Raw genomic sequence first — 67,045 nt, forward strand, 5'->3', positions numbered from 1 at the left:
ACAGTGACACAGGTAAAAAAAAAAAAAAACGGCAGTGGAATCCCGCTTTAAGTGTGCATTTGCTCCCCCCATTTGGAATATGTACCCTGCCTAGTTCTTTCTGTACTGAGCCTCTCTTCCCTCTCCATCATCCCCCCCTTGAGTGCTCTTATCTACCTTTGTCATTGTGAGCTAGGACTAGTAGTCTATGCATAGAGAGATAATGGTTGGAACAGTTAACCACCAAATTTGTTTTGTTTTTGTTTTTTTTAACCACTTGCCGCCCGCCCTATTACAAATTGACGGCGGCAAAGTGGTTTCATTATCCTAACCGGACGTCATATGACGTGATTAGGATAATAAGCCGCTGCGCGCCCCCGGGGGCGCGCATCGCGGCGATCGTTGTTGCGGGGTGTCAGTCTGACACCCGGCAACTACGATCTCGGTAAAGAGTCTCCGACGGAGACTCTTTACCATGTGATCAGCCGTGTCCAATCACGGCTGATCACAGTGTAAATGGGAAGAGCCGGTGATCGGCTTTCCCTCACTCGCGTCTGTCAGACGCGAGTAGAGGAGAGCCGATCGGCTGCTCCTCTGACAGGGGGGTCTGTGCTGATCGATTATCAGCACAGCCCCCCCGAGGATGCCCACACTGGACCACCAGGGACACCACTAGACCACCAGGGAAAAGGTAATAAAAATACATAATCCTCCCTAGACCACCAGGGTGCCAGTCAGCACAATGGGTGCCAATCAGTGCCCATAATGGATGCCAATCAGTGGCCACAATGGGCATCACTGATTGGCATGCATTATTGTTTGGCACTGATTGGCATCCATTACTATAACACCGATGCCGCCTATGAGTGCCCACCTGTGCCGCCTATGAGTGCCCATCTGTGCCGCCTGAGTGCCCACCTGTGCCGCCTGAGTGCCCACCTGTGCCGCCTATGAGTGCCCACCTGTGCCGCCTATCCATGCCCACCTGTGCCGCCTATCTATGCCCACCTGTGCCGCCTATCTATGCCCACCTGTGCCGCCTATCTATGCCCACCTGTGCCGCCTATCCATGCCCACCTGTGCCGCCTATCCATGCCCATCCGTGCCGCCCATCCGTGCCAGCTATCAGTGCCAATTTGTGCCACCTATCAGTGTCCGTCCGTGTCGCCCATCCGTGTCGCCCATCAGTGCCGCCTATCAGTGCCGCCTATCAGTGCCACTTCATTGGTGCCACATTGGTGCCCATCAGTGCCACCTTATCAGTGCCCATCAGTGTAGCCCCATCAGTGCCCATCAGTGAAGGAGAAAACATACTTATTTACAAAGTTTTGAAACTGAAACAAAAAAAAACATTTTTTTTTTCAAAATTTTCGGTATTTTTTTATTTGTAGCGCAAAAAATAAAAACCGTAGAGGTGATCAAATACCACCAAAAGAAAGCTCTATTTGTGGGAAAAAAATGATAAAAATTTCATTTGGGTACAGTGTAGCACGACCGCGCAATTGTCATTCAAAGTGCGACAGCGCTGAAAGCTCAAAATTGGTCTGGGCAGGAAGGTGTTTAAGTGCTCTGTATTGAAGTGGTTAAGGACGGTGGTTGAATTAACATGCCCAACAATAGCTGCAAAATTTCTCCAAGTCTCCTGAAATATATTTTCACCATGAAAATACAAAAAAAAATAAAAAAATTGAAAACTATAATCTCCCACAAATACAGCACTTAAGCCTCAAATGAAACAATGTTGCAAAACATATAGAACAAAATTGCAAAATGAAGTGCTACAAAATAAACATGTTGTCACTTTTGCTTCACCACAAATGTTCATAGATGTTAAATAACACCAAGAGTCCCGTCTACACTATTTGTTTGATTCAAACACTCAAAGAAAAAAAAAAAAAATGAAATTTCAATAAAATCCAAAAGCAGGTATAGTTGAATCTAATTTGAAGAAACACCCAGTGAATCTTCAGATAATAATAACTTCACTCCCTTCACCCATTGTTTGCAGTCTCACTCACCAGGAATATTTGCCTATTTTACGGAGACCTGGTTTACACTGCACCCAGAATGTGAATCGTTTTTGATGGCTCAAATCGCACAGCATCTGTGTGAAAAAGGTGTGGGCAGCTTTTTTTGTTTGCACTGAAACCCCTACATACATATTATTATTATAATTATTATTATACAGGAGTTTACACAGCGCTTTACAATTTGAGGGTAGACAGCATAAATACAATACACTTTAATACAGTAGGAATCAGAGGGCCCTGCTCCTTAGAGCTTACAATCTAAGATTGAAGGTCGAGAGATACAAGGGGTAATAACTGTGGGGGATGTGCTGATGGAGAAGATACATGTACAGTTGTTAGGTGGGGGCCAGATAGGCTTCTCTGAAGAGATGAGTTTTCCAGGATCATCTGAAAGTGGATAAAGTAGGAGAAAATCAGACAGATTGAGGTAGAGCATTCCAGAGGATGGGAGAGGGTCTGGAGAAGTCCTGAAGGCGAGCACGGGATGAGATGACAAGGGAGTTTGAGAGCAGGTGATCTTGGAAGGAGCGAAGAGAACAATTAGGTTTGTATTTTGAGACTAGGTCTGTCTGATCCATTGGACAACCCTGCCTTGTGCTTTGACTTCTGCTGAACCTTGAACTCTTTACTCCTTCCATGAACTTTCTGATATAAGCCATGTCTCTGCATTTCTTCTTTGACAGATTTTTGTGCTTTCTCAGCCACTATTTCGCTCTTGTCATCCCTGCTGCCATCCATATTTTGCTACTGCTCATTACCGAACCTCAGCTTGTTCCTCGACTAGACTTCTGCCTGATCCCAACATACAACTACTTGTTACCGACCCTTTGGCTTGTTTACTGACCACGCTTCTGTTTGATCCTTACCTGCTTATCCGCTACTGGACCCTGGCTTGCTCACCTTCTGGTGGGGCGATCCTGAGGACCACAGTCTGGTACTAACATGCAGCTAAATCTCCATCTCCACCATCAGGAGCTCTGGAGAACACCAGTTAAAGAGGAAGTAAACCCTGATGGGTTTACTTCCTCTTTGATTCCCTGCAAAGGTAAAGCATAATGGACTACTATGCATCACATACCGTGTTTCCCCGATAGTAAGACACCCCCAATTGTAAGATGTATCGGGAGTTTCAGAGGGGTCGGCTAATATAAGCCGTACCCCGAAAGTAAGACATATGTCTTACTTTCGGGGAAACACGGGGGTATTGCCGCCTCCAGTGGCGTACTAAGAGTGGGGCGGGGGGTGCGGGCCGCACCGGGTGCCACACCCTGGGGGGGTGCCAGGCCAGCGCCCTCCCCCTCCGACTGAAGAGACAGCGCCGTTCTGATCAGTCTCGGGCAGCGGCTGTCACTCACAGCCGAGCAGAGTGAAGCCGCCTCCCCCTCCTCTTGTATGGCTACACAGTGCTGTCCATGAAGGAGAAGGAGGGGGAGGCGGCTTCACTGAAGCCGCCTCCCCTCCTCCTCCTCCTCCATACACAGCACTGTGTAGCCATACAAGAGGAGGGGGAGGTGGCTTCACTCTGCTCGGCTGTGAGTGACAGCCGCTGCCCGAGACTGATCAGAACGGCGCGACGCAACCACAGAGAAGGGGATTATTGCGCCAGGTCCCGGATCACTGCCGACAGGTGTCACTGGCTCTGTGTCCTCCCGGTACAGGTCAGTTCTGGTCATACAGAGAGAGACCAAGGAGGGGGAGGGGGAGGGGGGGTGTGAAGAGATTCTCTGCAGCTCTTATTATGTAACCGCAAGATGCATACAATACTGTTCAGGTTGTTAATAAATGTTAATTTTATGGTTAAAACAAAAAATTCGACATTTTTTTTCCAATATAAGACATACCCTGAAAGTAAGACATAGTGGGGCTTTTGGGGATAAAAAGAAAGTAAGACACTGTCTTACTTTCGGGGAAACACGGTAGTAGTCCATTATGTGTCACTTACCTGACACAGGAGCCAGCGAAGTCACCGCTGTCCTCTATAGTCCGGAGCATCCATCTTCTCGGTGGGTCTCCCTGCTCCGCTGCTGTCATTTGGCGAAGACGCATGTGCACGGGAGCCACCACTCGCGGCATATCACCGTTGACAGTGGCGCGCTCAGTGTGCCTGCTCGCCGCTGTCTACGGCACATGCGCCGTAGACAGCGGTGCCTGTCTTTCGGCAAATATCTCCTAAACTGTGTAGGTTTAGGAGATATTTCTTGGACCTACAGGTAAGCCTTAATCTAGGCTTACCTGTAGCTCAAAGTTGGTTGTAAGGGTTTGATACTTAGACCCCGCACCTCAGGTGACCCTGCGTCATCTGCTAGGGTGACTGCCTGTGTCCCTATCCTGCTGGTCGGTGGTAGTCCTGCAACTGCTATAGCAACTGGTCTTCAAGCCTGACACCTGATCATGACAGGGCCCCTTAGTAACAATTGAGCATTGTTTAAATGCCATGGTCTACCTTTTAATTGTCCATCCCTTGATGAATACAGTGTACCCATCTTCTGATGGCTATTTCCAGCAGCATGTCACAACGCTGAAATCATCTTCAACTACTTTCTTGAACATGACAATTTATTCACTGTACTCCAATGGCCTCCACAGTCACCAGACCTAAATCCAATAGAGCACCTTTGGGATGTGGTGGAATGGGAGATTTGCTTCATGGATGTGCAGCAGACAAATCTGCAGAACCAATGATGCCATTATGTCAATATGGACCAAAATCTCTGAGGAATGTTTCCAACACCTTGTTGAATCTATGGCACAAAATATTAGGGCAGTTCTGAAGGCAAAATTAAGTCCAAACCGGTACTAGCAAGTTGTACCTAATAAAGTGGCCAGTGTATATTACAATACTTTATTATATCATAGTCAGACCGTGCATGGGAGAGGAATGATTGCTATGATAAATTGGTCATTAGCATATACTATGCATTGGTTTTCAGGTAGATTTCACAGCCTTTCTACTTTATTCCACAGCTCTGAACAATCACAGGAAATCTACCTCTATTGAGCCAGCCCTGAATGGGTGCTCACAGCTTGATTAGTATGAGAATTTCAAAACACTAGGCACCTGGCAGTCATGTATATCAACCCTTACTGGCTATACAAACAACAATTTGAAAACTCATCCTCAATTTTGATGTTAAATCAAAAAGGAGACCCAAATCAAAAAAAGAATATAAATTCACTATTTTTAAGTTGTTCCTGTATCTAAGTAAAAAATAAAAAAATACTAGTCCATGGAGACCAGTGATGTCTTCCTTTCAGCCTAAAGATCTTCTTCCTTCCTCTGATCTGGTGTTCCCGGATGTACGGTGTCTTAAAATTGTATTCAAACCCCTTGAAATTTTCAACTCTGACCAGCATCCCTATCCCTGCTGAAGAAAAGCACCCCCACAACATGATGCTGCACCACCATGTTTCATGGTGGGGATGGTGTGTTCAGGATGATGTGCAGTGCTAGTTTTCCACCACAGCGTTTTGCTTTTAGGCTAAAAAGTACCATTTTGGTCTCATCTGACCAGAGTATCTTCTTCCACATTTTTGCTGTGTCCCCCACATGGCTTCTCGCAAACCGCAAACTGAACTTCTTATGGCTTTCTTTCAACAATGGCTTTCTTCTTGACAGTCTTCCATACAGGCCAGATTTGTGGAGTGCACGACTAATAGTTGTCCTGTGGACAGATTCTCCCACCTGAGTTGTAGATCTCTGCAGCTACTCCAGAGTTACCATGGGCCTCTTGGTTACTTCTTTGTTTAATGATCTCCTAGCCTGTCAGTTTAGGTGGATAGCCATGTCTTGGTAGGTTTGCAGTTGTGCCATACTCTTTCCATTTTTATATGATGGCTTGAACAGTGCTCCATGAGATATTCAAAGCTTGGTGTATATTTTTTAATAACCTAACCCTGCATTAGGCTGGGTTCATACTGTTGCGATTTGGATGCATGTCAGGAGATTGTGACCCGCTCTCTATGGAGCCAGTTCACCCATCTCCACAGGGGCTCCTGAGCAAATTGCACAGGAGTCCTGTGCGTCTTTTGGTCCATTTCAGGTCCAAATTCAGCAAAAAATTGGGGTTGAAATTGGACCTGAAATGGTGAATGGGGACGCACACGACTCCACAACTTTATCCCTGACCTGTCTGGTGTGTTCCTTGGCCTTCATGATGTTGTTTGTTCACTAAGGCTCTCTAATGCCGCATACACACGATCAGAAATTCTGCCAGCAAAAGTCAGATGAGAGCTTTTGGTCGGGAAATGCGACTGTGTGTATGCTCCATCGGACTTTTGCTGGCGGAATTCCCGCCAGCAAAAGGTTGAGAGCAGGTTCTCTATTTTTTGGTCGGAAAAAATTCCAATCGGAAATTCCAATCACCTGTAGCAATTCCAACGCGCAAAATTCCTACACATGCTCTGAAACAATGCGATACATGCTCGGAAGCATTACTTTTCATTTTCTTGGTTCGTTGTAGTGTTGTATGTCACCGCGTTCTTGACGGTTGAAAGTTCAGAGAACTTTTGTGTGACCGTGTGTATGTAAGCCAAGCTTGAGCGGAATTCCGTCGGAAAAACCATCCAAGATTTTTCAGACGGAATTTCCACTTGTGTGTACGAGGCATTAGGCCTCTTTCACACGGGGCGGATCAGTAATGATCCGCCCCGTGAAGATCCGCTCGCTCAGCGGGGATCGCTCCGTTGTCCCCGCTGAGCCGGCTGCGGACAGGGCGGTCTCCGCACACTGTGCAGGGACCGCCCTGTCAGATCTCCGCTCTCCTCTATGGGGATCGGACGAGCACGGACCGTGTGTCCGTGTTCGTCTGATCCGCTCTGCAGACGGATAGAAAAATAGGATTTTCCTCCGTCTGCAGAATCGGACTGTTGCGGAGGCGGACGAAATCGGGTGTCTGCGGATGCTCATCCGCAGACAACCGCTATCCCATAGGGATGAATGTATGTCCGTATTTCATCCGCAAACGGATGGATGAAATACGGACATAATGTCCACATGTGTGAAAGGGGCCTTACACACCTCTGAGGGCTCCGCAGAACAGCTGCGATTATATTGAGATTAAATTACACACAGGTGGACTCTGTTTACTAATTAGGTGAATTCTGAAGGCAATTGGTATCACTAGATTTTAGTTAAGGGTATCAGAGTAAAGGGGGCTGAATACAAATGCATGCCACACTTTTCAGATATTTATTTGTAAAAAAAAATTAAAACCATTTATCGTTTTCCTTCCACTTCACAATTATGTGCCACTTTGTGTTGGTCTACCACATAAAATCCCACTAAAATACATTTACATTTTTGGTTGTAACATAGTTACATAGTTAGTAAGGTTGAATAAAGACACCAGTCCATCCAGTTCAACCCGAGTGAGTGTCCACAATTGTCCCTATCCCTGTACATTGCACACTCACATCGGTCCCTACCCTCAAGGAGCCCACAATCCAAAGTCCCCATTCATATACTAGGGCCAATTTTGGACAGAAGCCAATTAAACTACCTGCATGTCTTTGGAGTGTGGGAGGAAACTCAGAGGAAACCCACGCAGGCACAGGGAGAACATGCAAACTCCAGGCAGGTAGTGTCGTGGTTGGGATTCAAACCAGCGACCCTTTTTACTGTTAGGTGAGAGTGACAAAGTGTGGAAAATTTCAAGGCACTGTATATACTACTCATGCGTAGGCAACCAAAGGTCTCTTCCAGGTCTACGAGACTTGGCAAAGCTTTGTGGTGCATCCCCACATTGACATAATGCATAGAACACCCAGGTGCATGTGCTTCTCATGTGGATTAGCCTTGGGGCTCTGCCAAGTCCTAAAGACCCTTGACATGTCTGCCCATTCGCAAGATGTGTGCAGATATAGTGCCTTATACTGTACATCATCCTCACTTGAGCGAGGTTGCAGGAAGTAAAAACTATTAATATTAAAAAGGGTATTTTTTGTTTAAAAAACACGTTTTTCCAATTGTGTTAGAGACAGGGGGACGGAAATAATTTTCATGGCTGAAGTTCTGCTATAAAGAATCATGTTCGAATATGGTGGAAATTGTGTTCTCCAACTATGAGACTGCTTGATGGGGTTCTTGTTTCCACTCAGTTTCTCTTTTGATCATATCAGTGATCCAAAGCTGGTTGAGTAGCTGAAATCACTGAAAATTGGTAATATATTGCTAGCACAATGATGGACACACACATTATGATTTTTCATTTCCTCCACTGTCAACTTCAAAAACCAAAGAGATGAACCCTACCACTAGCAGTTTTGCTGACACTGAGAAATTATCTAAAGCCTTGATCCATTCAGTCATCTGTACAAATAAAAGTTGTTGAAATTGCCTGAATATTGGCATATGTATGGCCAGCATTACATTAGAGCAGACACCCACAATTGTTCTTAGGGAAGGGGGAGGCAGCTGACCTTTCTTGGCTGACTGCTATTGTTTTCACTTGATGAGATGCTGCTGAGGCTGTCTGCGCTGTGCACAGATATGCAAGCTTGGCTGATTACAGTTAATTTCTATGCGCATCTTTAAAAAACTGTTTGGTGGTCAGACTATGTCCTCTTACATCTGTTGCCAGCTTTAGACAAACTGCAGATGTGAAATAACAAGTACAAGCATTCCCCTTTGTACGGCTTCTTTCACTGCAAACTTGTGTGTTACAGCCATGATTCCTAAATGCCTTTTAGGACCCACTCAGGCAATTATTAAGCTGGCCATAGACGGATAGAATTTTTAATTAAAATTCTTAGGAAAATTATTACAACATTCCTAGAACATTCATTTGTAGTTCAAAAGATTTTGTTTGATTAACATTTGATTTTGGAATGAATGGACTTTACCAAACAAAAATCACATATACTGTTAGATATCCATTTGTTTGAGAAAAACTTTAAATCCTGCTCCTTCCAATTTTCTGAGCAATGCAGTCAAAAAAAACATGCATTTGACCCAATAATGATTAGAAAAATGAATGGACTTTCTTAGAACCTTCATTTCCTAAGACGTCTTGTTTGAAATCTATGGCTAGCTGTATGCCTTGACAGATAAGTACCCTTTTAGTAAAAGTCAACAGCAGTATTTGTAGCTGCTGCTTTGTTTTTTTAACCACTTAAAATTATTTAAAACACCCAAACATTTATATATATATATATATATATATATATATATATATATATATATATATATATATATCATCAACCAGCCCACAATACTGAAAGTACCAGGCTAGAGCAAAGGCATTAAGCATTATTGTCTGTAACAAAGCTTTTTGTGTCAGCAAAGTTGAGCTGGAGTGTCAAAGTGATCAAAGTATAGAAATCCATCTTGCTATGAATTTACAAAATGTCACATCACAACCTAACCACGTCCCATATAAATAATTTCCGCTACATCACTTGCCACTAGGAAAAACACTTTCATTGGCATTTATACTGTAGGCATGATAATGGGCCTTGCTTCATTCTTCATAACCAACACACACGTGAATGAGCCCTTAGCCCTTGTACACACGGTCAGAGATTCCGACAACCAAATCCGTGGGATTTTGTCCGAAACTGTTGCATACACACGGTCGGACAAAGTTGTCGGAAAATCCGATGTGATGACGTTATTTCGTTACGATGGGACTACGTTCACGCTAGTAGCCAATAGCTTTGGTGTAGGAATTTGATCTGAGCATGCGTGGCACTTTGTCCTATCGGAATTCTCTACACATGATCGGAGTATGTCCGATCGGAGCATTTTGTCTGAAAATTTTACCAACAAGTTGGAAAAATTGGTCTGTCGGATACTCCGACGGAAACAGTCTGATGTAGACCACACACAGTTGGAATATCCGACAAAACGGTCCGATCTGACACATTCCGTCGGAATCTCCGACCGTGTGTACAAGGGCTAAGAGTGGCATTCTCACTTCCACTCTGAGAACTCATTTAGACACCCAAAGAAATCTGAGGGCCCATTACTGCACTTAATGTGTTAAAATGCATGAACGATGCATTTTTTTTGATGCATCACATTAAAAAAAGCACTTGCTAGATGCCCTCTCTGTGGTTTATTTTTTTTAATTTTTTTTATGGTATGGACTTTTATATTATCATTGTGGCTATTAACACTTTCTAAACACATCTTCAAGCACACTGTAAACGTCATAGGGGCATTTTTGATGCGTTTGCAGTGCATTTGCAGTGCGTTTATACTGACATCAATGGAAGCGTTTGGGAAGCCTGCCAAACGACATGTCTGGTCAATTTTGATGCTACGCAATGCCACGCTAACACAACCTTGTGAGCAACACAGGGCACTGAAATGTGCACAGTTTTGACAAATGTTAGTTGAGCTTAAAAAACTTTCATAAAACGCCTGCTTTTGAAGCTAGTGTAAATTTAGCCTTAGGGTACATTCTTACCACATGCGGTGGGACTGCATTTGGTGGCTATTCTAGTGCATCCCCACTGCATGACAAGGCAAAACGCCTTGTCTCCTTATCTGCCTAGTTCATACCACTGTGGGCGGTGTCACATGCAGTACTGTTTTCAGCACAGTACAGTGTGAAGCAATCCACTGCCTTGTTCCACATGGTGGGCAATTTAAATTTATAAACTGCCTTTATGACATTATAATAAAGTTTGTTTAAAAAAATATATTTTTCACAGGTGAATGGGTAGGGGTACATTGTACCCCATACTCATTCACATAGGGTGGGGGCCGGTATCTGGGGGCCCCTTATTAAAGGGGGCTCCCGGATTCCAATAAGCCCCCAGCCCCCGACAAACAACGGCCAGGGTTGTCGGGAAGAGGCCCTGGTACGGCTCGGGGGGGGGGGGCGCTCGCTCGTCCCCGCCCCCTTTCCTGATCGGCCGGGCTGCGTGCTCAGATAAGGGTCTGATATGGACTTCGGGGGGACCCCCGCGCCGTTTTTTCGGCGTAGGGCTTCCCCTTTAAGTCCATACCAGGTGACGGGCCAGCGAAAACATTGACTTCGCTAGTCCCGGTTACCTGGAGCCGCGTTCAAAATTAACGGATTTTCCTCTGTGTCTAGGCAAGTCCGTTCATTTCAAAATTACGGCGGACTCCCGCCATAGTCCGGTGGAAAAGTCCAGTCGTGTGTGGGCAGGTCCGCTCGTTCGGAAAGTCCGGCGGTTTGTCCGCCAGACTAAGTCCAACGGATAGTCTGATCGTGTGTACGCGGCATTAGAAGTTTAGAAGTAGCTGGAGTGTTTGTATTAGCAGGGATGTTGAAATCACTGAGAAGGATTGTGGGAATTTCTGAAGACAGAAAGTAGGGTAGCCAGGCAGAGAACTCACCAAGGAAAGTTGATAATGGTCCAGGGGGCTGGTAGATCACAGCAAGTCTTAGGGAAGTGTATGACTTTCTTTACTTTGCTGCTATGGGCTCTAGGCTCAGATCTTTTGTAGACCGAGCACTGCCCCTGCCCCTCACATATGCAAATGTGTGTGTTTTTGTGGCAATCTCATGCGGTTTGTACACTGAGATTTTGAAAAAGCGCCAGGGACTTCTGCACTATAGCCCATTGAAATGAACAGGTTGCCCTGTAGCAATGCGTGGAAATGCGCATGTGCTTCGTTGCACCTGTATGGTGTGAACCCAGCCTTAAAGAGGAACTTCAGTCATTTTTTCATCTTTCCATCTATTAACACTTCTGCCCTTGTTGTTTTAACATTGGATAGTAAACCATTTTTTTTCCTGCCAGTAAATACCTTATACAGCCCACGCCCTGTGTATCTGGTCATTAACCTAGGCTAATGACATCATGCACGTCTCTCTCTCTCAGCAGAGTTTGCCAGGAAGGGAGGAGGGGTGAGTCATAAGAGGGCCAATGAGAACTGCAGAGCTGGGGCGTGCCTCTGTGTGTGTGTGTGTAAATCCAGGAAGTGAACAGGCAGCAGCTTCAGCTGCCCACAGTTAAAATGGATGCAGCCAGACTCAGTGGAGGGAGATTTCTGCAGCATATTTGGCAAGTACAGTATATATAAAATAATATGCAAAGTGGTTGGAGGGAAGCTTCAGAATGGCAAAAATGTTTCATAGTTAGTAAGGTTGAATAAAGACACCAGTCCATCCAGTTCAACCTGAGCGGGTGTCTACAATTATCCCTATACCTGTACATTGCACACTCACATCAGTCCCTACCCTCAAGGAGCCCACAATCCAAGGTCCCCATTCTTATACTAGGGTCAATTTTGGCCAGAAGCCAATTAACCTACCTGCATGTCTTTGGAATGTGGGAGGAAACCGGAGTACCCAGGGGAAACCCACACAGGCACAGGGAGAACATGCAAACTCCAGGCAGGTAGTGTCACGGCTGGGATGGCTGTAATGTATTTATTACAAATTATGTGAGCAGACTGCAGTTCCTCTTTAAAGAAAGTGTCAGGCAGCATTTTATGTGTATTAGGTAAAAAGAAATACGTGAGTAAAAAAATAAATAAAATACGCATTGGCCATAGCTAGGCCAACACACTGCAGTGCACGTCAATAGATACGCACTTACCTGCACACTGTGGTGTAAACCCACCCTGAGTGCCCGTTCACACAGGGGCGACACGACTTGCAGCGCGACTCACAGACGCGACCTGCACACGACTTCAGCAGCGACTTGCAAAACGACTACTGTATAGAAGTCAATGGAAGTCGCCCCAAAAATAGTACAGGAACCTTTTTCTAAGTCGGAGCACTTGAGTCGCTCCTATTAGAACGGTTCCATAGTACAGAACGGAGCGCGACTTGTCAGGCGACTTCGGTAGTGTAAACGGTTATAGTGCTTGCTTGCTGCATATTGTGGCATTACAGTAAATATCAAAAATAATTGGCTGCTTAGGGTTACTGTACCTATCACCACTGTAAACCTGAACCTGATTGGTTGCTTAGAGTTACAGCACTTAACAATTGAAATCATGAGAGTAAACTGGACTGTGATTGGTTGCTCTGGGTTACTGCAGCTTACCAATCATTACACTATGCACAAAGCCCGCCAATCTCTTGTTTCAGAGAAGTGAGGAGAGAACTCATTCGCTTGGGTTTAGTTATGTATATGAGCGTATAGATTTCCCGTAGCTCCTCTCCCATCATTGTGTAGTGTGTGTATTGTGCAGAGTGTAAAGACTCCCGCTCCGGAGGTGTCTCCTCACAGCACAGTCAGGCCGTCCTCGGCGCTCAGTCATCAGCTGTGCGCATGCGTTCTGGGCGCTGCTCAGTCTCGGCATAGGGAGGGCTGGAGAGCTTGGCCTGGGCCTGAGCCGGGGCTTCCTCGGCCTCACACAGTGCAGAGGGCGCCAGGAGAGCGACAATCGTCTTCCCAGGCTGTGGTATGGAGCCCTGAGCTCGGAGCTTGTGTGCTGAGGCCTTGTACTGGGGAGGGAGGAGGATCGGGGGAGCATCACTGCTGCCATCATGGCTCAGGAGAAAATGGAGCTGGACGTGGAGATCCCCAGCGATGGCAGCCTGAGGAGATCCAATAGTGCCCCACATATTAACGGGCTCAGGTGAGGCTGGGGGTGCAGGTAGAGGGGGGAGGGGCTGTGTGTTGTACGGAGCATCAGAAATCGGGCGACTGAGGATGATGTGTTCAGGATGGAGACAACCTGTGGATTTCCAGCTGGGAAGGAGCTGCAGAATTCAGCATAGTATCTGCTGGTATTTGTAGTTCCTCAGAGCCTGGCCTGCTGAATAACTTCTAATGTGGGAATGCTGGGCATTGTCTGCCTGACTTCCCAGATCCTGGAGGTTTGTCCCTGGAAAGATCCCAGAGATTGGCTTTGTTTTGGATTGTTTCATATAGTGATCTTCCATTCCTATCCTCATGGGTTAGTGTAAGGTGAATGTCTGGACAGAAGAGAATCTGATGGGCAAGGAGTGATGGTAAGGCCTGTTCCCATCAGCGCGTTGGAAAATGTGCATTTTGTGAAAACACATTGCATTTTTCTGTGGTTTTTAATGCTTTAAAACAAAATGCTGCGCTTAATGTCTTCCATGCAATTGTCACCTGGGGAAAATTTATAGGTGACTCAAAAGGTGCACTTAAATTGCAATGAGTGTGTTTTTGTTTTCGTTTTTTTGGATTGCCCCAATAGACTTCAATGGGAGGTGTGTTTATTTTATTTTTTCAATCTGGGTGCAGAAGGTGTTGCAGAAAGTTTTGAAAGAGTAGCGTACAGAAGTGAATGTTTAGGCTGCATTCACATCTCAACGTTTTGAATCGCTGGCAGATTTGCTGCAATCTCACAGCGCCTAGTTGTGTGTTTTTTTTTTTTTTTGGAGGGGGGGGGTGTAACAAGATTCACGCAATGCGGGTTGCAGCACGATTTATCACAGCAGAACCACCCTACGATTTTTAGGTGCATGAATGGTATCTCAAATGTGCTTTCTGCAGTTTGCCATTCACACCTTGGCGCTTTTGAAATAGTGGCAAATCTGCCCGCGATTCAAACTGCCCAGATATGAATACAGCCTCGGGGTTTACACAGGACTAGTTTTCATGCGCTTTTGGTGCGTTCCAGTGTGGTAAAAGCGCACAGGTGTGAACAGGGCCTTAGGCTGGGTTCATATCTGTGCGGTTAATGTGTTTTTGCAGCACAATTTATTTATTTTCTTTGTGCCTTTTTTTTGTAGGAATAGACGTTGCTAAACACAAATCCCTACCAAAAATGCATGTACGTGTGTTTTTAATGCACTTCAGTTGAAGTCCGTGGAGCCAAAAAACGCACCATCCTGCGTGTAATAAAATAAATAAAACATTATAGTAATGGTAAATGGATTTTTGCTCTTCGCCATACACCCTAAAAGCATAGATGTGAACCTAGCCTTAGAATCTGACTATAAGAGATGTAGACCTTTTACAGTGTACACACCTGTACACAGCAACTCATGGACAAGGGTCCTAAGATATATTGTAAGGAACTGATGTCTGCCTGTGACGAAACGGGAGATATTGGGAATTATACGACTCCTGCTAAAGAAGTGAAATCAACTGATGGGAACTGTGTGTCAAGGATCAGCAGTGTTTATGCTTTAGTGTACCATATGCAGTCAGTGGCTCTTGTGAAACTATAGATCCCAGCGTACCCATATGTGTTAAGATATGATGAAATCTGGAGTTTTACAAAACTAGAGTAACTGTCTTATCCAGAAAAAAATTGTATTAAATCTACCGCTTGTAGGTTATAATTTTAGTTGTGGATGGTCTATAACAAGGTGACCACTTGTGTATTCCTTGTGCAAGGCTTTAAATCGACACTCCAGCTTTTGTGGAACTACAAGTCCCATGAGACATTGTAAGACTGACAGGTATGATTCGATTTGTAGGTTCACCAGAGTTGAAGTGCCATGGTTGCTTAGCCCAGTATTAAAGGATAAACACGTTTTGGAACATGTTACACATTCACCAGTTTTTAGGGTGGAACATGTAATATTTTCCAGCATCTGCACCCCGCACGGCGCTCCCCCAGTGTGATCCTCTCCATGCCCTTTTTGTCACAATTTGAACACAGCATGGCAATTTGGGGCTCAGCCCACACAGTCTAGCCATTTATTCACTGCGTTAGGGGACACCATATAACATGTAAGTCTGCTGTATTGTTCTAATATGCTGTGCATACTAGTACATTATGGCATAACCCACCTGGAAGGGCCTTAAAATTAAAAAAAATTTTTTTAGCGGACCTTACTTCTGCTTTTAAAGTGATACTAAAGTCTTGTTTTTTCTCTCTTAAAAATAACAAATGTGTTCCACTTGCCTGGCCTGTGCATTTGGTTTTGCACAGAGCAGTCCAGATCCTCTTTTTCTTGTGCGCTCCTGGCCCCTCCCTCCTGTTGAGTGCCCCCATATCAAACAGCTTGCTATGGGGGCGCCTGAGCCACAGGTCTGAGTGTCTCTCCTCATTGGCTCACTAACTTTGATCGACAGCAGTGGGAGCAAATGTCGCTTTGCTGCTGGCTCAGCCAGAGGAGGGAGAATCTGGACAACCGAGTCTCATGCAACATCGCTGGATCGAGATGGAACTCGCGTAAGTATTGGGGAGGCTGAGGGGGGCTAATAGACACAGGTTTTTTATCTTAATGCATTAAGATAAAAAAAAAACTTCTGACTTTACAACCACTTTAATTTTTACAAGCTGAAGTTAGAAGCTGATTGGGTACTATGCACAGCTGCACCACATTCTGTGTGTTACAGTTTTAGGCCTCTTTCACACTGACGTCCCGTTCAGGCCCGCCTGTCAGTTTTTCAGGCGGACCTGAACGGGTGCTCCATAGAGGTCTATGGAGCGTCGGATGTCAGCGGTGACATGTCCGCTGACATCCGACCCGCTCCGATCCGAAAAAGTGTAACGGAGGAAAAAGCTATTTTTCCATCCGTCTGCGGATCGGGTGACGACGGGCACTGCGGTCCGTCGCCATCCGATCTCCCATAGGGGAGAGCGGCGCTGTGACAGGTCCGTCCCTGCGCAGTATGCAGAGACGGAGCTGTCATCTCCCTGCTCAGCGGGGATCGGCGGAGTGATCCCCGCTGAGCAAACGGACATCCACGGGGCGGATCAGAACTGATCCGCCCCGTGTGAAAGGACCCATAGTAAATCTCCCCCATTGAGGCAACTAGTATTTTTAAAGCTTGGCAATGCCACCCCCTATATTTTTCTTAGTACATGATTCCTTCAAATGTCTTATGTGCCTGGTTTTAAGTCACCTATGTACTGTTGATAAATATAACATTCTAACTGCTGCTTGTTCATTGTTTGCAGCGATCACTCACAAGTGTTCCAACCCTATGCAGTAAGGGCACGCAGAAACAGCACCACTGTGGTGAACCGCCAAAACCTGGTAAGTGTACATGGGGATCCAGAAGATCATTTAAAGGGAACTAAACCACCAGACCAATCTAAAAGGTTTGTCAGCGCTTTCCTTGGTCTCTGGTGCTTCAAACTTTTCCCGGTCCTCTTCTGGTTTCAGCTTATTGATTAGCAGGTCCCAGATGTTGTAACCTCTGTTCATGTGTGCAGAATTGTGCTGGAGCTGCACATACACAACTCGGTGTACACTTGCGGAACAAAGTAGTGACGGGGAGTAGTAACCCGTGACAGAAAAGCTATATAGTCTTTCTTCTGTCATTTAAAAAAAAAAAAAAAAAAAAGCCTGCCTGTCAGTGCTTTTAGAAAAACATCATTAAATAGTTTTTAGATTAAATTTCCAATTCTGTTGTGCAGGTTTGGAGCAGTACAGTATTCTTTGTGGCTAACACTAGAGCTACATACATGGTTCTAGCTAAAACGAGAATCACAATTTTTTTTACTTAGAATAAAGATCACGATTCTCGTGGCGTAACATAATCTTTCACATTATACAAAAAAAATTGGGCTAACTTTACTGTTTTTTTTTTTTTTTTTTTTAATATTCCTTAAAGTGTATTTTGGCAGGCTGCCTGAATATTTTAATTTTAATTTTGTTGTCGGCTGTCAGAAGTGAGCAGAGAACTCTGCACTTGTAACATAGGATTAGGGAAATGCTGTTTTAAGATCGGTAGGGGGGTAGAATCGCGATTTTTGATTCTTTAACGATTAATCGCGCAGCTTTAGCTAACACCAAGAAAAACATAGCATGGACTGCTTCTGGAAGAGCATGGGATCTACAGTTTTACTTTGGGCTGGATTCACACCATGTCTGTTGCATTTAGTTTGTGTTAACATGCATTTAGTTTGCTTTGACATCAGTGAATTACATTGATGTGCGTTGTTTTTGTTTTTTTTTTAAATGCATTTTGTATGTTTTATAACACATTTTATTAACGTTTTCAAATGCGACATGCAGAGTCAACTCAGTCTGCATGTTGCATTTAACCTTCATCTTTTAGATTTATTTAGAAGGAAAAAGTGTAACTGAGTACGATTAGTTATAGTAGGGGATCTGTATGTAAAGAAAATTTTCCATGAATGTCACTTTTTGGTGCAAAGTATTGAGTTCATATTTTTAAAAGGACCCAGTTACCACTAATGAAACTAAATAAATTCTTTTAGGAAGTATTTTAATGCATACTTGGCCCACTGCTAACATTGCTTGTTTCCAGTGTGTTCAAGAAATACATAACCTCAAGATGCTTATGGAGTTTTGCACCGATACTAAGCATTTGCACGAGTACATGTACTTGTGCAAATGCCTAGATATCTAAAACTGATACCTTTTTGTGGTGCAATTCGAGCCTTTACAAAATGAATGGGCTCAAATCACACTGCAAAAATGTCATGTGATTTGAATAGGAATGCAGTGCGATTTCTGTCGCATGCAGGTTTCTGCACCGCTCCTGTGTGAACCCAGGCTGAAGTCACTGACAAACCCGGCTTCACGCAGGACCGGCCAAGGAAATGGCATGCAAGTCAGACAGGAACTGCACCTCATTCTTGTTCAAATCATGTGGGATTTGAGCCCATTCGTTTTGTAATTGCTAAGGCATTGGCGAGTACTTGTGTACAAATATCTATCTGTGCTTGTTCTCCCCGGTTCAAAAAAAAAAACCCTGTATCTGTACAATCCTTGATGCTTTTGCATCTGGCACCCTTATGGGTGTGTTGGATATCTGGTCTTTGGCTGTGCTTCCATTTGTTGGCCCCTGCATTACTACTGAACCCCGTAGTGTAATAGGAGTTTACTGGAGACCTGCGGACGGGGACCAGGAATCTGACCGATTCTGTAGACAGCGGTGTCCCTTGAATACATCAGAGAAGGTTGAAGAAATTGTATGTTCTCTTTAACATTGCAGCCATCACTTTATTACATGCACTCATTAGGACTTTCATTTTGCATGCAACTAACCTTGTGCATCTTTTCTGTACAGGTGCCATCTTCCTCCCCTGTGCGAATACCAAGCAGCAGACTTCATCAGCTGAAAAGGGTAGGTATTTTTGATCTATACCTTTTACTTTGATTTGCATTGTTGGTGTGCACACAGACGTGAGAGGAGGAATACTAATGTTAACCAACTTTTATTTAATATAAACATTGATATAATGGATTTTGGGTGACTTCATGCAGTTTCCAGTGTGTTTGTGTGTGTGTGTGCGTGCGTACTCTGCATTTTGTAGCCATTCTTAACATGAAAGCAAAAAACAAAAATGATTATATTGCAGCTTAACAATTCTAGATGTGGTGGATGCATTCTTCCAGATATTCTGTCTGCATTGCTCCCTCTCCATCAGACAGAAGACTGTCTCCTTTCTCCAGTGTTGTCGAATAATGGGGGGGGGGGGGGGGGGTGCGGCTTTGTGTGCTTGGACCAAAGTGGAACTTTAGTCAAAAAATGAAGTCCTGCTGGATCTCTTCAGGCTGACCCCTTTTGCAGATATAGTTATGTAAAACATTACAAATAAGCGCTTATGCTGAAGGCCTAAAGATTTACTGCTGTTCAGGGGCTCTTGGCATCAGCAAAATGGCAGCCTTCAGCAAGAAGAAACGGGGAAAAAGCTAAAGATAATTTACAGCACACATTCATTTTGGTAGCTTAACTATTATGAAATGTATGTTCCTTCTTGTAGCTCTCTATTGCTTGGACCATTAAGAGAAGGTGATGGTAGGCCCTGAATGCTTGTCCTAAAAATCTAGCTCTTTACAAAACAAAGAAATTATCACAGACCATACTCAACTGTGTAGTCCTCTAACCTAACTTTTCCTTTTGACGGGAGATTTTGCTTAACGCTTGAAAAGCTTATTTTGCATATTTGTGGTTCTGTACTTTTGAAAAGTTCACCAGATGTTTGTAGTGTAAAAAATATGTGGTCTGGGCAATCTTACACAATGAGTGTTCTTTCCTTGCTAATCCTCTGCATTATTCATATTATAGTGTGACCGATGGCAGTTGGATTTAAAATTTTAGGGATGTTATTTAGCTAGGAACATACATTAGTCATAACTATGCTACCAAAATAGTGTTTGCTGTAAATTGCCTTTAGCATTCCTGTTTCTTCTTACTGGAGGCTGCCATTTGCTGAAGCCCAGGGCTCCTGAACAGCGGGGGGGGGAGCGTGACTAAACCCATCAATTTAACATAAAAAAAAAAAGAAAAAAAAAAGTTACATTCCTGGAATGCTGAAATTGCCAACTGTCCTCGACTAAACTGTCAAACCATCAAATGGCTGCTGTCATAACTGATCCCATGTGCAGCACCATGGCAGTTGCAGATCAAACAGAAGTTTCCTTGGCTGTAAAGGATAAAGAGAGTTTAATTCCGCTCTAAGGCTGTCAGCAGTGTCTAAAAATAGAGGGCAATTGAGCATGTGCAGAACAGGGTGAGACCGTGTATTACTGGATTTTAAACGGTGTAGACCCTTATTTCTAATGTTGTACATAGCTATAAATGCAAAAGGAGCCAGCCAGCACTGGGCGGGAACCTATAATCGGCTCCTCCCCATCCTGTATATGGCCACTGGCTACACAGGAAGTGTGTCCCTCCCAGGAAGTGATGTCACTAGCTTTCAGTAATCACATCCACTGGCTGATTTTTGTCTCAGAATGAAGTAGATTTGAAGTCATGTGATGGCACTGGAGACTGCAAAATAAAGGTAGAAAAGCTGGGATTTTTTCATTTTGAGACATAAGGCTGAACTTGGCTCACATTAATGATTGCAGGGGACAATTTAAGTGTTGGGGCGGACTTCCACTTTAAGCTAGACTTGATTAGCCTTATCCCGCCACAACAATTTATTGGGCTGTTGTATCGGACTTATTGCTGCAAGACAGTTTAGGTCACTTCGTCTGGCTGGCATGCTATAACCACAAGGTTCTGAGGCACAAATCATTAGTATTGTTTTGTCTTTCAAAGGAGGAAGGAGTGGATCTGATGAATCGAGAGACCGCACGTGAACGGTAAGAGTATTCATATTTGGAGCCTCTCCCTTTTACCTTGTAATAAAATAAAATTGATTATAAAGCAAAACAAAAATATAATCTATTGAAGTTTTATGAGTTCTGAGATATTCAAGGCTGCATTCGTTTTCTTTTTGGGGGATTTTCCAATAATTTTCACATTATGAAATCTGCCAGTAACACGTTCTAGGGTGATGGCACTCCTTCAATGTATTGTATCTATGGAGGAGCAGCATTGTCGCTCAAAGCTGCTTGCTCCTTAATTGAACTACAGAACATTTCCCACTCTCCTCTGCCTTATATCAACATATAGATATATGTTCTGTGGTTAAAGCGTTTTGTTTCCTTTTTTTATTTATTTTTTCAGATTCTGTTCCTTTTAAATCATGTTATACAGCACGATGATTATGCTGTGTAATTTGGCACCCTGCAACACCTGGCTGATCCTGCCTAGCTATACCCTCCCCTCTGCAAATACACCAGGATAATCATGCCTGCTGGGCCCCTGACATCATGATCTGTTTGGGTGCCTCCTTTATCCACAGCCTGCTCTCCTGTGTCTCCTCTGTCCTCCTCCTACCCCCCGACCCCCCCTCCCCCCTCTCTGTGTGTCAGCCCCAGCCCCCGCTCTCATATTTCATTAAAAAACATCCAATCTGCGCTGTAATAAACCAGTAAATATGCCTCTGTTGCCTAAAAAATATGCTTATCCGTATGTATAACAGCACGGCTCCCAGTGCTCAGCTGCCTGTTTGGGTCTCTTCTCTTTCCGATTTACAGCTCGATTGGGCGGGACCGAGCACTCCCGCAGACGTCAGCCGGGGAGGGGGGGAGGAGGAGGGGAGAGCCGATAAGCGCATTTATTTTTATTTTTTTACCTAGCACAGGGACAATTGCTGGTTTATTACAGTGCAGATGGGATGTTTTTATGTAAGTGGGTTAACAACCACTTTAAGGTTTAACCACTTACAGACCGGACCATTTTGCTGGTCAAAGACCAGACCACTTTTTGCGATCCGGCACTGCGTCGCTTTAACTGACAATTGCGCGGTCGTGCGATGTGGCTCCCAAACAAAATTGACGTCCCTTTTTTTTTTTTTTTTTCTTTTTTTTTTCCCCCCCACAAATAGAGCTTTCTTTTGGTGGTATTTGATCACCCCTGCAGTTTTTATTTTTTGCGCTATAAACAAAAATAGAGCGACAATTTTGAAAAAAAAAACGCATTATTTTTTACTTTTTCTTATAATAAATATCCCCCAAAAATATATAAAAAAAACATGTTTTTTTCCCTCAGTTTAGGCCGATGCATATTCTTGACTGTGACATTATGGCGGACACATCGGACGTTTTTGACACATTTTTGGGACCATTGTCGTACAGTAATCACTGCTATATAAATGCAGTGATTCCTGTGTAAATAACACTGGCAGTGTAGGGGTTAACCAGTGGGTGGCAGTGTAGGGGTTAACCAGTGGGTGGCAGTGTAGGGGTTAACCAGTGGGTGGCAGTGTAGGGGTTAACCAGTGGGTGGCAGTGTAGGGGTTAACCAGTGGGTGGCAGTGTAGGGGTTAACCAGTGGGTGGCAGTGTAGGGGTTAACCAGTGGGTGGCAGTGTAGGGGTTAAGTGTTCCTAGGGGTGTTACTAACTGCGCGGGGCTGGGCTTTCACATGGAGAAGAGATCAGCGTCACTAGTTGCTAGGCAGAATGGGGAAATGCTGTTTACAACGGCATTTCTCCATTCAGCCGCCACGTGAGATGATCGTGGGTATGCCCGCAGCGTTCGAGTCCGCGGGACCCGCGACCGGACTCACGAGGGGTCTCGACTGGCACGCGAGCGCGTGATGAAAGGCGGCATTAAAGATTGGACGTACCTGTACGCCAGTATGCCTGCCCGTGCCATTCTGCCGACGTACATCGGCGTGCGCTGGTCGGGAACCGGTTAAAGTGAGCAAGACTGATAACACTGCTTGAGATTTCATTGCTTGGGAAGTTACAAGGACACAGATTTTTAGCTTAATCAACATTATTTCTGTATTTGCAGAATTTTTTCATGCGTTAAACTATGGAAAGATGTGCATGTAATAATCAGTTTAATATTAATAACATTTGTGAGCTAGGTTTAGAGCGCGCGCGCGCACATGTGGTTTTCTTAGACGGCAAGGTTTCTGTATTAGCTCTATACAGGTTTGAATTTTATTAGTGATATTTGTTTGGTTATTGTGTGATCTTTTCTAATTATAGAACAGTGATTCAGTTCCACTAATTTATTTTTATTGTGTTCAGGGAAGTGCAAACTGCAATGCAAATGAGCCTTTCCTGGGAGGAAAGCTTCAGCCTGGTAAGTAGTTACTTATTATCTGTTTTAATGTACACAGATTAAAAATACGTTTTTAATATAAAACCTTATAAACCAGTGAACGTGACAGTTACTCCTGATGAATCAGTTACTGTAATTTTAAAACACATGCACCAGGGAATACACAAATACACCTGCAGTAAATGTTTGATTATAACATTTTATAGACTTATGAATATTACACCCCCCCCCCCCCAATAATTTTTGTTCTAAGTATTTAAAGTGAACCTATTACTTCTATAGCTGTAAAGCTGACCTAAAGCCTTTAGGGCTCATTCACACTAGTGCAGTGATTGGTGTTTTCCTGCTTCATTTCACCACAAGTACACAGAAAACGCTGCAACAGAGCCCCTGGGTACTGAGCAGTGTGGTGAGGAAGTCAGGCAGCTGAATACCTTTTTGGAGCCTCCCTTACCTGTAATAAATGCCCCTCTTCCCTTTTCTATCAAAAAAAAAAAAAGGTCTGGAACATTGTGTTGAGGGATGGGGAGGTGTCCAAGACTTACGAGTGTGTGAATTTACAGAATGTGACTGCTTACTTCTGGAAGGATGGCGTTGAACTGAACTTGCTATTTGCTACCAATCAGCGAGGCCAGGCCCCACATTTAGAAGGCAATGGGGAAGGGTGGAGCATCCCTTAATTTACTTATCTCAAAGTTGAGATTTCCATAATCAAAAACCCTTACTTTGGGACTCCCACAATGTTCTAGAAGAAAACTAGAACTGCACGCAGGCCCTCTCCCAGTGGCATTTTAATTTGGCGTGCTAAAAAAAACGACAAAAAAAAAAGAAAAAGGCATGTTCTTCTCATTTTACCTAGAACCTCTAGTTGCCTGTCTGACTGATCATAGCTTTAGCGTCTTTGTAGTCGCTGGCCTGCAACAAGTATGTAGTTCAGGGGTTGTGATGTTTTAGGGTCAGTGACTCAGAGGGTAGTATGGGGGCAATGTACAGGCAGCCACCATTTCCAGGTGAAGGTTTCAAATATATGGACTTTTTTTCGTTTCAGCTTTTTTGTCGAGGCTGCGGTTGATATTGTTTTGTTTGGTATTTGCTCAAGTACATTCTTTTCTTCTGCTTCTTGTGAGCCTAAAACACTTTCTTTTTACAGAGTGATAATGATATTGACAAGCTTGATAAACCTTCATCCCCAAAACGTGTTGACTTTGCTCCAGTGTCACCAGCCCCTTCGCCTACAAGAGGAATAGGAAAGGTAGTTTTTTTTTTTTAAGTTTTTTTTATTTTTTTTTATTTCTGCTTGTGGGTCTAGCTTAGGCTAGTGCAAAAAGTAGGGAAAGATTTGATGATTAAGGCCCCTTTTTCACTGGGGCGGTGCGGCCGTTGGCGGTAAAGTGCTGCTATTTTTAGCGGCACTTTACTGTCGTTTTAGCGGCGGTCTGCGGGCACTAGCGGGGTGGTTTTAACCCCCGATAGCGGCCGAAAAAGGGTTAAAATCGCTGCTGCAGCGGCGCTTTGCTGGCGGTATTGCCGCGCTGTCCCATTGATTTCAATGGGTAGGAGCGGTGAATACACCGCTCCTTCACCGCTCCAAAGTTGCGGCTAGCAGGACTTTTTTCACTGTCCTGCCAGCGCACCGCTCCAGTGTGAAAGGGGCCGTTTTTTTCAGGTGCTATTTTTAGCGCTGTAACGCCTGAAAACCGCCCCAGTGTGAAAGGGGCCTTATTGTAGTCAAATGAGGCATGAGATTAAATCTGATTTCCCTGTGTTACTACGTGTTCTCTAAAGTCGTTGTGCTCTTCCCTGCTTTATATTAGTCTATGGTTTTTAGTCTGGTATTCAGATTACATTTTGCTACTTTTTTTTATTATTTGAGCATATGAAGACAAGTTTGTTTCACATTGAACCTGGAAGTCCTCAGTAGCACGTATAGTGTAAAAGAGGAAAAACAGTTTCAAATAATAGCTGTAACCACACAAACATTCTTTAGAAATTGTGTGAAAAAACATAACAAATGGCTGGAAGTGTGTGTAAATAACACTATGCAGTAAGAATTCTATTCTGATGGCTTGAGGGTTCTTAAATGGAAGAATGCAGTATCTATCATTTAGTAAGATGATTAAAAGGTTATTTTCAAGGTACATCTATATCCCCTGGACATATTTCTGCAGGTTTAGCATTTGAGCTCTCCTGGGCCACCCCATGGACAAATTGCTCCCAACATTGCTGGAAAGGCATTAGAATTTGCTTTTGCTGATTAAGTTACCATTTTAGGTATGCATGTTTAATTGACGTAGTGTTAGGGCTGCAACTAACGATTTTTTTCATAATCAATTAGTTGGCCGATTTTTATTTCCGATTAATTGATTGATCAGATAATAACCTTAAAGTGTGGTGTATAATTTGTTTAAAGCGACGTGCTGCCCAAAAGTGGAACTTTGTAACTTCCGCTTTATTTTTTTCTGTACTAAAAATGCATACACAGTATTTTCCATGTATTCCAATGAGTCTAGTTCACACCATGCAGTCAGTTTCTGGTCATTTTCTTTGGTGCAGAAACTGACCGGAACTGACTGTATTATTGTAGAAAAAAACAAAACTGCATGGAACTGCGTCTGGTGTGAACTGGCCCTTATACTGTGAAACAATGAAAGTAATAAAATATTTATATTTTTTCTTTTATCATGTATATAATAATTACACCCAGAAGTACAATATATGGGCGTTATAACTAGGAGTCAGACAAGCAATAAGAGAGGGAGATATAAATCTTCTATATTAAAGTAGTAAAAGCTCAGACTTTTTATTTTTTTCATGTGTGTGTGTGTATATATAATAGTTTTTTTAAAATAATGCACAATACTGGAAAACTTTCACTTTAAATGTTATTGTAATGCCTTTTTATATTATCTCCAGTCTGTCAGACTCCACCTTCTCTGGGTTCAGATGCTGATCTAACTGTACAGTCTTTTTAAAGTAACTTTTATTAAAAAAAAAATTTAAACAGACATACCTACTCTGTGCAGTGGTTTTGCACAGAGCAGCCCCGATTCTGCTCTTCTGGCTCCTCCTGCCTTTAGAGTGCCCCCATAACAAGCTGCAAAGTGTAATATAGAGTGCTCCTATAGCAAGGTAAAAAACCTCTGACTTTAGAACCACTCAATTCCTGCCCAGGACCACATGTCCATGAGGCACTGCTCCTCAAACATTCACAAGTTCTCAGGCACTTACTTACATGTATGGATGGTGTACTGAGCTGTATGTGTGCTGTACTGTGTTTCCTGATATGTAAACAATGCATTCTGTATGCAGGCCAACGAATCGGCTGGCCGATTAATCGATTATAAAAATAGTTGTCAACTATTTTCATAATCAATTGTCGAATTAATCGATTCGTTGTTTCAGCTCTACATCATGTGCTCTTTTCCTATAGGGCACATGTACTTTTACAAATGCAATATAGACCAAAGGAGTTATCAGGGCTGACAGCCTTTAAGAACAGGCTGAGTGGTAGTATAATACTCCTACATGACTAAAAGTGTGAATATCATTAGTACAGGTTCGGATGCTGCGTGTAACCCCCCCCATTTAATGCCAACCAAATTTCTGAAATGGTGTAAGCTGTAACAATGTTTCCCACCCCTCCTGATGGGGAGGAATCTAGGTGTTATAATATAAGGACATCCTTTTGTTTTGTCACCCACAGCAATGTTTCTCACCTTCTTTACAAATGTGTCTGAGCAGTAATGGCTTGCCTCCCAGCCCTATACCTAGTCCCACAAGACGATTTACCACGTAAGTATTATATTTTAAGACTCTACATTGTTTCTTTTATTTGTATTTTGCCGTGATGGTGATGGAAAGGAAACCTAAATATGTTGTCCAACAGACTAAAAACAATCTGGTTTTCTATGGGCAGTAGGTCTACTTCTATCGATTTGGCTTCTTAAAGGGTAAGGCTGGCCATAGACAGTTTGATTCTCTCCAGTTTATCAGGCTGAGATCGATCAACTTGGGTACAACCAGCCTGCTGAATTTTACATGCGATGGCATCTAGTAGATATTCTCCTGTCAACACTGTGTTGATGGGGGAATCAAGCTAATTTCTCTTTCGTTTATTGACGGACAGAGCTCCTTTAAAACTTGACCTTAGGGTTATATCGCCACCTTCAGGAGAGGACTAGGCAGGACATGTAAAAACAGCTAGACTGCACAGCACCGCCCAGGGGGGTGGTCCCACTGGCTATAACCCCTCACTCTGCTTCCTGCAGCTCAGTTTTTTTTTTTCTGCCTAGTGTACAAGGACCTGGCTCCTTGAGGGGGCTATTGGCCCTGGGAATTTTTTTTTTTTTCTGCAGTTTTGATCCTGTGATCTACAATCAACAGCCAGGCTGAGTGACAGGCTGGATAACGTAAATCCTTGTAGTCTCCCCAGACTGGTCATCGGGCGTGAGCAGACCCTAGCTACACGCTGGGTCGGCAACGACATGCCCCTTCTGGTCCAGGGGCAGCCAGTGAGCTTTATGATATGGGGTACACATATGACCAGGCTACTGCTGTCCGTGTCACAGTGTGCCATGGCCAACAGCCACCCCGTACTGCTCGGGTGATGGGTCTGTGGTGGAATGCGTCCAGCAGTCCCGACAGGAGGGATAAGTAGGGCTGTCTTTGCCTCGGCAGGATTGAGCAGCTGGGCATTCCCTGGGAGGTCGACTAGGGGGGGTTTCTCACTCTTCCTTTCCACTTTCCCTATCCGTCTTCCCATCCTCCCCCTGCTGGGGCCACTGTATGACATGCGCATGTGGCGCGGTGCATGTACCTGGCAGGCGGATTATCTAAGTCGTCAGATGCTGGACCAAGGGGAATGGTCGTTGCATCTGGATGTATTCCGGCTCATTTGCCTAAAGTGGGGCACACCAGATGTGGATCTCTTGGGCTTTCGGCTCAATCGGAAGGCGCAGAGGTTTGTGTCCAGGACAAGAGACCCCTGGGCGGACGTGTCAGACGCGTTGGTGGCTCCATGGGGGCCACTCCCCCACTAAAGCTCTTGCCACGAGTGGAGGCCGAAGGGATTCCAGGAATTGATTGCCCCATATTGGCCTTGGTATGCTGACTTAGTACGACTGGTGGCGGATGTTCCTTGGCAGCTGCCGATACAAGAGGACCTTCTATCGCAAGGTATGATACTTTATCCTGCTTTACCATCACTGGTTTTAACTGCATGGCTGTTAAAGGCCAGGTACTAAGGGACCGAGGTCTGTCAGACTCTGTAATTTCCACTATGCTGAGGGCACGGAAGTCATCTTCTCTGAAGATTTACCATGCTACGTGGAAGGCTTACATCCCCATGTGGGAGGAGATGGGGTGGCGTTCGTGCACAGACTCAGTTTCCAGGATCCTGCTGTTTTTACAGCGAGGAGTGGATCAGAAACTTGCCTTAAGCGCCATCAAGGGGCAGATATCAGCCTTTGCTGTCTTTTTCCAATGTCCCTTGGCGACTCACTCATTGCTGTGTACATTTGTGCAAGGGGTTCGACACGTAGCCCCTCCAGTTAAACCACTGTTAGCACCAGATTCAGATCCCACGGAGGTATCGGTTCTTCAGAAACCGCCGTTTTGAAAATATTATGGAGATTCCCTTGTTGACTTTTTCTCAGAAAGTAGTCTTTCTAGTGGCTATTACATCTACCGGGAGGGTTTCTGAATTGGCAGCGTTGTCATGCAAGTATCCCTACTTGGTCCTCCGCAAGAATGAGCCAGTGCTACGTCGGCAGCCCTCTTTTCTCCCACAGGTGGTTTCGGCCTTCCATCTAAATGACGACATTGTGTTACCAACCCTATGTCCTAATCCGACACATCCGAAAGAAGTTGCTTTACATTCCCTGGACGTGGTCCGGGTTCTACGGGTGTATTTGTCTGCTACGGCTCCTTTTCGGAGGTCAGACTCTTGTTTGTCTCGGTGGCTGGTCCGAGAAAGGGCTGGCGGTCTTGTCGACCACCATCTCTCGGTGGATCAGACAGATCATGGTTCAGGCCTATGCCTTAAAGGGGCAGGTGCCCCCTTATTCCTGCCATGGCTCATTCCACCAGGGCAATTGGAGCCTCCTGGGCTTTCCGACATCAAGCGTGTAAGGCGGCGACTTTCACACTTTCACTAAATTCTACCAACTTGACGTAAGCGCATCTTTGGAAGCTTGCTTTGGCCACAAGGTTTTTGCAGGTGGCTGTGTAAGGTTGCAATTCACACTTTCATTAAATTACAAGTTTGTTGTGAGCGCATCTTTAGATACATAAGTTGGCTGCATGTTTTGTTTTTGTTGGCGGCTGTTTTAAAGTGGCAACTTCTCTATTTGAGACGTTCCTCTTGTTGTGGGTGAAGTTTTCTTGCTGTTTTCTCCTCTCGTTTTTTGACACTGCTTGGGGATGTCCCTAAGGTCAAGATTTAAAGGAGCTGTGTCCGTCAATGAACGAAGGAGAAAATTGGATTTTTGTACTCCCCGTCAAATCCTTTTCTCTGAAGTTCATTGATGGACACAGCACCCACCCCTCCTATTTATGTTTGTACTGCTTTTTGACGAACTGAGCTGCAGCAAGCGGAGTGAGGGGTTATAGCCAGTGGGACCGCCCCCTGGGTGGTGCTGTGCAGTCTTGCTGTTTTTACATGTTCTGCCTAGTCCTCTCCTGAAGGTAGTGATATAACCCTAAGGTCAAGATTTAAAGGAACTGTGTCCATCAATGAACTTCAGAGAAAAGGATTTTATGGTGAGTACAAAAATACCATTTTCTTTCTCAGAACCTGTGGTTGCAGGAAAGAAATTCGCTCCACATATGGCCTGCATAACCCTTTCTACAGACCATATTATCAATGGACCTTTCTCAGAATTGCGTGTACAATGGAGACAATCAAGTGTACAGTAAGGCTCCATTCACACTTGTACGAATCCAAATTAGTGCCGACTTTGACCAGTGATCATGGACAACTGTTGCACTGTATAACATTCAGGTATGACTTTCATGCAACTTTTGAGGGTTAACATTGAATTCTGTGGTTCTCAAGTTGCATGAAAAGCGGACCAAAGTATCGCATGAACTACTTTGAAGTTGCTGCAACTTTAGGTCGCACATATGAATGGTTATCATTGGAAAACATGGGGAATGACTTGTCATGCGACTTTTATGTCCAAAGTTGCATGACCAGTCACACAAGTGAGCATAAGTCCCAGTCAGCCAGTTTCTCAACTGCAGTCCTCAAGGCGCCCCAACAGGTCATGTTTTCAGGATTTCCCTCAGATGAAACGGCTGTGGTAATTGCTAAGGCAGTGAAACTGATCAAATCACCTGTGCAAAATAAGGGAAAGCCTAAAAACATGAGCTGTTAGGAGTGCCTTGGGGACTAGAGTTGAGAAACGTTGGCGTAAGGTATATAGCATGCAGTATCACTGGAAATGACACACTTTGGGGGTTATTTACTAAAGGAAAAGCCACTTTACTTCCAAGTGCACTTGCAGTGAAAAGTGGCTGTAGATCCGAGGGGGGGCATGCAAGGAAAATGGCATTTTAGCTTGCACATGATTGGATGATAAAATCAGCAGAGCTTCCACTCATTTGAGATCTACCCCTTTAGATTTAGAGTGACTACACTTACAGTGCACTTTCTGTTTCAATTATTTTTATACACATAAACAAAAATTATTCAATTTCACAACCATATAAAAATATATATATATATAGGCATATACATACACGTACATAACAACATAAAACACAATTAACACAGACATGAATCTATCTCCATAATATACTCCCTCGTGTTAAGTATATTCCACCCAACCCTCAAAAGTGTTATCCTTGTGCTTGTGAAAGTGCTCTAGTCACCTTCCTATAACATTAATCAGTGAGATTCCTTCTTATGTAATTTAAAAAGTGACATGTCTCCTTTCTTTTTTTGTTAATAAAAAGGATGAATACACTTGCAGTGCAAAGTGGATTTGACTTTCGTAAATAACCCCCATTGCGTTGTTCATACACTTGAATGCTAGTAGGTTATTGAAACATTGGCACTCTGACATCTTATGGAGCCTTTAACCATTAATCTATGCCCGATAGCCAAGATGCATTTACCTTAGTATACCAGGGAACCTTACTAGCTTGTATGTCAACAGACATTATAGTTCAGGAGGATTTATCTATAAGCCTTGAGTTTCATAGACCTTGTCTGAATTGATGGTTGTTTGTGTATCATCCCTGGTGTGTTTAAAAAGGGTCAGCGTTGTCTACTGCAGGGGTTGGCAACCTCTGCACTCCAGCAGTGGTGAAACTACAAATCCCATCATTGCTCTGCCTCTAGGAGTCATGTCTGTGATTGTCGGGGTCTTACAATGTTTCATGGGACTTGTAGTTTCACCACAGCTGAAGGGGCCCAGTTTGCCTACCCCTGGTCTACTGCTTTCCTTGATGCCGGCATGAGTTATTTTCAAAAAGGGTGTGTTTTGTATTTTAGTTTTTCTAAAGCCAAAATTGATTACCTTTTTAAATCCATGTCGGATTCATGACTAGCTCTTGGCACCAATATTTTATGTAATTACACTGTTTACAAATGTGTTTTTTTTTTTTTTTCCCCCTTCATTAGCAGGAGGAGTCAGAGCCCAATCAACTGCATCCGCCCGAGTGCACTTGGTCCCATAAAAAGAAAAGGTAAAATAATCTTATTATCTTGTGTGAGTCTGAGTATGCATGACAGATATTACTATGGTGTACCTGTTGGTGGGGCATCAGTATATCTAGGTTATGCAAAAGCAAACTGATACGGAGTCATCAGGGCTGCCAGTTGTAAAGTACAGACTGAGCGGTAGTATATTACTCCTACATTTGTTTGTTTTTTCTTTCTGTATTTCCAAAGGAAAGATCAGCACGCACACATGCTGAGAAATCTTATGTACAAGTCCAAAACCTAAATCATTCCTAGTTTAAACCAAATACTAACTACATTTTTATTTGTTTTTAGTTGAAATGGAATTGGAAAACCAACCAAAAAGGCTGTTTCAAGGAACTACAAACATGCTATCCCCTGATGTTACTCACCTATCTGATTACAGTTGGTAAGATTACATTCTGGCTATCTAGAATTTTTAGAGCAGTACCAGAGTTCAGTGGTGGGGTGCAACCATGGAAATTAAAGGATTGATTTCAGATTAATGTGCAAGAGGTCCAATGTCAGGGCAAATTTCAGAAAGGTGACCTGTTTTGCAGTTCAGACACACAATATTGTGTGGACTTGGTGGTGTCAGCCCTACACAGATTTCTTTTTCCTGCACCCCTATCTCCAAAGCATAAAGGCTAGTCATTCTGTTGTTCAGAATAAGAAATAGGGCTAATTACTGAGCAATACCCGGGAGCCCTGTGAATTGGGGACATTATCAAGTTTTTGTGTACTTCTCGAACATGTATAACACAATTCTTCCAATGGTATTGCACAGAGTGGTCACATGTGGAAATTGCCTTTTTAATAGGAAATCTGAGAACTTTTTGAGATTTGTCTTGTCAGACCTGCTAATTTGCAGTTTCAGAATGAGGTCAGCAATGGCAGCCTGTAGTGTTGTCCCATGAGACATTGCAAGACTGACTGGTATAAGATTTGTAGTTTGGCCAGAGTTGAGGTGCTGTGGATGCCTACCTCAGTTTTAAAGTCTAGTTATTTGTTAATTGGGGGAAAAAAAAATTCATACTTACCTGCTGTTGCAGAGGAATTGGACAGAACAGCCCGGATCCTCCTCTTCTCCTGTGCCTCTTCCGTGCTCCTAGCCCCTCCCTCCTGTTGAGTGCCCCCTCAGCAAGCAGCTTGCTATGGGGGCACCCAAGCCAAGTCACAGCTCCCTGTGTCCATTCAGACACTAAGTAGCAGCCTGGCCCGCCCCACTCTCCTGATTGGCTGACTGTCTTTGACAGCAGCGAGAGCCAATGACACCGCTACTGTGTGTTGGCCAATCATGAGGGAGATTCTTGGACGGTCGATATACTTGTGGACAGGGATGGGGCTCAGGTAAGTATTAGGGGGGCTGCTGCTGCTGCAAACAGAAGGCTTTTTATCTTAAAGAGGAACTGCAGTATACTCAATTTGTAATTTGCCATTCTGAAGCTTCCCTCCAACCACTTTGCATCTTATTTTATATATACTGTGATTCTGTACTTGCCAAATCTGCTACAGAGATCTCTCTCCACCAAGTCTGGCTGCAACCATTTTAACTGTGGGCAGCTGAAGCTGCTGCCTGTTCACTTCCTGGGTTTACACACACCCCTCCAACTCTGCAGCTTTCATTGGCCCCTCCCTTCCTTCCAAACTCTCAGAAGAGTGAGAGAGAGCTGTGCATGATGTCATAAGCCTAGGCTAATGACCAAACAAACGGGAAATAAAATGTTTTACTATACAAAGTTGAAACAGCAAGGGCAGAATATTTAATAGATGGAAAGTTGGAAAAAAAAGACTAAAGATCCGCCTTAATGCATAGAATGCATTAACCTCCCTGGCGATATGATTAGTTCTGATTTTAGGTGCTCAAAGCGGTACAATTATTTTGCATGGAAATTTGGCGTTTTATATTGTAGGCCTGCAATTCTTAGGAATAACTCTCTTAAATCTGTTCAAACCAGAGTCTAGCAGACATCCCAGGTATGATAAAGTTTATAATATAATAAAAATTATTCAATAATGTAATCAAATCCAAAAACACTGAAACTTGCTCATTTGCAGAATTGTCGCTGTCATTAGATTTAGTGTTTGACGAATTTCCCCACAAATTGCTATCGCTCAATTCTGCAAGTGATTATAATTTATTATTGCTGTTTTGTAGTTGGTCTAAAACTACTTTTGACATAAAGGGACAGTTTTTGGTTGCTATGGGCAATCTCCAAATTCCAGGCAGAAAAAAAAACAGTATTTATAATATAAAAGTGCATGCAGGGCACTGGACAGACCACTAGGAACAAAGGGGGTGTGTAATTTTTTTTATACAGTACTGTAATCTGTAAGATTACAGTACTGTGCCTTTTTACTTTTTTGAATTTGGCGCCGATTTACGCTCCCGTGCGCCGTAACGTCGCAGGGAACGGAGCTCGGCGGCACTCGGGCACTGTGTGAATCGAGCGGAGGACAGCTCGATCACACAGCGTGGAGGACATTGCTGGATCCAGGGGACAAGGTAAGTAACCTCTCCCTGTGTCCTCCCTGTATCCAACGATGCGATCCCCAGTCTGGCTCGGGGTTACCACTCGTGGTACTGAAAACCCAGCCCGAACCAGACTCTGGATCACCGCTAGGGAGGTTAAGATAAACCTACTGACTTTACAACTCCTTTAAAGGGTAAGTTCATCTTTGGAACATCTTACATGTTCCCCTGGATTTTAGGATGGACAATGTAACCTGTTCCAGCATCTGCACCCCACATTGTGAATTGCAAAAAAAAAAAAAATGTTCATGTTTTTGACAAAATTCATTACTAAATGCCATACTCTCAGCTTATAATTGTTTTTCACAACTGTGGTGCAATATTTGCATAACGCACATCTACTTGTGCATTTTTGTTTTGTAAGTAAAGGCATTGCAATGAGGAGTTCTATGGAATGTATTAATAGGATGGTGAGAAAATCCATGCAAATTGCTACTTCAGCTGTTGTACTGGACAGCAAATTTCCAGTTGATTAACGCTTTTCCTCCATTTCCAGCCTTTCCTCAGACCTTGATAGCAGCAGCAGCATTGGCTTCTCTGACACGACGGCTAAAGATGGTTGTGTGACTGACTCACCTGTGGCTTGTTCAAACTCCAGCTCTTCATTCATATCATTAGATGATCTTTCTCCAAAGTGAAGGTTCTAACACAGGTTGTTTGGAGACTGCATGGCGGAGTAAAGAAGCAAAGTGATCTACTCTTCAAGCCCTGTCCCTGTGTGTGTATTCATATATATTTTTTTTTTATAATTATGTATATAATAATTGCCCCTTCCTGTGTGGACTGTTACAGAAAAAGTAGGGGCTGTATATTTTATGTACAGAATAGTATGTACAGTATGTGTACATATTGCCTGTATCTTCCAGGTCTTTGTGACTTTTTTTTTTTCGGTCTTTTTAGTGTTTATTTATTTTAAAATGTAAAGGATGTAAGATGTAACCACGGTCTAAGAATGTACTCAAAGTGCTTGGTTACAGATTTCGACCAGCGTTGACTGTTGGGGGGGGGGAATGGCCAACCAGTAATTTGTCGTTGGTGGCTTTTTTTTTATTTTATTTATTTATATATATTTTTTTTTTTTGTGCGTGTGTCAGCTTGATAAGATTATCACATACATTTGAAATTTGGCAAATTGAATTGGTGCTGTCAGGTTACTGTCCATGTCCTCCAATGTTTTGTTTTTGTTTCTGGCCACTTTTCTTTGACTGTTCTCACTTTACCATCTATGTAATTGTATTAACACATGTCTAATCCCAAGGGAAGTTTGCAGGCCATTCCAACCAACTTCATTTGTGTCCCAGTTTCAAGTAACCAAAGGATAGAAATTGGTTGAAGGTGCAGTTAAACTGACATCTCTTCCAATAAAGCTTCATGTGGTTACTGAGAAGTAGGAAACTGATAAAGCTATTTTGTGTGAAGAGATGCTGTGTTTTGAAAGCTGGATGAAAAGCCAAACCAATGTGTAGATTGTAGACAGATGCACAGGACAATCTGAAAAAAAAGACTGAATATACTTGACTTTCCAGCAGACTGTGTATTAAAATAGCTGCAGCTTTGCTATTCTCCAGTTGCAGCATGTATGCCACATTTCTGGTGTATAGAATATCTGCTACCTCACTGCAAGCTGTAGTTAATACCACTGGCTCCATACCTCACTACAGGACCCACAGGAGAACCCACTGTGTGCAGTGGGGTTACAGATATTCCACCCATCCAGTCGGACTAGTAGCTGCAGTGGCCAGAAGCAGTAAGTAGCTTTTCAACACAAGGTCCACTGGAAAGGTAGGTATTCACTCTTATTTCAGAGGCTGCCTTGTATTTAAAAGTGACCCTTTGGTGACAGGGTAGCTTTTGGGATTGATTAAAACTGGAGAGTGCATAATCTGGTGCAGCTGTGCATGGTAGTCAATCAGCTCCTATCTTCAGCTTGCTCAATTAAGCTGGTTTCAATGCAGAGCTGCACCAGATTTTGTGGTGTTCAGTTTTTTTTTTTTTTTTTTTAGTAAATCAAACCCTTTAAAGCTCGGTTTAAGCTGCTGCGACCTGAAAGTCACGCGACCTTGCTATGTGACCTTTGTTGTCTTGAGTACTACTTTTGATAGAAGTCACTTTGAATGACTAGAGGTACTTTTATTTTTCCTAAAGTCAGAACGACTTCAGTAGTGCCAATTTGGACAGCTCTCATATTTGGCATGTCACGCGACTTTGGGTCTCAGCAGCAATGTGAACCGAGCCTTAGGCCCCTTTCACACTGGTGTGGTACGGGCATTGGCGGTAAAGCGCCGCTATTTTTAGAGGCGGTATGCAGCCGCTAACTGGGCGGTTTTAACCTCCGCTAGCGGCTGAAAAAGGGTTAAAACCGCCCGCAAAGCGCCACTGCAGCGGCGCTTTGCCAGCAGCATAGCCACGCTGCCCCATTGATTTCAATGGGTAAGAGCGGGGAATACACCACTCCTAAGATGCGGCTAGCAGGACTTTTTTCACCATCCTGCCAGCGCACCACTCCACTGTGAAAGCCCTCCGGCTTTCATACTTGAGTGAAAGGGGCTGTTTTGTTTTTTTCAGGCGCTATTTTTAGCGCTGTAGCACCTGAAAACCGCCTCGGTATGAAAGGGGCCTTAGTCTGGATGGTATAGGGCAGTGATGGCAAACCTTGGCACCCCAGATGTTTTAGAACTACATTTCCCATGATGCTCATTGCACTCTGCAGTGTTGTTGAGCATCATGGGAAATGTAGTTCCAAAACATCTGGGGTGCCAAGGTTCGCCATCACTGGTATAGGGATTTAGAGGCCAGGTGCACAAGATGAGTAACCAAATGACAATGAATTACTCCTTGCCATGTCTGTCATGATTGGCTAGTGTTTTTTACCTTTTACTAGCAAAGGTGTGCCTGTCTCAGAATGAGAAATTCATGTTCTTACAAATGTGTAAAATTTTATGAAATTAAACAGCCTATTTATTTTTAATAAATCTTAGTTTCATGGTGAATAAAGTTAAAGTGTAACTATTACCAAAATAAAAAATGTGACCTAGTTTTCAGTTATGTAAAACCTTTAGCCCCCAAAAGGGGAGGATGCTTTTGCTGTAACTGATTAGTGTTAGCTGGAGTTGAGCTTTACATTGTTAGTCGCTAATTCTACTAGTCCATCCAACACCACCCTCTCCACTGACTGACAATGCTGCTGTCCAAGGGTGGCTATGACGCTCCTCCATAGATGCAGTGGAAAAGAGAATGTAGCCACTAGAGCTGCACAATTTAATCATCAAGAATCGTTATCGTGATCTTGACTAAAGTGTTTCACCATTCTTTCTATGCCAAGAATTCTCTCTGCTCTTCTGAAGCCACAGCCCTCAAAAGAAAGGAAGAGAAAAACTGGGCAGTGTGCCAAGAATCAAAACATTATTTTATCAGTTGAACTACATTGTAACAATTTGTCAATGGAATAGACTTTGTACCTGAAAAAAGTTTAACCACTTAAACACTAAACATTTTTTTGACATTTGTTGATTTCAAGTAAAAAAAAAAAAAAAATTTTATATATAAAAAATATCTATCTCTATATAATTTTTTTTTTTTTTTTTTTTTTTTTTTTAGTAGACACCCTAGAGAATAAAATGGTGGTTGTTGCAATATTTTATGTCACACTGTATTTGTGCAGTGTTCTTTCAAATGCAATTTTTCAAAAAAAATACTTTAATGAGAATTTTTTTTTTTTTGGTATAATGTCAAATATTTTACGTTGCGAGAATCGTGATCTTTTTATTCTAAGCAAAAAAATCGTGATTCTCATTTTGGCCAGAATTGCACAGCTCTAGTAGCCACCCTAAACCTAGACACACACTATACAATTCACTTTAGATATACCAAAACCATGAGGTCAAACCTAAACCCTTTCAATTTGAATGTAATCAGGCAGGCCGTTGCACTATAGTTGAAGGTAAATATAAAGGAAATCTAACAACAAAAGTTGTATCGTGTGTATCTAGCTTTAGACGGGAGATGTTCCTGGATGATCACCAGGTGAAAATAAAGGAATACAAGCCTGACAAAAAAAACGAATGCAGCTGCCAATAATTAAAATCTACAATACGTTACATTTTGTTTTTTGGATTAGTAGCCCTAACATAAATGGCTTGGCTGAGAATAATTAGTTGATATTTCTAAAGTTGTTCTTGCCTGGCAGAAGTAAAGTGCTGGCCCTTTCCTTCCCATGAGTGCTTATACCACCACTACTACTTTTTGTGTGGAAGTGAGTTATCCATTACAATCAGTAGTAGGGCAGACTTGGCATTCTAACAAGCAGCAACATAAACTGGGGGAGATTGTTGTAGGAACTGTGCAGTGCTGGATCTTTACACTAAGGCTGGGTTCACACACATGCAAATTGGATGCAGGCTTCCCCAAATCCAATTAGCATGACAGGCAAGTGTGGCCAGTTCACCCAGTTACGGGGCGTCCACAGCCTGAACTGAAAAAGGTTCTGGTGTGCGTGTTTGGGTCTGGTTCAGGTGCAAACTCGGGCTGAAATTTGGAACTGAATCGCTCTTGAACCAGTGTACAGGAACACACCGGATCAGGCACGAATCCGCAGCTGCACATGTGTCAACCCGGCCTAAGGCTGCAAAATTAAATACAATGGTAAACTAAGGGTGAGATTTACTAAAACTGGTCCAGCTGTGCATAGTAACCAATCGGCTTCTAACTTCAGTTTGTTCAGTTAACCACTTCCCGCCAGCTGGCCGTCATGACATCCTCGACTTTGTGCAGGTATATCTTATGCCTGCAGCTACCAGCTTTTTCAGCCAGCGATTCCCTACACCATAAGAATGATCATAGTGGCTGTTCGGCCACTTGATCGTTCTTACAGGCGGCAAGAGGGGACAAGAGGGGCCCTCGATGCCTCTACCGACTCACCGCTTCCATCAGTGAGTCGGTGACAGGATCTGCCAGCCCCAGATGTTTACCATAGAGATTTCCAGCTGACCAGATGGCCGCCGGAGTCTCTATGATCGTTCGGAGGCCGGGCACTTTGCTATGATGTCACGCCCAGCCTCTGCATTCAAACAAACGGTGCCGTCTCGGCTGGGAAGCCGAGCTTGTGTTGTGTGTGTTTGTTTTTGTTTTTTTATTTTTATTTCAGGTTTCCCAGCCTAGAGGTGAGATGTGGGGTCTTATTGACCCCATATATCACTGTAAAGAGGACCATATTCCTATTACAAGGGAAGTTTCCATTCCTTGTAATAGGATTTTTTTTAAAGTCTCAAACAAAAAAAAAAAAGTAAAATTAACAATAAAAAAATTTGAAAGCACCCTTGTCCCCGTGTGCTTGCATGCAGAAGAAAGTAAGTCCTGCCCATTCCACGAGCGTGTGCAATTTTGAAGCATGACATGTTGGGTATCTACTCACATTCTGCAAAAAAATTGGTCTAACTTAACTGTTTGCGAGATAAAAAGCAACAACCGCCATTGTATTCTCTAGGATCTTTGCTAAAAAAAATTATAATTATTGAGGGTTCTATGTAATTTTATAGCAAAAAAATATTATTTTTACATGTAGGAGAGAAATGTCAGAAGTGGCCTGGGTGGCAAGTGGTTAAGCTTTGACAATATAACCTGGAAGATGATGATCTACGACCTGGTAACTGCACAGCTGCACCAGATTGTGTACCAGTTTTAGTAAATCTCCCCCTTCGGCTGCTTCTGTCAATCTCCATACAAAGTCTTCATTCTGGCTTTAGCCCCTGGTCAAACTGGTGCGATTTGATGGGTCCAAATTGCATGACAAGCCGCACCCTATTGTCGGCAATGGAACTGTTCAAATAGGTGCGATGCCAACTTTGCAGTGCCTCGCCGATTTGAAAAGTTCGTGCACTTTTTGCTGATTTTTAGGTGTGACTTGCATAGACATCTGTATATGAAATCGCACAGACGTCAGCCAAGTCGCACTGATACAAAAATACATGAAAAATGTGTAACATATTCATCATAAGATCACAACCACTAATTTTAAATCACTCTTGTGCGAATACAGTGATACCCAACGTGTTTGAGGTCAGTAAATACTGGCTCTACTTAATGATTGTTTGCCTATGTATCTATCCTTGTATAATTATATGCATACATACATTCATTCTTTACTTATTGCTTTCTTTTCTGCTTTATAAACTGTAGATATCATAGATACCCTTACCACTTTCTCCTGATATAGGGGAATAACGTATGACCTCGAAATGCATTGGATATCACTGCCTATTAGCAAAAGTGATTTCAATTAGTGGTTGTGATTTTATGATGAACAATGTTACACATTTTTCATCTTGTTTTGCCAATGCTGTGTTGTATATTATATTTTACGTATTTTGTTTGTCATTTTGGAGTCATTGCCCTGTAAAGTCTCACCAGAGGGTTTCTTTTTGTTTTGTGTTCCATATCAGGTATGCGGACAATTTCTCCTATACCCCACTCAAATTGAACTATCCTATCTAAGCATAACTTTAGTGAAATATTTTAAAATACCTCTTTTAACTATTTTGTTCTTATAAATACTTGAATCTGTCATTTATACTGGCTGTAATTTCCCTGTACAGCAGCACCTACACTGGACTGGGTCACTAAAGCTGAACTCCAGTCTTGCAGTTATATAGGCTCCTCTTCTGTACTGAAATTGCTTACTCTGGTTTCATAGCACACTGATAGCGTGCATTACATACTGTTGCAAGTCAAATTGAGCCATCTTCACTTTTTTTTTTTTCTTTACCTGGCTAGAGCATGTCCCAGCATCCTCTAGCTCCTTTCCTTCTCAACCTCGCTGCTCCTGGCCCACCCCTTTTTGTTAATTGTATTTTAATTTCTTCAATCAGGAAGTCTCTGCATCACATGTGGGTGTAGTCTAGGGCAGACCGCATGCAAATGCAGTATCCCTACAAACTCCCATTCCTGGTCTGTCAAGGCATTTTTGTAGGTACTGAAGGCTTTTAAGGCCCCTTTCACATGAGCGACTGTTTGTGCCGCTGGTAAAAGCATGTTTTGTTATTTTGAAATTTAGAGAATCCTGGCACAGCGTTCACTTGCAGTTGTACATTGCGATTAGCTGCATTTGGAAAATTCTTGCCATTTCTGATGTGCTTCCTATTGTTTTTTTTTTCCTTTTTGCCGCTGCTATCTGCAGGAGAAATACACTGCGATTACCTGCAGTTGCGTGCAGATAGCTGCAGTAAATCCGTTCCTGGACGCAGTCAACTTTTTTTTTTTTTTTTTATATCTGCCACTAAACGCAGTGTGTGAATGGGGCCATAGGAAAGCATTGTGTGCATTTAGCGGCGGTAGATAACGTCATCTGTCCGCAGCTAAAAACACAATTCTATCCGCCCATGTGAAGGGGGCCTAAGAGCCCTTTCACACCAAGGGCGTTTTGCAGGCGCTATAGTGTTAGAAATGGCGCCTGCAATCCGCCCTCAAACTGCTACACCATTCATTCCAGTGTGAAAGCCCCGAGGGCTTTCGCACAGGAGTGGCATGCTGGCAGGACGTCAGGAAAAATCCTGCCAGCAGCTTCTTTGGAGCGGTGTGTTTACCGCTCCTCCACCGCTTTTCCCCATTGAAATCAATGGGGCAGCACTGCATTACTTCCGGCAAAACGCTGCTATTGAGGGCGGTTTTAACCCTTTCTCGTCCGCTAGCGGGGGTAAAAGCTCCCCGCTAGCAGCCGAAATGCTCTGAAAATCCGGCTAAAAACAGCGCAATTTTACTGCCAACGCTATGGGCTCGGCAGTGTGAAAGGGGTCTAAGAGCCAGTGCACTTATTGCATCAGGGTTAGGGTATTGTTGGGAAGTATTGAGATAGGGTGCTTTAATGTAATCAAGTAGATACAACACATTGTTGGCTAATCCTACCTACCATGATCTGCCTGCATTGCATAGAGAATCTGAGAACCAGTGATCACTGGGTCTAAAACGGGTTATGTAACAAAAACACAGGTTTTAGTTAAATATTTAACATTGATGAGGGCAGAAAGGAAGAACCATGGAAGGCAAAGTATAGGCAGAATAAACTTCAACTTTAATATGGGCCAACCAGGGCTTTACTGTCAGTCTAACATTGAACATGTTTATGGGGAAGAAGAGAGTACAAGCAGCCACCTCCATTGTCCTTCCAGCAGGCTACGATAGGAGAATAGACATACATGTACCTCATTAAAGAGGAAGTAAACCCTGATGGGTTTACTTCCTCTTTCATTCCCTGCAAAGGCAAAGCATAATGGACTACTATGCATCACATAGTAGCCCATTATGTGTCACTTACCTGACACAGGAGCCAGCGAAGTCGCCGCTGTCCCCTGTAGTCCGGCGCATCCATCTTTTCGGTGGGGTCTTGCAGCTCCGCCGCTGTCATTCGGCGGAGCCGCGATGACGTCACTCCCGCGCATGTGCACGGGAGCCGACACGCGTGGCAGCTCCGTTGGAAATTCCGCGCTCAGTGCGCCTGCGCGTCGCTGTCTACAGCGCATGCGCCGTAGACAGCGGTGCCTGTCTTCGGGCAAATATCTCCTAAACCGTATAGGTTTAGGAGATATTTCTTGGACCTACAGGTAAGCCTTAATCTAGGCTTACCTGTAGGTCGAAGTGGTTTGTAAGGGTTTACAACCACTTTAATCTACATAGTAAATTCATATACACTACTAGCTTTTTTTGTTCAACTCAATAGATTGAACGAAAACAAAAAACTGACCGCTCTGGTCTCCTCTGCTGTGCTATTTTGTTCTGACAGGGGAAGGCCCCCCGCCAGTACACTCTGGCTGATAAGGAGCCAGTCGGCAGCCCCGTTTTGGTCATGGCCCTTCAACAGAAGCCAGCCCAGCTGCCGTACACATGGGCTGAATGTCTGCTGGTTTCTATTGAACTGGCTGATGCCGCTGACATTCAGATAGTGTTCACTAGGTTTAAGGAGGCACAAATTCAGCAGTCTCTTGTAGATACCTGTCAGGAGGGCAAGTACCATTACTGTGCTTAGGAAGGGGTGGAGGTGTTTGCAGCTGTAAGGTAGGGGGAAAAAAAACATTTATATTTCATATCCTTTTAAATTCTGAGAGGATGGTTTGTACATAGATTTCTTACCTAAAAAGGACTTGCTCAGTATTCTTTAGTTCATGTTTCCATTAGCTGCCTGTAATCCCTTTAGGAAATGTTGCTGCTTCTGTTGAGTAATGAATAGTTGAATAGGTTGGTGAGCCAAGTCTGACAGAAACTCTCACTTTTACCAGAAACTTGAAGCCGATATGTTTTGACCGTATGTATTCTGAAGGGAATTGTAACACTAAGAGGACCTAGGTGCTAGCATGCCAAGCTAAGGCTTGTAATTCTATGGCTATTGCTGGGGAAAAAAAAAATCTGTTGCCCTTTTAAGCCATGTATGTAACATAGTGTGCAGTGAATTCTGTAGCTGAGTGTGCCAAGGTTTTTTCAAACTATGGCAAGACAACTAAAGTTGCAGTGTAAGTGCCAAATCTAATTGAAAACAAAGTACTTTAAACAATCGGGAATACATATTTGCTTTTAAAACTCATCTGGCTGCATGCTGACGTTCTTATATACATCCATCAAACCCCTAGCAAAAGTAGTGCTGTTAGCTGGGAATGTATATTTGTTTTTTTTTTTTGTTTTTTTTTTTAACCATACAGGGTACATGGGTTTTACCAGAAGAAATTATAATTTTTAGCAATAATCATGTTGTGGATTTTTTCCAAGAAAAAGGATAACCAGAACTCTTAAAGTAAACCTGTCACAAGATGAGAAGCATCCGTGTGTGCCGAGTGTCTGGGACCAGAGCAATTTGTGGTGCCAATACATAAGAAAGTTTTTCAACTTGCAGATTAAGTTAAGAGCTCTGGGACACCACTGGATCGCGCAATGAAAAGCCATTGGATTTCTGCTGCATACCATAATGGACTTTGCAAAGGTTTTTTATTTTTTCCCTCATTGCAGAATGCATGCTTATCTCAATGCTTGTTTTTTTTTTTTCCAGATTTGTGTATAGTATGCGTTTCTTATTTATTTTTTGAGATCTCTTGGGTGCTCAAGAGCAATATTGGAGGGGAAACAGATGTGTGGGCACTGGGTACACACTGTGTTGACTGGTGTCAGACATTTAAAGTACGTCTAAGTGTTAACCAATTTTACCCCCGATCTTTGCTCTAGGGTATGTCCCAGCACTGTTGTGTGTTTGTTTTTTTTTTTAATTCTTTTTTAATTTTTTTTTTATTCTGATGCATTGTTGTCTGGTTTACTTTTTTACTCCCCTAATTGTACATTACATTTAGGATCATCATGGATAGTGTAAAATCTTAAATCCTCTGTAAATGTTAAGAATCCAAAATTGAAAGCAAACTTATCTTTATTTTTTTTTTTTTTCTGGTCTATAATATGTATATTTAAGCTTGAAGCTTACGTCTGTAATTTTATGTATTTTTTTTTTTTTTTGACACTTATCATGAAAATGGCTCATTACTTTGTTTAAAATAGAGCTTTAAGTAGGCTAGCCATCTATTTTGTATAGATAAGATTTTCACAAATGCCTATATTTGTAATGTTTTATTCTTGGAATAAATGTATATGTATGCATGTCTTGCATGTGCAGTGTCCTCTGTTTTATTGTGTGTTAAAAAAAGTTGACAATTTTTTTCAAATATGTACTGACTCAAGCTGCGCAGGTTAATTGCATTACACCTCTTTAGTAACTTCAGAGCAGGCATGGACAAAGTTCCAAAAACTTTACTGAACATTTCAACTCCAAAGTGCAGTCTTTTCCTAACATCCTTATTCCCTAGCTAAGGCTTGTGACTGCCCAGGAACAAACCTATAACTGGTAATATCCATAGTGGCAGTAACCGGGGCTGGTATCTTCAGGGCACGCTATAAGTCCCAGCAGTTGCCTTACGCTGAGGAAGGCCCCTGTATCTAGGCGTTCATCAGTTAGAATTTCGGACTTGGCAAGGCACAGCAGACTGGCAGGATGGAATCTAGTAATGACACCAGCAGCGAACCCTGGGATCTGGATCCCCTGACCCATTTAAAAATTGGCCCTAGGACCAGTGGGTCGGACCCAGGAAGCCCGCCACGAAAAACCCAGGAAATATAGTTAACCCTCCTGGCCGGGGCAGCATCTAGTTTAACTGCAATAGGCAACCTGCCTACATACAGCCATAGGAGACCTGATGTTTCAAGTCACACTGCCACAAAAAGGTCATAAGATGGACTGTAGCAATAATGGTCAAGTAGCCCTGATCCATTGTCTGAGAACTGGCCATGCACCTGTTTGCAAGATATCATTTTTATTTTTTAACACCTGTGCATGAGTGTGGTGGATTAGGGACAAATTCACAGGTGTACTCCCGTCAAGTCACTACCAGGGGATAAAATGGGCCTTGCTGCCCTCTGCCGACTGGTCCAAAGAGCACTGCAAGAAAGACAGAGGGCACACTGGCCTAGTGCATTATTCAATGGATACTTTATTACAAGTCAATGAAAAATATATACTCACAAACCATGTAGGTTCACAGCACATCAAGACACCAGCTCATGGCATGATGGCAAGTTCGGCCCAGAGTGTTCAACGCCAAAGAAACGCAGCCTCAGATCCAAATTGTCTAATACATTTTGAGGGTGAACTCTCTTGTTTTGACTCTGAAGAAGAGGGTTCATCTTTGAAACGCGTAAGCCAATTTGGATCCTAGACAGCATCTCTTTGGCATTGGAACACTCTAGATTGAACTTGCTACAAGCTAGTGGCTTGATGTGCTTTGAACCTACATGCTTTTGGGAGTATTTTTTTTCCATTGACTTGTAATGAAGTATCTGTGAGAAAATGCACTAGGCCAGTGTGGCCTCTGTTGTTTGTCTTTCTTGCAATGCCACCTTGCTGCTTACAACAAGATGGGAAGAGGCAGCGTTTTAACAGATGGCTACTCCTGCCCAAGAAAAGGTGTGTACACTCAGTACCTGGGATTTTTTTTTTTTTTTTCCAGCCGCCACCTTCGGCACTATACCTGTACTCACCCCTAACTACTGTCATTTATAAACACAGAAGCCAACCAGGGAGGAAGCATGGCTCCAATAATGGACTGTTGGTATGGAGATGCCAGCCTCTGTGCTCCTCCACACTCTGTGTGTGCCCCATATTCATGTACCAGTCTAAAACGGATACATGAATCTGTCACCCACGCTGACATTTGTGGTGTGGAGGTGCTTTGTAGTGCAAAGTGAATTTGCCTTTAGTAAATAACCCCCCACAACATGCTGGGTCTCCACGCTAGGACACGAGGAGGGGGGGGTCACATGTGGCCCACTACAAGAAAAATTGAAAATTAAGTGGTTAAAGAAAGTTCCCATATGACAGAGTACAACCTTTTGGAAGTGATGTAATATATTTAATTTCTGAGCATGCGTGGTCTCTCTTCCAATTTTTCTGGACGAACACTGTATTGATTAAACAAAAATTGTACATGAGAAATTTTCGTGATATGATAATCTGATAATCTGATCATTAGCAGCTTTCACAACAGTTCATCCAAAATTATCCGAAGGGACAAGCACAAAAATTTTTCTCGTATGATGCCACATTGTACAACTTTTATTTAACCACTTCAATACAGGGCACTTTCGCCCCCTTCCTTCCCAGCCCAATTTTCAGCTTTCATCGCTCTAGCGCTTTCAGTGACAATTGCGCGGTCGTGCTACACTGTACCCAAATGACGTTTTTATCATTTTGTTCGCACAAATAGAGCTTTATTTTGGTGGTATTTATTCACGACTCCGTTTTTTATTTTTTGCGATATAAGCGGAAAAAAAAAACTATTTTCTTTTTTCCATTTTAAAAGAAATCCAATAAAATCAATTTTTTTTATAAATTTAAGCCAAAATGTATTCTGCTACATGTTTTTGGTCAAAAAAATTCCGTTAAGTGTATAATAATTGGTTTGTGTGATCACGGACATATGTACGCAAATGATCATGTACATATGTGTGCAGGTGATCACGTACATATGTGTGCAGATAATCATTGGGACATGTGATTTTAGTGGGACATATGTGGGGGACATGTTTTTATTATTTGGGGACATGTATGTTTTGGGGACATTGTGTTTATACTGTGTGGTGTGTTTACTGTGTACACTAGACTGGTGATCAGTGAGTAAAAAGCTGTAAAAAGCAGCTCATACTCACTGATCATCAGCCGGCTGCAGCGATCTGCTCTCCTCAGCGATGACTTCTGTGTGAGGAGAGGAGGAGCCGATTGCCTAGCAACCGGCTGTTTGTTTACATCACATGACGGCCGTGATTGGACACGGCCGTCATGTGATCAGGAGGGCCAATCACAGAGCCCTCCTGCCGATCTGAGATGCGCCGTGTCCGGGTGACACGGGCGCATCGGGATCGCGCCGCTGCGCGGGCACGCGCGCGCGATCCCGCTCCTCCTGATGGACGTTCCTGAACGTCCTATCAGGAGTAGACGGCTCCCACCCGGCCGTATATGTGCATTGGCCGGGTGGGAAGTGGTTAACTACTTCATCCCCGGAAGGATTTACCCCCTTCCTGACCAGAGCATTTTTTGGGCGATACAGCACGCCATCGCTTTAACTGACAATTGCACAGTTGTGTGATGTTTCACTCAAACAAAATTGATATCCTTTTTTTCCCTCCCACAACTAGAGCTTTATTTTGGTGGTATTTGATCACCTCTGCGGTTTTATTTTTTGCACTATAAACAAAAATAAAAAGCAATTTTGAAAAAAAACAAAATTTTCACGTTTGCTATAATAAATATCCCCAAAAATATATTAAAAAAACAAATGTCTTCCTTGGTTTAGGCCGATATGTATTCTTCTACATATTGCTGGTAAAAAAAAAAAAAAAATCTGCAATAAATGTATATTAATTGGTTTGCGCAAAAGTTATAGTGTCTACAAAATAGGGGATAGATTTATGCCATTTAAATTTTTTTTTTTTTTGTAGTAATGGAGGCGATCTGTGATTTTTATCGTGATTGTGACATTGCCGTGGACAGATCGGACACTTGACACTATTTTGGGACCATTGACATTTATACAGCTATCAGTTTATGCACTGATTACTGTATAAATGTAAACGAAAAAAAAAAAAAAACTTGTACAGTTGACCCATAATGTGTATACAAATAATTCGATAAATAGTAGTGAAAACTACTACAATTAAGTGATAGTGGAACTGCTTCAAACAATTCAATGCAATAATAAAATTAAATATATTCAAATAACAGTATATGAGCCGCACTCCAGGAGGGGTTAAACAGCCCAAATCTGTTTCTCAAAGCCCTCCAAAGTGATGTTACACACAACACCCAAGAAGATGTACCATAGTATAATAATGGGATCCTCTACCAAACAAAAGTACTGCTGCAGTGGTGGAGGATTCCTTTACTATACTATGGCACATCTTCTTGGGTGTCGTGTGTAATATCACTTTGGAGGGCTTTGAGAAACTCATATACTGTTATTTGGACATTTCAGTTATTTGAATATATTTCATTTTATTATTGGATTGAATTGTTTGGAGCAGTTCCACTATAACTTAATTGTAGTAGTTTTCACTACTATTTATCTATCTAATTATTTGTATACACTTTATGGGTCAACTGTACAAGTTTTTCTTGTAGGAATTTATAGTGCAACTTTTTCTTTTTAGTTTACTCTATTTTGTGTGTATCTCACATCAAGTTGCGGCTTTTCCCTTCACATACGTTTCTCTCTAATATTTTATTTATTGGAGGAACATATTAGACAGCGCTGTATTGCCATTTTTTCCATTTACTGTATAGATGTCACTGGCAGGAAAGGAGTTAACACTAGGGGGCGATCAAGGAAGGGTTAAATGTGTTACCTAGGGAGTGAGTCTAACTGTGGGGAGATGAGACTGACTGGTGTTCTTATATACTAGGAACACATGATCAGTCTCTCCCCTGACAGGACATGGATCTGTGTGTTTACACACCCAGATCCACGGTCCTGCTCTGTCACAAGTGATCGCGGCCACCGGGCACGCACATCGGCTCCTCGGAGAGAGGGCGCGCACCTGCCTCCTATACTGCCGGGAAACAGAGGACATCATATGATGCCCACCCAGGATGGGAGGTCCTATCTGTGGATGTCATATGACAATGGGAGGGTAGGGAATTGGTTAATTAGTACAGTTTGACGAAAAAAAAAAAATCAGAAGCGCAAGACCGCAGATGCTGAAATTTTTGACACTTTAGTAACCTCTTCATTTTCAATGAGACTAGCATGGAATAAAAAAATTGGATGATCATTTGTCCAATAATCTTATTGTGTGTACAAGGCATAAAAAAAAAAAAACATATGAGGGTCAAACCTTTGGAGTTTCAATGTGTATGCAATCAGGCAGGCCCTTGCACAAATCTGACAAAAATCAGCAGAAAATCTGATAGTGTGTATGGGGCTTTAAAGCGGTACTAAACTGTTGGGGGGGGGGGGGGGGAAACTGCAAGACAATGGCATAATGTGCTAAGAAGAGAAAAAAAAAGTGGGCTGACCAGAACATCCAATCTCACCATGCTTCTTTGCAAACAATAAGAGGTTGAATAGTATTTCCGAATATATGTGCAAAACAATAGTCGTAGATAAAATCCAATAAATCCTCCAAATGTGTGCAGCATAGGGCCTAGAATGGATCCCCTCACAGGTCCACAAATATCTCCCCCCGGGAGTTGGGGGGAGGGGCCAGACAAATTGGTCTAGCCACCAAACAACCCTGCTGTGGCAGGTGCTGAAGGCGGTGGAATGCCTGGAAAAAAAGGGGGGTGGACAGGGCTTAATGAGTTCACATAAAAAAAATACAAATAAATATTAACCTAATTACCACAAACATGTCAAGTGACCAAATGTGTATGTACCATGAAAAATGACATCTTAAAAATATGTAGATATAAATATAAAAAAAAAATATTTAAGAAATACTATATTTATAGGTGTATAACACGCACGTTTTCAACCTGAAAATCGGGTGCCATTAGTGTGTGTGTGTTATACACCGATACTGCAATTTGGGCTGCCTAGGAGGAAATGGAGAGGGGGACAGGACGAGCTCTGTCAGCTTACATACAGCGAGAATCTCCTGTTTACTCAGTGGCCTCTGTAATAGGAAGTTCCATATCCTGGGCCAGCATTGGACCAGTGTTCTGTCCATCATAGAAGCCATCCAGGGGGTGGGACGTTGTATTAAAGAGACCACCGAGTAAACAGGAGATTCTCGCTGTATGTAATCTGACGGCGCTCGTCTTGCCCCCCTCCCTGTCCCCTCCGAGGCAGCAGTAATCTGAGGTGAGGCTGCATTTATGACAATGGTGAGGCTATAGATCAGGCTGCATTGATGGGCAATTGTGAGGCTGCAGATGGGCATTGATGGGCAATTGTGAGGCTGCAGATTGGCAATGGTGAGGCTGCATTGATGGGCACTGACCCTTATTTTGCTTCAAAGCTCTTTATTTAAAGTTTAACGGGTTCCCGACCGGCGCACGCCGATGTACGTCGGCAGAATGGCACGGGCAGGCATATTGGCGTACAGGTACGTCCAATCTTTCCACTCTGCCGCCGCCGCCGCCGCCGCGCTCGTGTGTTGGTCAGGACCCCCGTGAGTCCGGTCGCGGGTCCCGCGGACTCGATCGCCGTGGGCATACCCGTGGTCGTCTCACGAGGTGGCTGTATGGAGAAATGATGTTGTAAACAGCATTTCCCCATTTTGCCTAGCAACTAGTGACGCTGATCTCTGCTCCATGTGATTGGAGCAGAGATCGAGATCAGTGTTCACTAAATGAAAGCCCAGCCCCCCACAGTTAGTAACACACCTCTAGGAACACTTAACCCCTACACTGCCACCCACTGGCTAACCCCTTCACTGCCAGTGTCATTTACACAGGAATCACTGCATTTATATAGCAGTGATTGCTGTATAAATGACAATGGTCCCAAAAATGTCCGATGTGTCCGCCATAATGTCGCAGTCACAATAAAAATCGCTGATCACCGCCATTACTAGTAAAAAAAAATATTAACAAAAATGCTATAAAACTATCCCCTATTTTGTAAACGCTATAACTTTTGCGCAAACCAATCAATAATCGCTTATTGTGATTTTTTTTACCAAAAATATGTAGAAGAATATGTATCGGCCTAAACTGAGGGAAAAAAATGTTTCTTTATATATTTTTGGGGGATATTTATTATAACAAAAAGTAAAAAATAATGCGTTTTTTTCAAAATTGTCGCTCTATTTTTGTTTATAGTGCAAAAAATAAAAACCGCAGGGGTGATCAAATACCACCAAAAGAAAGCTCTATTTGTGGGAAAAAAAGGACGCCAATTTTGTTTGGTAGCCACGTCGCACGACCGCGCAATTGTCAGTTAAAGCGACGCAGTGCCGAATCGCAAAAAGTGGTCTGGCCTTTGACCAGCAAAATGGTCCGAGGCTGAAGTGGTTAAGCTTTTTTCCTGAAGCGTCCCTCCTGAAATGAAGGTGCGTGTTATACGCATAAATACGGTTTATGTGTGGCTTCATTTATTAGGAAAACAAGACGTGCAACTGGAACCAATGTCCAGATGCAGATATCCATGAAGCGAGTGTATATCAAAAGGTGTAGCTCATATGATTAATGCTGAAAGCCTACCCACCTAGTTGCAGGATAGTGATTGCTATTGAGGAAAAAGTAAAATCATGTAACATGGCAATGCTAAACACTTGATAAGCCAACTCCCCAAATAGTGTGATGAAAACAATAACTCAAACATGAAAAAATATTTTAAAAAAGGAGCCCCCGTAGATTGTGAATATAATGTGCCATGAAAAATGTAAATATAAAAACCACCAAAACAAAAAAAACACACAACATAGAAAAAGACCACAAAGCACACTTACCCGACTAAGATCCTATAGCCTTAAATGGCCACCATTCACCACCGGTCGGCTCACAACAAAATGCATGGAAAAAAAGAAAAAGGAAAGTTGTATCAGATATCGTAATTTTCCTTTCCTGACGCCAATACATGGCAGCAGACATATCACATAGCTTCGCCCCTATATCCATTCACAGGACCTGTTTAGCTCTATAAAAGCTTGACTGAGAGCTACCTCCCCCATTCTCCATATAAAGCACAATGATCAGAGGGAGGGTTCGTATGCTGCCATTGCACTTGGTTGAATGAGCTCTATCCACCTCTGGAGGATCCTTCCTGGCCGCTCTATATTTCCGTAGGCATGATGAAAAGTCTGTCAGAACGTCTAAATGTAGAAATAGCCAGGATACAGGCTTTGAGGACTTTTGGAATGTCCATCTCGTGCAGATAAGCATCTGATTCTGCTGGGAAGGCCGGAAGCACCCATTCACTGGAGAGATGAAATGCTGATGCCTGATGTAATTACTACCAATATGCTATGTACATATTTGCGCACATTAAGCTGATGATGGACATTGTACCATGTTTTATATGTCAATTCTTTGTTATCTTTCTTTTTTGTTCCTGAAAAAATAACAATAAAACTTATATTTGAAAAAAAAAAAAAATGTTGATGCCACTTTTGGGACAAAGTGATCCAATGGTCTCAGCATAACCCTGTCTGGGAAGAACATTTTTAAGGTAAAATCCCATAATGAACAGTCTTCTGTCAGAGCACAAGGAGGGTTTACTAGAAAATGGAGGACTCCCATTGAGGGAACCTATTACTCTTGGGAGGGCGTAGTCTAAGTATCGCTCTCGTAAAGTGCTCACCCAGCAGGTTTGCTGGCCCTTTCTTTTGGGTAAAAGCCAAGATGGCTGAAACTTGTACCTTAAGTGAACTTAGGCTAAGCTCCAATCCAATCTGCAGGAAAGACAGGATTTGAGATACATTTGGGTCACCCGTACGTCCAGCTGCAAAGCTTGTGAACCTATTCCATATTCTGGAGTAGATGGAATTGGTTGACCCAATTTCTGGAACATTCTAATAACCTCTGGAGAACATCTTAACTCTTGTAACCCCTGTCTTTCAATCTCCAGGCTGCTAAAACGTAATGGTTTTGGATGTATGATTTCTTGTGACTGGAGATGAGGAGTCACCAGCAGAGTGATCGGTGGGCACATGCTGAGATCCATTGCCAGAGAGAACCATGGTCTGTGAGGCCAGTAAGGTAATACTGTGATGACCGTCAAATTCTCTGTCAGCAAGCTCCTCAGGAATTACAGGATTAAAGAAATTGGAGGGAAGGCATAGGCCAGTTGCGCAAATCAAGGATGGGTCAAGGCGTCTGTCCCCTCCGCTAATAGATTAGGGTGGTGCGAGAGGAACCGGCTCACCTTGCAGTTGGTTGATGAGGCAAAAAGATCCAGTTGCGGACACCCCTACTCATGGATGATCTGTTTGAACGCTTCGGGTGAGGGGACCATTCGTTAGGATTCTTAAAATTGTCTGGATAGGCGATCCACTTCCAAGTTCTGACAGCCTGGAAGATATATGGCCCTATATGATCTGGGAGATATTGTTGTGTCAATGTCATGGTAAGTTCCACCTCTCTCAAGAGGGCTTGGCTGCGTGTCCTGCCTTGTTGCTGTATATAGGACACTGCTGCCGAGTTGTCCAGACAGAGCAGGAGTGGGCGGACCTGTATGAGGCAGCAAGGTGGCCAACACCATGAATGCTGCTCAAAGTTTCAGAATATTGGAAACTAGGGCAAGTGGGAAATTCCCCTCTGCCCTGAATCTTAAGTTGTTTGCAGGTGTTGGACCACCCCGCTGTGCTGGCATCTGTGTTAACAATAATCCATGGCTGCAGCCCTAATGGACGATGCCATTTAGTGTTTCTTGTTTCGTCTACCACCAGAGACTCTGGCACATCTGGCTGGTGATCTTGATTGGCTGGGCTGGACTAACTCTCTTCTATCAGGAAGTCTTGTTGGAAAATTCTAAGTTTCCAGCGAGCCCAGGGGATCATCGGGATACATGAAGCCATTGTCCCGAGAAGACTCATGCACTGGGATGCCAACATCACTGGTGCAGCCAATGCCTGTTGGAACTTCTTCCTGATTTTGGGGAGTTTCTGAAGTGGCAAAGAAACTGTGGCCATCTGATTTTTGATTTGGGCCCCTAGGTAGACCATATTCTGTGTAGGCTCCAGTAATGCCTTTCCTCCAAAACAAATCTGAGGAACTGCTGGTATTACTCAAGGATCTGCCGGTAGGCATCCTGCAAATCCACTGTCTCCTGGTTGAATAACCTGGATTGTGGTATGGAGAGACTCCATCTTGAGTCTCTCTATCCGGATAAATTGATTCAGCCTCTTGAGGTTGTTCTGGAGTTGATAATTTGAATAGCCAATAATGGCCTTGCGCCACTGTGGACTGAATCTGAAGATTTTGGCAGTGGTCTTGCCAGAACCGGGCCCTTTGGGCAGCCTGGCTCCAACTGCCTCCTGGATGGGCCTGGCGTTAAAAGGGCTTTTGGGTATCTGAGTGAGCTGCAGGGGCCTTAGCTCTCTGCGATCTTAGCAAGGTTGACTGTGTACCCTTCCAACCCCTTCTGGAGTCCTTGGATGGGCAAAAGCCTCCAAAATCCAGGTACCTGTTTGGTGCTCCTCTGGATGGTTGCTCCCTCTGCCATCTGGACCTTTGATGTTGGGGTAGAAGACCTGATTTTCCTCCTGTAACCCTGTTTTTTGGCCAAACAAGGCCTTCCCATCAAAAGGCAGTTTACAGCAATTCTGCTTTGAGGATGTGTCGGCCGCCCAGGGTTTTAGCCACAATGGTCTTTTGGCTGTGACTGAGCTGAGTATTTCTCTGGGAGGACAATCGAAGGATGTCTATAGCTGCCTCACCTGTGAAGTCCGCAGAGAGTTTTATCTCATCAAGAGCTTTGATGATATAATTTTTTCTTTTAGCAGCTGATTTTTGATCGCATATTCCAAGTTCTGCACCCACACTCGCATATCGCTTGCTACGGATGTTAAGCAACAGTGGGCTTACAAGCACCACCTACCGGGAGGTAAAGCTTTCTTAAGTTCATGGCCCTGCGAAGGACTACAATTCCCAGAGGCCCGGAGTCAGCCCACCTGTGCTGGGTCAGCTGTATCCTGTTTTGAAGAGTACAGGGAAGTTGCAGAGTCTGGGAGCAAGTTGGTGCAGAGGAGTGAGCCTACCGTGTGAAAGGTTTGTGGCATTGGAGGTTTCAAGCCCGGTATGGATGAAGATGAGAAGCCTTTGATTGTTTCTTCACTGTATGACGAATGTGCATGGAATCACTTTTCTTCTGCCAATGCGCGAGTCAGAAGTTCTTAAAGAGGATAATCCGAGGAATGTGCATGTATCTCTGATTGGCACCTAGAAATTTCTACTTTTCACTCCTATAGAAATAGGGTTAAAGCGCTTTCAGCCAAACACAAGAGTTAGGCACAGACAGCTGGTGAGTGTGTGAACATAAGAGGATTGGATTCTTAGACACGGCGGTGTGGTGGAGGAATGTTCTTGGAAAAAGTTTTGTTTTGGATTAACACCATGAGTGATTCACTGGTCACCATTGAATGAACTCTTTTTAGGAAGTGGACATTTTTTGTTGGTGTCATTTAAATTGGACACTTCGGATATATATTTATTTATTTCTGTAATCACTCATTTCACTTATAGTTTGATTTGCTACATTTCACTGGCATTTTTGTTACTTGTATTAACTTATTGGTTACATTAGTGCTCACAGTGTGTGTTATTGGCCATATTCACATAGTATTTAGCACCAGTGATTTGTGCTTAGGTCATTTTTCAGAGGCATTTGATATCACGTAGAGGGGACAAGTGTTTCCGCTATGCGATTTTCAAAGAGCAATTTACACACAATGTTGCAAATCACACGGGTGTGGCCAATTCACTTGGCTGCCCTACATGTGCAAAAAGAAGCCCCAGCTCCTATATATGGGCGACAAGCTTCGCACAATGTTTTTAAAAGGCATGTTCTCCCAAGACAATCACATCGCATTTGGGGTGCCCTGAAAGGATAAAGGGCACCTAATGCGTGTTGTGCAGCGATTGCCACACAATTTAGAATCAGATTGTATGGTGTATGATAATACGTTTTCTCCTTCTTTGGAGCAGGTTCCGGATCCTCCCATTCCAGTGCAGATTTTACTGCCTTAAAAAATTGTGGCATCATTGCAAAATCAAAGCCTGAACCTTCAGGAACTTCTGCTGAGGAGGAGGCGGTAACTTCTCCCTGCGTCTGGAAGGTTGGCTGTAATAATGGGTCTGGGGAATCAGCCCGCTTAATCCACTGGGCTGGAGTCACCCCTGAAGTGCCTGGTACCCCTCTAGTTAGAGGGTTGAATGGTTTGGTTTAGACCTGGTGCAAGGCCCACACTCAGTTCGTCCGCTTCTGTCCCTGGTTGTCTAAGACGACTGGAAAATTCTGCCAGGGAGTCATGGACTACTTTCTCGAGCAAGGTTGACACCTGCTGACTCTCATACTCCTGATCTCTGGCAAGCTGCCTGAAGCAAGGAGCTTTCCTGGCATAGGGTCATCTCCACATGACCAACATTTGCCTTTCGGCGCTGAGCCCTCAGAGGAGAAGCTGTGTGCTTTCTCTTAAGCGTACATTTGCGCCCTTTGTACTGGGGTCTGCCAGGACTGGAGGACTTTCACTTTCTGCCCTGGAAAAATCCTGAAGATCCAGAGGGCCTCTGGACCTCCTAGAGCAAGAGGGAAAAAAATACATATATACACCCCCCCCCCGCCCTTTTTTATTTTAATTTTTGCAAAGAGAAACAAGTTTAAATAAAATAAATCTGGGCAACCCCCCATACCCTAGTAATACATTCTCCCTGGCTCTCTCTCCCTTCTATCCCCATTACTAGAATAGCAAGACTTACCTGTCATTGCCTGTTCCTCAGAATTACCTGGCTATTTGTGCCCTTTAAATAGAGCACCTGAGAGAGAGCCTCGTTCCCCCCTAGCCACAGTTCTAATCAAAAAAGGGCTAGTACAACTAGGAGGGAAGCCAATGCCCATCCAAACAAAAGGTCACTTTTAAGCTGGCTACACATCATGCAATCCTCTCCAGATTTTTTCCCCTCAGATTTACCAAAACCACACAATACAAGGTCAAATCTCAAGAGCCTCAATTTGTATGCAATCAGGCAGGCCCCTGCACTACATGGTCCCTGCAAATCTAAAGGAAATCAGACAACAAAAGCTGCGCAGTGTGTATAGGGTCTTTAGAGACATGAGAGCAAGAAAAACACAAAAATATTTTATAGACCTGGAAAGAGTTTCATAGGAGAGAAGACATCATGCAGTCCCAGCTGCTGGATCCGGACTCCAAAGCAAGCATGCCACAAGAGGATTGTCGTCTCTGATTAGAGAACACCTGGACCCCAAATGACCACCAGAAAGGGGTTCCCCACCTTGTTGGTGCGTTTAGCAGCCTAAGATGTGGGACTGCGTGCTGGGAGAGGCTTGAACCCAGAGCTTATCCTGAGTGTAATGGTCTGTAGATGTTGATCTTTGAGGACAAAAAGGAGAATGGGGGAGGTAGCTCTCAGTCAGACTTTTTATAGCGCTAAACAGGTCCTGTGGGTGGATATAGGGGTGGAGCTATATCATATGTATGCTGCCATGTTGGTGTCAGGAAAGGACATGTCCCAGGCTAGCCTGAGCATGATCTTGCCCTTATCCTCTAAACATCACCATGGTGTGAACTACGCCATTGGGCTTGGGTCAAGAGGGGAGGGTAGGCGGGGACACTGCCACCCATGCGACCCGGCCAGATGGTCTCTCCCTTCACAGACCCCGGCAAGAAGCATCCCAAAAAGGGCCGATCCTGCCAGAGAAATACAGACCCCAGGAACAAGAGAAGAGCCCAGCACAGCCCGTCACACCAGGACAAGCATCCGAGCAATGATAAACTGGTATCGCGCATGCGCGAGGGAGAGCCCCCACCGTGCACGGACGACCCGAATGTGACATAACGCACATGGCGTTAGTCACAGTGTGGGAGAATAGCATTTCACATCAAGAAGGTGACATAAGGTGATGCCAATCCCACTTGTTCCCTAAAGCCTGAGGCACAAGAAATCTTGGGGTGGCACTCACATGGAGTAGCCAGGGGCGGCATGGACACTTAGGATTGCAACTCCCGGAGGGAAAAAAAAAGAACCTAGAAGGGAAATATGATACAGCAAAAATATTTGATGGTACACATTTGGCCACTTGAGGACTAGGGATGAGCCGAACACCCCCTGTTTTGGTGCGAACGGACCGAAAGTTTGCGCAAAATTTTAGATTTCCGTTAAAGTCTATGGGACTGGAACGTTCAAAATCAAAATTGCTAATTTTAAAAGCTAATATGCAAGTTATTGTACTAAAAAGGGTTTAGGGACCCGGGTCCTGCCCCAGGGTACATGTATCAATGCAAAAAAAAAGTTTTAAAAACCGCCATTTTTTCGGGAGCAGTGATTTAATGATGCTTAAAGTGGAAAAAAAAAAAGTGAAATATTCCTTTACCTATCATACCTGGGGGTGTCTATAGTATGTCTGTAAAGTGGCATGTGTTTCTTGTGCTTACAACAGTCCCTGCACAGGGCGGTTGTCTAACTCTAAGAGGCCATTAATTAACGGCCTCCCAGAATTCCCAGAACTCGAGAGCATCCGTGACATCGCGGCCATTTACCACATGATCACTTGTAAACAAACCGGCGTCATATTATGACGCCGGTTCCTCCCTCCCCCTCTCTGTACCGATCGGTACAGAGGAGGGGGAAGAGATCGGTGTCAGCAGCGCTGTGGGCTGCATCTGCAGTGCCCACATCGCTGCTCACTGAAAATTAACCCCTTAATTCCCTGCCAATACTCTGCCATACCCTGCCAATACTCTGCCATACCCTGCCAATACTCTGCATTACCCAATACTCTGCAATACCCTGCCAATACTCTGCCATACCCTGCCAATACTCTGCATTACCCAATACTCTGCCATACTGTGCCAATACTCTGCATTACCCAATACTCTGCAATACCCTGCCAATACTCTGCAATACACGCCAATACTCTGCAATACCCTGCCAATACTTTGCAATACTCTGCCATACCCTGCAATACCCTGCCAATAGTCTGCCAATACCCTGCCAATAGTCTGCCAATACCCAATACCCTGCCAATACTCTGCAATACCCTGCCAATACTCTGCCATACCCTGCCAATACCCTATACCCTGCCAATACTCTGCAATACCCTGCCATTTTTTTTAAATGTATTTATTTATTTCAGGCTTCCAAGCCTAGAGGTGAGATGTGGGGTCTTATTGACCCCATATCTTACTGTAAAGAGGACCTGTCATGCCTATTCCTATTACAAGGGATGCTTACATTCCTTGTAATAGGAATAAAAGTGAACAAAAAATGTATTTTTGGGGAAAAAAATGTCAAACTAAAATAAATAAAGTAAAATGAACAATAAAAAAGAAAAAAAAATGTAAAGCGCCTTGTCCCCATGTGCTCGCATGCAGAAGTGAACTCATACGTAAGTCCTGCCCACATATGAAAACGATGTTCAAACCACACATGTGAGGTATCGCTGCAAACTGTAGAGCGAGAGCAATAATTTTGGCCCTAGACCTCCTCTGTAACTCAAAACATGTAATCAGTAAAAAAAAAGTTAAAGCGTCACCTATGGGGATTTTTAAGTAGCGACGTTTGGCGCCATTCCACGAGCATGTGCAATTTTGAACGGTGACATGTTAGGTATCTATTTACTCAGCGTAACTTCATCTTTCACATTATCCAAAAAACATTGGGCTAACTTTACTGTTTTTTTTTATAAGCACAAAACTTTTTTTTTTTTAAAACGCGTTCGAAAAATTGCTGCGCAAATACCGTGCGTGATAAAAAGTTGCAACAACCACCATTGTATTCTCTAGGGTCTTTGCTAAAAAACATATATAATGTTTTGGGGTTCTATGTAATTTTCTAGCAAATAAATGATGATTTTTACATGTAGGAGAGAAATGTCAGAATTGGCCTGGGTGCTCCAGAACGCCTGATGGCGCTCCCTGCATGTTGGGCCTCTGTATGTGGCCACGCTGTATAAAAGTCTCACACATGTGGTATCGCCATACTCGGGAGTAATAGCAGAATGTGGTTTGGGGTGTAATTTGTGGTATGCATATGCTGTGTGTGTGAGAAATAACCTGATAATATGACAATTTTGTGAAAAAAAAAAAGGAAAAAAAAATCTTGATTTTGCAAAGAATTGTAGGAAAAAATTACAACCTCAAAAACCTCCCCATGCCTCTTACTAAATACCTTGGAATGTCTTCTTTCAAAAAAGGGGTCATTTGGGGGGTATTTGTACTTTTCTGGCATGTTAGGGTCTCAAGAAATGAGATAGGCCGTCAGTCCTTCGGGTGTGATCAATTTGTCAACTATTGGCACCATAGCTTGTGGACTCTATAACTTTCACAAAAACCAAATAATATCCACCAATTTGTACTTATTTTTACCAAAGATATGTAGTAGTATAAATTTTGCCCAAAATCTATGAAGAAAAATTACTAATCTGCTAAATTTTATAACAGAAACTAAGAAAAATTCATTTTTTACAGAATTTTCGGTCTTTTTTCTTTTATAGCACAAAAAATAAAAAACCAAGCAGTGATTAACCCCTTCCCGCCGAGCGTACGCAGATGTGCGTACTTAGCTTCCGGCGGGTATACCGGGATGATGCCCACACCTGCAGGCATCATCCCGGTACCGTTTTTTTCAGCAGGCGATTGGCTATCCAGCCATAACAACCAATGCGGCTAAAAGCCGCTCGGCTGTTATGCCGGAGGAGCGGGAGGGGACGCCCCCCCCTCCCGCCGCTGTTACCGGTGCTCCCGCTCGATCGGAAGCACCGATTCCTGGTGCGATGCCTCCGGCCGCTGGGGAGGAACTGGAACGAAGCCGTAATTGGCTTCGTTCCAGTCTCCTCATAGTAAACACGGAAGCGATGTCATGACGTCACTTCCCGTTTACTCGGCTGCCAATGGCGCCGGTTTAAAAAAAATATCCGGTATTCAGAATCGCCGTTTTCGGCGATCTGAATACATTGAAGTGTAAAGGAGGGGTGGGGGGTCTTTTAGACCCCGATCCCTCCATAAAGAGTACCTGTCACCGCCTATTACTGTCACAAGGGATGTTTACATTACTTGTGACAGCAATAAAAGTGATCAAATTTTTATTTATTTTTTTAAACAATTTAGTCATTTCAAAATAAATAAAATAAATAAAAAAATAAAAAAAATTTTTTAAAGCGCCCGCCGTCCCCGCGAGCTTGCGAAGCAAAGAAAACGCATACGGAAGTCGCACCCGCGTATGTAAACGGTGTTCAAATCACACATGTGAGGTATCGCCACGATCATCAGAGCGAGAGTAATAATTCTAGCACTAGACCTCCTCTGTAACGCTTACCTGGTAACCGTAAAAAATGTTTAAAGCGTCGCCTATTGAGATTTTTAGGTACCGTACTTTGTCATCAATCCACAAGTGCGTGCAATTATAAAGTGTGACATGTTTGGTATCTATTTACTCGGCGTAACATTATCTTTCACATTATGCAAAAAAAATGGGATAATTTTACTGTTTTTTGTTTTTTTTTAATTCATGAAAGTGTCCCTTTTCCCAAAAAGTTGCATTTAAAACACCGCTGCGCAAATACCGTGTGACATAAAATATTGCAACAATCGCTGTTTTATTCTCTAGAGTCTCTGTTAAAAAAATATATATAATGTTTGGGGGTTCCAAGTAATTTTCTAGCAAAAAATATGGATTTTAACTTGTAAACACCAAATGCCAAAAAATAGGCTTAGTCATGAAAGGGTTAAATACCACCAAAAGAAAGCTCTATTTGTGTGAAAAAAAGGACAAAAATTTCATATGGGTACAGTGTTGCATGACTGAGTAATTGTCATTCAAAATGTGAGAGCACCAAAAGCTGTAAATTGGTCTGGTTATTAAGGGTGTTTAAGTGCCCAGTGGTCAAGTGGTTAAAGCAATAAAGGTCATTTACAACTGCTTGCGGCATGTCAGAAACCATGAATCAGACTGAGACAGAAGTACAATTAAATCACACTTGTTTATTAATAAAAATAAAAAGGTAAATAGAAAAAGCGTAGTCAAGCATAGCCAGAGTCCAGGAACCAGATTGGGTAATCAGCCAGGCCAGAAGTCAGGGATCCAGGTATAGCAACAGCAAGCAGGATAAGGAGCCAGAAGAGATGTCAGCAAGCCAGTCTTTAAACAAACAGCAGGAGATGGTTTCTAGTGATGTAACCAAGGCGAAGGCAGAGGTGAAGTGAGCTGGAAGGCTTTAAGTATGCAGGTCAGACGAGCATCATCAGGAACAGCTGGTAGCTGTGGAGAGAGAAGAGAGCTGGCAATTAGCCGACAGCTGAGCGGCCAGCCCAGAGAAGGAAGGGCTAAGCCAGCCCTGACAGCACCCCCTCCTCAATGACCCCTCTCCCTCGGAGGGCCACCGGACTTGAGGGGAAACCGTCTATGGAACTCGCGGAGGAGGACAGGGGCATATACGTCAGGATGAAAGGAGGATGAAACTCAGGAGCGTTCCTCCGGACCGTACCCCTTCCAATGCACCAGGTACTGTATGCGCCCACGGAACCTACGGGAGTCAACAATGGATTGTACCTCATATTCCTCATGGTTCTCAACCTGAATAGGGTGAGGACGTGGCACCGAGGTGGTAAATCGGTTACAGACCAACGGTTTCAATAAGGAGACATGAAAAACATTTGAGATGCGCATACTAGGAGGAAGATCCAACGCGTAAGCTACTGGGTTAATCCTGCGAAGGATACGGAAAGGCCCAATAAACCAAGGTGCAAACTTCAATGAGGGAACACGAAGCCGGAGGTTGCGAGATGACAGCCAGACCCTGTCCCCAACCTGGTAGGAAGGCGCAGGCAGACGTCTGCGGTCAGCATGGAGTCTGTACCTATCATTAGCATGACGCAAAGCCTCCTGGACTTGTACCTAAGTGGAACAAAGACCATTGAGATGCTCCTCTAATGCAGGAATACTCTGCGGAACAAACGAGTCAGGCAACATGGAAGGTTGGAAACCATAATTTGCCATAAATGGAAACAATCGGGAGTCAGAATTCAAGGCACTTTTATGAGCAAACTCTGCCCAAGGTAATAGGTCAGACCAGTTGTCATGATGATCAGAAATATAGCAACGTAGGAATTGCTCCAAGGACTGGTTGCCTTGTTCTGCGGCCCCATTAGACTGCGGGTGATACGCAGAAGAGAACGCAAGCTGGATTCCCAACTGTGCGCAAAAGGCTCGCCAGAACCAGGAGACAAACTGACTACCCCTGTCCGAGACAATCACCTTGGATAGCCCATGTAAGCGAAAGATCTCCCGAGTAAAAATGGAAGCCAGTTCCTTAGAGGTGGGCAACTTCTTAAGTGCAATATAATGACATCTTTGAGAACCGGTCAACCACCATAAGGATAACAGTGTTGCCTTGGGAGTTGGGAAACCAATCTCATAATTGCACTCAGCAGGTGACAATTTCTTGGAAAAGTAGCTACACGGATGCATAGAACTCTCAGAGATAGGACGTTGAGACAGAAGGGCGCCAACTCCAGTCTCAGAAGCATCAACTTATAGGATAAAAGGCAACGTAGGATCAGGATGTGCCAACGCAGGAGCAGAAACAAAGGCAGCCTTGAGAGTCTCAAAGGCCTTAATGGACTCCGGAGACCAACTCTGTGGGTTATCGTCCTTTCTGATAGTAGTTGGAAAAGCCCAGGAAACGCTGCAGAGGACGTAAACCCACGGGTCGAGGCCACTGTAGGACTGCCGAAAGTTTCTCTGGGTCAATCGAAAAATCAGCAGTGGAATCAGCCCAGGAATGTACCTGTTCACGATGGAACTTGCACTTCTCCAGTTTACAATAGAGAATGTTCTCTCTTAGTTTCTGAAGCACATGACAGACATCTGTGTGGTGGCTCTCCAGGGACTTGGAAAATATGAGGATATCATCGAGATAAACCACCACACACAACTGCAACAAATCTCGGAGGATATTGTTAATAAATTCCTGGAAAACTGCCGGGGCGTTACAAAGCCCAAAAGGCATGACCAGGTATTCATAATTGCCTGTTCTGGTATTAAACGCAGTTTTCCACTCGTCGCCCTCCTTAATGTGCATGAGATTGTATGCCCCTCTCAAGTCAAGCTTCGTGAAAACCGTTGCTCCCTTGAGGTGGTCAAATAACTCAGTAATCAATGGAATCGGGTAGGCATTCTTAATCGTGACACGATTGAGACTCCTATAATCTATACTAGGTCTCAGTTCACCTCTCTTCTTTTTCACAAAGAAGAAACCAGCACCAGCAGGAGAAGAGGATTTGCGGGTTAAACCTTGAGAAAGTGCGTCAGCAACATACTCCTCCATGGCCTTATCCTCCAAGACCGACAAAGGGTAAACCTGGCCACGAGGAGGTATGGCACCAGGTTGAAGGTCAATTGTGCAATCATAAGACTGTTGTGGAGGCAAACTACCGGCTTGACCTTTATCAACGACATCACTAAAATCACGGTACTCCTACGGCAGGGAGGGGAGTGAAGAGGTGCACAGGACCTTGGATACCTTCAGGAAGCATGTCTCACTGCATTGTGGTGACCAGGAGAAAATCTCACCATGGAGCCAATCAAAAGAGGGGTTGTGCCTCTGTAACCAGGGATAACCAATAACCAGTGGAAACCTGGGTGGGGAAATAACTTGGAATTGGATTATCTCATGGTGAAGAACCCCTACAGCCACGGACAATGGAACCGTCTCATGAGTCACATGGGCAGGCTGTAAAGGTCTCCCGTCAAGAGCCTCAATGGCAAGTGGAGTGTCACGCAGCTGCAGCGGAATCGAGTGCTGCGAAATAAATGCAGCATCAATGAACAGGCCTGCAGCCCCAGAGTCGATTAGAGCCTCTATCTCGATGGACGACTCAGCCCAAGAAAGGGTGACTAAAACCAGGGGCTTATTCTTCTGGATAACTGGGGACGAAACAACGCCAACTAAGGTCTGTCCGTGACAGGACTTCAAGGTTCGGGCGTTCCCTGGATGAGTAGGACAAGACTTCAAAGAGTGACCTGCCTGGCCACAATAAAGGCACAATCTCTTCCTCCTCCTTAAGGCTCTCTCATCCGCAGAGAGACGCGTGAAGCCCAGGTGCATGGGTTCATCTTTACTGACCAACTCGGTACCAGGAGGCATGTGAGGTGAGGGAGGCATGGATGGGACTACAAAGCTCGGAGGCTTCCGCAAGCGCTCCTTAAGAGAAAGTCTTTCTCTGAGTCTGGAGTCAATGAGGATGGCAAATGAGATCAAGCTTTCCAGCTCAGTGGGTATATTTCGGGCTGCTATCTCATCCTTGATGGAATCCGAGAGACCATGAGAAAAAGCAGCCACGAGGGCCTCATTGTTCCAAGCAACCTCTGCTGCCAGAGTTAGTAATTCAATGGCATAGTCGGCATGAGGCACTTAGCAGCAGAAGCGGAGCGTGCGGGAACTTCAATTACCCTTTTAAAGGAGGCCACAAACTGAGGGTAACTCAAGACAACAGGTTTTGGGTCTCCCATAGAGGGTTAGCCCAGGCCAAGGCTCTCTCAGAAAGCAAAGATATCACGAAACCTACTTTGCTTCTGTCCATGGGAAACACCTGGGGCAGCATCTAAGTATATCTCAACTTGATTGAGAAACCCTCTGCATTGAACTGGATCGCCCCCAAGTCGCTGGGGAAGCGGAGCAGAACCAGATATACCTTTTATCGAGAGACTGGCGCAGTAGCAGGGACGGCCTGCGACTCAGGTTGTATCGGAGCAGCCACCGTGGGGGATTCCAGGTGAGCGGTACGATTCAGGAGCGTTTGTAACTCTATGGCAAACTGATCCATGCAGTGATCTTGCTCATCCAACCCTGACACGGCTTTAATGTAATGTCGGGTCCCGGCAATATGGATGAAAATCAGTGAGACAAACGGCATGGGTACCCCCCCAGTCCATTACCAGGCCCTTTGGGTCTTCTATGGATATTAAGGGGAACCCCACACCCAAATTAAAAAAAGGAAAGTTGTGGGGCCCCCAGGCCCTATATACTCTGAACAGCAGTATATAGGTGGTGCAAACAATACAGGAACTGTAGGTTTAAGTAGAATCTGTTTGTAATTTTGAACTGGTACATTTTTAAAGTGTAGCTCCAGCCAAAAAAAATATTTTTAAGCTTTTTGGAAAACATAGGGAAGAGTTATCACCCCTGTAACATTTGTTTTGCTGTCTGTGCACCTCTTCAGAAGATTTCACCAAATGCTTTTTTGAAAATTAGTTTTTTTTAGTGAAACAAGGATTGGTAATAAAGCATCAGTGGAGAGGAGACACGTTTTTCCCATATTAACTCTTACAGGAGAGAATTTCCCTTCCTATGGGTAGATTGTATCTCACTTCCTGTTGTCTGCTTCCGTTTGCAAGTAGGAGTCGTTTGTAAGTTGGATGTTTGGAAGTAGGGGCCTGCCCTATATAC

General features: G+C 43.6%; 1 protein-coding gene and 2 non-coding genes across 5 annotated transcripts; all 3 read left to right on the forward strand.

Annotated features, from left to right (window-relative positions):
• The first annotated feature begins 13,132 nt into the window (after window positions 1-13,132).
• PABIR2 (PABIR family member 2) lies at window positions 13,133-37,384 on the forward strand. 3 transcript variants are annotated; one of them, XM_077492006.1, is made up of 10 exons: window positions 13,134-13,515; window positions 16,768-16,846; window positions 18,852-18,908; window positions 20,835-20,875; window positions 23,160-23,214; window positions 24,344-24,445; window positions 26,897-26,985; window positions 31,820-31,884; window positions 32,195-32,288; window positions 34,909-37,384. In XM_077492006.1, exons 1-10 carry the CDS (start codon window positions 13,424-13,426, stop codon window positions 35,048-35,050), a joined length of 816 nt encoding a protein of 271 aa, XP_077348132.1. In that variant the 5' UTR covers window positions 13,134-13,423; the 3' UTR covers window positions 35,051-37,384. The 3 variants fall into 3 exon arrangements, with proteins under 3 accessions (XP_077348205.1, XP_077348132.1, XP_077348054.1); XM_077491928.1 differs by having other exon boundaries at window positions 13,149-13,515; window positions 20,832-20,875; XM_077492079.1 differs by lacking the exon at window positions 24,344-24,445 and having other exon boundaries at window positions 13,133-13,515; window positions 20,832-20,875.
• LOC143989881 (small nucleolar RNA U109) lies at window positions 26,598-26,722 on the forward strand. The gene has a single exon (XR_013277092.1). It is a non-coding gene; the product is annotated as a small nucleolar RNA U109 (small nucleolar RNA).
• LOC143989888 (small nucleolar RNA U109) lies at window positions 31,920-32,060 on the forward strand. The gene has a single exon (XR_013277094.1). It is a non-coding gene; the product is annotated as a small nucleolar RNA U109 (small nucleolar RNA).
• Window positions 37,385-67,045: the final 29,661 nt, after the last annotated feature.

Source organism: Lithobates pipiens, unplaced genomic scaffold, assembly GCF_037356315.1.
Source record: "Lithobates pipiens isolate NorthernLeopardFrog02 unplaced genomic scaffold, aLitPip1_a1.2 Scaffold_1, whole genome shotgun sequence".
NCBI classification, from domain to species: Eukaryota; Metazoa; Chordata; class Amphibia; order Anura; family Ranidae; genus Lithobates; species Lithobates pipiens.

Excerpts from the sequence above, each read along its gene's own strand:
- PABIR2 (XM_077491928.1), top strand. The coding sequence starts at position 13,424 with ATGGCTCAGGAGAAAATGGAGCTGGACGTGGAGATCCCCAGCGATGGC. Across the intron at positions 13,516-16,767 it reads CCACATATTAACGGGCTCAG|CGATCACTCACAAGTGTTCC; the intron begins GTGAGGCTGGGG and ends CATTGTTTGCAG. Across the intron at positions 26,986-31,819 it reads CCCACAAGACGATTTACCAC|CAGGAGGAGTCAGAGCCCAA; the intron begins GTAAGTATTATA and ends CCCCTTCATTAG.